The 72,089-nt window shown below is 42.5% G+C and overlaps 1 protein-coding gene across 1 annotated transcript; it reads right to left on the reverse strand.

Annotated features, from left to right (window-relative positions):
* Positions 1 to 36,788: 36,788 nt before the first annotated feature.
* LOC141285244 (uncharacterized) lies at positions 36,789 to 56,158 on the reverse strand. The gene is made up of 6 exons (XM_073818313.1): positions 55,954 to 56,158; positions 43,102 to 43,428; positions 40,060 to 40,734; positions 38,909 to 39,595; positions 37,410 to 38,731; positions 36,789 to 37,244 (listed from the first exon to the last, which is right to left on the reverse strand). Exons 1-6 carry the CDS (start codon positions 56,156 to 56,158, stop codon positions 36,789 to 36,791), a joined length of 3,672 nt encoding a protein of 1,223 aa, XP_073674414.1.
* Positions 56,159 to 72,089: the final 15,931 nt, after the last annotated feature.

A 72,089-nucleotide genomic window follows, 5' to 3' on the forward strand; every position in this document is an offset into this window, starting at 1 on the left:
AGTGCACTGCAGTCCAATACTCCCGCTGCAGTGTACTGCCTATTCAATACTGCCGCTGCAGTGCACTGACTATTTGATACTGCCACTGCAGTGCACTGCCTATTCAATACTGCCGCTGCGGTGTACTGCCTATTCGATACTGCCACTGAAGTGCACTGACTATTAGATATTTGATACTGCCACTGCAGTGCACTGCCTATTCAATACTCCCGCTGCAGTGTACTGCCTATTCAATACTGCCGCTGCAGTGCACTGACTATTCGGTACTGCCACTGCAGTGCACTGACAATTCGATATTTGATAGTGCCGCTGCAGTGCACTGACTAGTCGATATTTGATACTGCCACTGCAGTGCACTGCCTATTCAATACTTCTGCTGCAGTGCACATACTATTTGATACTGCGACTGCAGTGTACTGACTATTCGATACTGCCACTGCAGTGGACTTAATATTTGATACTGTCACTGCAGTGCACTGACTAGTCGATATTTGATACTGCCACTGCAGTGCACTTACTATTTGATACTGCCGCTGCAGTGAATGGAGAAAATGCAACACTCATTATGGCAGCGAAGCCCCGCCTTCTTAATGAAAGAGCCAATCGTTGATTAGTAAAATCAGCGCATCACTGCAGTTGCCGTTAAAAACCCCAGTTGCTATAGAAGCAGTCGACGCTCTAAAATGTGCGCTCAGTACTGCATGTGGACTGCCTCGTCTATCCTTAAAAATTGTAAATGCAACTGGCACAAAAGGAGCCAGTTCTTGTCAGATTTCTTTGGTGATTTAAAATATGAAATTTAATCTTAAGCATGGTGAACAGTTTTGGAGAATTTGATGTTTCCCCATTCAAACAGATAGGAACTGCACTTGCATGCCTGAGAGGCATTTCAAAGATGGCTGCTGAGTGACATAACTTGCCTTAAAGGGACTTTGCAATCACATTAACAAGCACAATTTGTATATATTAGGGGTGTAACTGTAGAAGGGATAACTACATATAATTTATAATTTATCTCAAAGGGAATCGAATATGATTCAATAGGGAATTTGAACAGAATCGCTGTTTTACGGCTGTTCCAGAGTCGACCCGCGATTCATCCACAAGCCGTGTAACAGAAACTCTGCAATGCATATTACTATCCAGAATATAGTGAAAACACTATATATTAGCACAGTAGCAAAATCAGCAGTTTAAGACATTAACTTGTAAGCACAAAACACAAGATACTTATCTTTTCTAATAAAATTATGATTTTATTGGATAAACCTAACACATACAAACTAATCTAACATAAACACGCGCATTCACACAGGTTGCAGAAAGAGAAAGTGAGGAAAGAATGAGTTTAAAGGAATGAACATATGAAGTCCCAAGTTAGCAATATGTGCAATTGCTTAGACCTGAACAACCATCAATCACTTAATTAACCCTCGTATTGAATCTCTCAAAGAGGTTATTAAACTTTATATCAAAATGCACCAGTTCAGTAAAATTCTGGAGGTTACTTGCGCGTTGCCTTTGGGAATTCCTTTGGTTGCGTCGCTTCAGAAAGGGGCTTTACCGAGGTTGCTGATTGGTTGGTTCTGTGGTCCTTTGTGAAGGCTTGGGCGTTGGCTGGATATGAGAGCGGAGCGCGCTGTTAAAGTTCAGGTCCGCGAAGACGTCTGGGTCAGTTGCGGCTTGCACAAACTTAACTAGAAACGAAACTCTCAACGGAAAGAAATAAAAAAATAATTAAAGTAAAAGACAGAAGTGTAATGATCTCCTCATGTTTCCTTTAGAGGAGCGTCTGGCATGCAGGCCAGCCCAGGCAGCGTCGAGACGCGGCGGCGCGAAGCGCAAAGATTAAGACAGAGGGTTGTAAGGGGTGAGAGAGATAAGAGAGATTTTTTTGGTGTCCTGGGGTTTTGAACTCAGCTTTTGGACACATCCCAAAATGATGTCTTGACCAATTAGAACATTGTCTGAACTCCGGTGGACTGCTGGTTCCACCTCCCAACCTTAAATCACAATGTCATCTGATTAGTCCCGTGATCCCAAATTCCCGCTCTTTGCAGAGATAAATTTGGACATAACAAAGACTATAATACATTTTGCAAAGAATTGAATTACAGGAACATTTCGAGAATGCGATTTCAAACTCAGGCATATCAAACACAAGTATAAACCATCAAACTATTCAATAGTTATCAAAAAGGGACATACACAATAAGTGATTAAAACATAATAGGCAAATGTATGGGTTACATATATGAATAGGAAATTATGCATAGAAATGATGAGTTGCTCATGAGTCCTTTTTAGCATAATTTTGGGTGCATATATATCTCAATAGGCCATTTTCTGGGCCGTATTGGGAATGCGAGGGTCTGTTCTCTAAGCAGGAAGGTCGAAAGGTTAGGGAAGGAATCTCAGTGTGTGGATAGGGGGAACAAACCAAGCACAGTCTCTACTAGTGATTTTCCTCATGTGATGTTCAAGATGTGCATCTCTTTGACAATTAATCTTGGTTACTTGCTCCAAATTTGGGATTATCAACAAGGGTCCATTTGTGTTAATGTTGCAAGTTCCTATTTAGTTAGGTTTGCTTCAGGCTGGCGGTCTGGCGCCAGGCTATCGAACGTCAGATTTATGATGGGGCCTCTTGTGGAATTTGTGGAGTTTGAGGCTGTAGAAGTGTTTTTTACTTTGAATCGACTCTCCTAAATCGTCTGATTCGCGCTGAAATCCTACATAACGGTTCACGGGGATGTATTGAACCGTTTCGGTGCGGCCTGTTCGGTTCGGTCCACTTGCGTACTGTTTCGGTATATTTTTTTTCATTAAATAATATAAATTTATTATTAGCGTGATATTAAGCGCAGCGGAACAATGTTCCTAGGCGAGTTTCTGCATGGACGCTATTGAGTGACGCACAGTAGAGCTGCACGAGTAGCCGTGAGAAATGGCATCATGGCAACAGCGAAAGAGAAGCTAGAGCTTGAAGACCCTCCCACCTCCCTATGGTCTCCTGTTTGGGAACACTTTGGCTTCCCTGTTAAAATACATAACGGGGATAGACACATCTAACATGTTAACGCACTTAAAACGGCATCATCCGAATGTGAATATCACTTCTACTAAGAAGATGTATTTGTATGCATTTTTATTTTTATTTTTATTTTGTATTTATCTTGTGAAAATTTGTTTGTGAGGACCGGAATAAAATTATTATTGATTGATTGATTGATTGAAGAAAAGCAGCGTTGTGCAAGTACCGCTAACGTCGGCATTTAAACAACCTGTAAGTTATTAATTTTTTTTGTACTGAAAATTAACCGAACCGAGTTCTCCAAGACACTGTACCGAACCGAATACGATTTTAGCGTACCGTTACACCCCTAGTGTGTATATATATATATATATATATATATATATATATATATATATATATATATATATATATATATATATACATACATATACAGGCAACTCGCCTCTGTTCTATGGTGGTTTTCTAGCATCCTGCCTTCACCCCAACTCCTCACTCTCCATCGGTGGGGGGTTCTCTTGCTTGGAGCCCCTCCCCCTGGACAGCACGGCATGTATGCTTACTTATTGTCCTGTCCTATCACATTATATGAAAGTGCAAACTCATGCACTATGTCTTACTTTGTAATGGAACCATCCGAAAAATTTTAACTTATAGGTATAATGATTTACTAATAAAAAACACCACTGACGGAAATGGTCGAACAGACACAGACAAACACATTACTCTTCATTAATTTTAACCAATTAAAAAAAATAAAACGATTTAGCTTTCAGACGCAACATTATTCTTATTTTATTGGTTCATTTGAGGTGGTTTATATGGTGTTATCTTAATGACAAATGTCTAGAGCACATTATTGTCATGCGGGGGCACATCAAAATGCGCAACCACAAATCTCTTCTATTGTAGGTGGATTCTCTTTACCCTCATAAAAAAATACACACTTTCTCTGCTTGCATGTGTGCCCTCAAAAATATAAATAAGGGCATATGACAACAGATGTCATCGTTATTTATAACCGTACAAAATGTATCTGTCACACAGGTTTTCCCCCAAAATCACATTTATGTCTCGCAGCAGATCTATTGCCAGGTGGTCTCCCTAGTAAGAACATAAGAAAATTATTTTTCGATGTTAGAAGCTAAAAGTGAAAATCAACACTCAAAGACCATCAGTAACATTGTTTTGTGTTTGTTCCTAAACAACTTTGTATTGATTTCCAGGTGCTGAAGGTGAAGAAAATGACCAGGAGAGTGTGTGGTTCATTGAGAAGAGAGGAAATGCAAAGAGTGTTACAGAAAACCCTGTTCTGGGAAGAGATATGTTTCACAGCCATATAAACACAGATTCATTGTTAATTGTTTGTCAGAAGGGAGTTGGTGAAGTTGATGGTCGATCAGTAACTGTTATTGATACTCAAGGTCTCTTTGACACGTCACTGTCAAATTATCGAGTGATGGAAGAATATGTGAAATGTATTTCGATGTCGTCAACTGGACCTCATGTGTTTGTCATTGTGCTAAGTTTGGGAAGATTTAATAGAGAGGAGGTGGACATTTTGGATCTGATAGAGAAAACATATGGAATAAAATCTGCTCAGTTCAGCATCATTCTGTTCAACAGAGGAGAAGCTCTGGAGGGTATATCCATGCAAGATCATATGAAGAAAAGCAACTTTCCAGAATTGAAGAAACTGATCAGACATTATGGAAACCAAGAAAATCAAAACAGAGCGCAAGAGGTTCAACTGTTAAACATGAAAGCAGTAAAAAATACTAATATGGGTCAATGCTTCACCAACAACATGTTTGAGGAGGCAGAGATGTCCATTAATAAGAGAATTCACAAAATACTGAAAGGGATAGAAAGAGAAATTCAGGATGTTAAGGCAGTAAAATCTACATATGAGCTAGCAATGAAAGACATAAGAAGTCTTGAGGAAGAAAAACAAAGAACATATGAGGAGAAATTGGAAATGCAGAATCAATTCAGAGAAAAAGAGGACAAACTCAGAAAAGAGTTAGAAGATGCTAATCAGAAAAGTGCTGAATATCATCAGAAAATAGAAGAACTGAACAGTGAGATTAAAAATCAGAGATTACAGTATGAGAATCAGCAAAAAGAAGAAGAAAAAAGGAAAAATGAAGAGGAATACAAACAAGATCAGGAAACATTGAGAAGTGGACAAAAGAAAATTATCGCACTATTGCAGAAGAAAGTAGAAGAAGAAACTATAAAGAGAGATTTAGAGGAGAAAAGGAGGATTGAAGAAGTAAAGAAGGAGAGACAGAGATGGGAGAAAAAAATTAAAGAAGTTGAAAATGAAAGAGAAGTGAACAAAGAAGAATTTACACGGCAGCAGAAAGAATGGGAGGATGAAAAGAAAAAACAGATGAGAGAATTAGAGGAGAGAAGGAAAAAATGGAAACAAGAAAGAGAAATAAAAGAAAGAGAATATGAGGAACAGAGAGATGAAATGAAAAGACAATATGAGCAATTGGAGCAAGAGAGAAAATATGAGTGGGAGAGAAGAAAACAAGAAGACGATGAGAGACAAAAAGAAGAGGAACAAAGAGCTGATAAGGAGAAATTGGAAATGCAGAATCAATTCAGAGAAAGAGAGGACAAACTCAGAAAAGAGTTTGAAGAAAAAGAGAAAACAGAACAGAAGAAGCAAGAGATTGAAAACCATAAACGATCAGAAGAGGAAAAACTGCAAAGAGCTGAATATCATCAAAAAATAGAAGAAATGAAGAGAGAGATAGAAAATCAGAGATCACAGTATGAAAAACAGCAAAAAGAAAAAGAAGAAGAAAATAGGAAAATGGAAGAGGAATACAGACAAGTTCTGGAAAAGATGAGAAGTGAACAAAAGCATATTATCACACAATTTCAGATGAAAGTAGAACAAGAAACTAAGAAGAGAGATTTGGAGGTGAAAAGGAGGATTGAAGAAGTAGAGGAGGAGAGACAGAGATTGGAGAAAAAATTAGAAGAGGCTGAAAATGAAAGAGAAGTGAACAAAGAAGAATTTACACGACAACAGAAAGAATTGGAGGATGAAAAGAAAAAAACAGATGAGAGAACAAGAGGAAGAAGAAAGAAAACAAAACGAGAAACAATTGATAGACAAGAAGAACTGGAGAAAATGAGAGAGAGATTTAAAAGAGAGAGAGAAGAAGAAAGAAAGAAAATTGAGGAGGAGAGACAGAAATGGAAACAAGAAAGAAAAGAAAAAGCGAGAGAATATGAAGAACAAAGAGATGAAATGAAAAGACAATATAAGCAATTGGAGCAAGAGAGAAAAGAAGATGATGAGAGACAAAAAGAAGAGAAACAAAGAGCAGATGATGAAAAAAATAACATGCAAAAACAACTGAGAGAAAAAGAGGACAAACTCAGAAAAGAGAAAAAAGAACAGAAGAAACGAGAGATTGAAAACCAGAAACGATCAGAAAATGATAAACAGAAAAGTGCTGAATATCAGCAAAAAATTGAAGAAATGAAAAAAGAGATTGATAATCAGAGATCACAGTATGAAAAACAGCTAAAAGAAAAAGAAGAAGATGATAGAAAAAAGGAGGAGAAATACAGACAAGATAAAGAAAAGATAAAACATGAGCAAAAATGTATTATTGCAGATTTACAGAGGAAACATGAAGAAGAAAATAAAAAAAGAGATTCGGAGGAGAAATGGAGGACTGAAGAAGAACAGAAGGAGAGACAGAGATGGCAGAGAAAAATACAGGAGGCTAAAAATGAGAGACAAGCAATCCAAGAAGAACTGGAGAAAATGAGAGAGAGATTGGAAAGGGTGAGAGAAGAAGAAAGACAGAAAATAGAGGCGGAGAGACAGAAACAGGAAAGAGAGAGAGAGTATGAGGAAAAACAAACTAAAACAGAAATACATTATGAACAACTGGAGCAAGAGAGAAAAAAGGAGTGGCAGAGAAAAAAACAAGAAGACGATGAGAGACAAAAAGAAGAGAGAAAGAGGAGGGAGAAAATGATTGAAGATTTAAAACAACAGCAAGAAGAAGATATAATGAGAAGAGAAAGAGAGATAAAAGAAAAAGAAGAGAGAGAACAGAGAGAAATGGAACAGAAATATGAAGAGGAAATAAAAGACATAAAGAAGAAACATGAAGATAAAGCCAGAAAACAAAAGGAAGAATTTCTGGAGTTAAAACTAAAATTCCTGCAGCATGTTCTTGAGCTCACAGAGATGCTTAGAGAAAGTGAAAGGCAACAAAGATTATGGAAGCAACGCTATCATATGCTTCTTCAAGAAAATGAAAGACAACAAAGATCCAGGGAACAAGACTGTGTTATTCAGTGATTGATTTCAAAGATATGTTGTAAAGTTAATTATTTGAAGCTTTTATTCCTACAATTTCTGTTTACTGACATTCTATTTGACTGGAATTGTCTTGTTGAAAAAAAAAATAATAATAGAAAACGTAATCTTTAAAAAGGTAACATATAGTCTGATTTTCAAACTAAATTAATCCATAGCAATAGTGTATTACTCTGATACTCTTCTGAAATCAATGTGGTTTTTTTTTTGTTTTGTTTTTTTGCTTTTTCATATTGCCATTTTCATATTGCATGTATACTTCTTAAGCAGCATTAAATAAAAGCCAAATTTGCGACATATTTTTTACCTGTGATTTTTTTTTTCCTTAACTGACTTTTTAACTGACAGCTGACACTGGTACTTAATTTCAATATTTACTTAAAAGTGCTAAAACACTGTGTACTCTATAACCTGAATGCAATCCAGACATCATTTGCATATTGACATCATCTTGTGACTTACAATATATTAGCCACAGGTCTATCTGTACATTTTTTCATATTGATGAAACTTGCTCATTTTGTGGTATTTTTAAAGAAACAGCTGCTTGTTTGTTTTGTAATTGTAGTATAACTAATACATTTTGATTTTGGTTCTTATTTTTTTTTTAACCCTGCTAATATGACACTGTAACACTGTGTTGGTTTTTCCCTCTGTTTCCCATATTTTTTTTCAATCACTGTCACCTGTCTTTGTGTCATTAGCCTGCCTTTATAAGTAGGTTTGTGTTCAGTATTCATCGACAGACCCACAGTTTTATCCTTAAATATATTTTTTTATTACAAAACCCAAAATCATTATTTTGTGAATATGTTTTAATCCACAAGCAAAACGTAAGTCTTAAATCTCCTTTATGTTTGTTTTAAATCTAGTTTCATCCCTCATGCAAGATTTTATGCAGAATTATTGAAAGATTTGAAAAAGCGTAAAAGAAAAGTGTATGATGGTCACAGACTCAGACTTTTAGCTTCAGACTCTGATTCCACCCATTTGGTGAAATTCAATATGTTTGATATTTTCAGCTGATTTTAGAATGCATATTGATTTGTCAATCATCTCCTACACTGTAAAAAGTTTGCTGTAAATTTTACAGTAACTTACTGGCAGCTGGATGCCAGTAGGTTACTGTAAAAATGTTTACAGTATTATTACTGTAAGTGCATATACAGTACTAAAACGTCTTTACTGTAATTTCATTTACAGTATTTTTACTGTAATTTCAATTACAGTATTTTTACTGTATTTTCAATTACAGTATCAGTACTATATAGTTTATTTTCATTTATTTTAAACATTTTTTACCTGTAAAAACAATCCAATTGTCGTACAGCACTGAAATTCAAGATTTTTACCACCCCAACCCCATAAAAATCACAATAACTCATAAGCATTAGTTCTGATAATATTCTTTTTAATTGTTGAACATTTTCTTTTTAAAAGTACAAATTACAAATATTGACCTCTAGGATACAGCAGAAAAAAGGGCATCACCACAGTCCCCTGGAGACTTTGTATCATGGCAAACATACACATACTGAAAAGCAAAAATAAGTAAGTACACTACCAGTCATAAGATTCTTTGATGAATAGAAAGATATTATTTAGCAAGGATGATTTAAATTGATCAAATGTGATGATAAAGACATTCATAATGTTACAAACTTCTATTTCAGATAAATGCTGTTTATCTGAACTTTCTATTCATCAAAGAAACCTGAAAAAAATGTACTCCACTGTTTTTAGCATTATAATAATTTCAGCAACATCATAATAGTTTTTGAGCAGAAAATCAGATTATTAGAATGATTTCTGAAGGATCATGTGACTGCAGCAATGATGCTAAAAATTTTGCTTTGATCACAGAAATAAATTACATTTTAAAATATATTAAAAAAAGAAAACAGTTATTTTAAATAATACAAAGGGTTCAAAAGTGTACTGTGTTTGCTGTACTTTGGATCAAATGAATGCAGGCTTAGTGAGCAGAAGAGACCTACTTTAAAAACATTTAAAATCTTACCTTTCGAAAGTTTTGACTGGTAGTGTAAATACAATAAAATCATACAGTAAAAATGAGTTTGTGTTAAATTTTAGTAATTTTGAGTCAAAGTTGACAAGCTCTCTGATGAGAAACAGCAGAATGGGATTCGGGGTGATGCTTGTTGTTTGCACCCTCCTTCCAGAAGTCCAACGGATCTGTGACTGTCAATGCATTTGCTGCCACAAAGGTTGACTGTCTGAACGAACCTGCAAGCACAAGAAAAAAAAAAAAAAAATTAAAGCAGTGTTTAAAGAATTTGCCTCAACTGTCCAACTTGATGCTGTATGCATTTTTTTTTAAACATTATATACTACATATGAACGCTGTAGTGAGAAAAACTGAAGAAACATTTTATTGAAATTTTTTATAAAGAATTTTATGAATGGGCCAGTGAATCACTGATTCAAGGTGTTTAAAAAAGGTAAATTCATTCAGTAATGAAACACTGCTGTGTGCAGAGACGCACGACATGGCTTTGTTTAGAACCATTTTTACAAAATGGACAAAATTACTAAAGACAATATTTTCTTCATAATTTAAATCACTTAATATTACATTCTTGTTTATTGAATTCTGTTGTCCTGATACTAGTAAAGTCTGCCACAGACCATGCTAAATGCTAACCAATCTGTTCATATAAACATTCTAATAGCGTGTGTGTTTCCTAGAAAGTCTGTGCATATAATAAACCTACTATGATTAAAAATCTCTATTTGTTGCTTTACAGTAACAATAATCTGAATTGACAGACGGTAAGATGATTGCTATTATGAATTTAAAGGTTACAGTAAGTTAAAGATACCTGAAGCAGCTGCATTTTGCTGTTTGAATGCTGATTTAATAGAAATAATTTTAAGCGCATGCAAACCCGATCTTGATGTGACAAGACATGGTAATAAAAAACATTCCCAGGAAATAAATACCTTACAAATGTGTACTTTAATAACAATATAACTTGCTTAGGATAAAAGCATCTGAAAAAATGCATGAATGTAAATGCAATGTAAAACAAAATGTGTTTTGGGTTACCTAATTCTGCATGTCTGTAAAATGGACAGCTGTATGATGATTCTGCCCCTGATGGTCAGCATCCAGTTAGTGCTTGGAGAAATCTCCTGTAACAGACAGTGTCACAACACCCTTTTAGTGTTACTATAGTTTATGATCAGAAAAGACAACTACTGTACAGTAATAAAATTTACATTTTTAATAAAATAAACATTTATAATATTTATTAGCAAAACAAGCTATATTAATATATTGCTAGCCCGTTACTCTCTTTAAAAAGTTAACCCGTTCTGCGAGTCAATAGAGAACAGCAGTCTGTGGCTAATTTGGCTAATTTAGTAACGTTAACATAACATTAGTTGAGTTGATGAAAGGGGAATCTCACCTGTTGTTTGCACCGCGACGACGGCAATCACCAGAAAAGACTCCAATACACCGCCGATGCAGACGACATGACCACGAGACCACAAACTTGAAAATAAAATACAAAAGATGCACTTAACAGCGGTGTTCAGTTTTACCTCAGTGTTTCATGTTAGCGCGCTGTTTTCACGTCTGTCACTGGTTTTAGACTGCGGTAAAGCCAGCCGCGGTTCAGAAAAACACGGTCAAGCCAGCCGCGATTGATGTTCTATGTGCGCGCATATTAAAGTCATTACGGTAGTTTCAGAAACAGCCCAGACAGAACGCGCTTGAGAGCGCTTTGAGATATAGGACATTATCACACTTTAGAGGGGTATATTGACCCCATTTCTAATAAGTAGAAAAAAACAATGATCAGTTCTTATTCAGGACGTCCCATACTATATGCACACCTCATATGAAACCATTTTATTGTACCATTTTTGAGATATGGGTCATTATTACACTTTAGAGGGGTTTATTGACTCCATTTCTAATAAGTAGTAAAAAACAATGATCAGTTCTTATTCAGGACGTCCCATACTATATGCACACCTCATATGAAACCAATTTACTGTAGCATTTTTGAGATATGGCCCATTATTACACTTTAGAGGGGTATATTGACCCCATTTCTAATAAGTAGAAAAAAACAATGATCAGTTCTTATTCAGGACGTCCCATACTATATGCACACATCATATGATAACATTTTACTGTAGCATTTTTTAGATATGGGTCATTATTACACTTTAGAGGGGTATATTGACCCCATTTCTAATAAGTAGAAAAAAACAATGATCAGTTCTCATTCAGGACGTCCCATACTATATGCACACATCATATGAAACCATTTTACTGTAGCATTTTTGAGATATGGCCCATTATTACACTTTAGAGGGGTATAAAAAACCCATTTCTAATAAGTAGAAAAAAACAATGATCAGTTCTCATTCAGGACGTCCCATACTATATGCACACATCATATGAAACCATTTTACTGTAGCATTTTTGAGATATGGCCCATTATTACACTTTAGAGGGGTATAAAAAAACCCTTTCTAATAAGTAGAAAAAAACAATGATCAGTTCTCATTCAGGACGTCCCATACTATATGCACACCTCATATGAAACCAATTTACTGTAGCATTTTTGAGATATGGCCCATTATTACACTTTAGAGGGGTATAAAAAACCCATTTCTAATAAGTAGAAAAAAACAATGATCAGTTCTCATTCAGGACGTCCCATACTATATGCACACATCATATGAAACCATTTTACTGTAGCATTTTTGAGATATGGCCCATTATTACACTTTAGAGGGGTATAAAAACCCCATTTCTAATAAGTAGAAAAAACCAATGATCAGTTCTCATTCAGGACGTCCCATACTATATGCACACATCATATGAAACCATTTTACTGTAGCATTTTTGAGATATGGGTCATTATTACACTTTAGAGGGGTATAAAAAAACCATTTCTAATAAGTAGAAAAAAACAATGATCAGTTCTTATTCAGGACGTCCCATACTATATGCACACCTCATATGAAACCATTTTACTGTAGCATTTTTGAGATATGGGACATTATTACACTTTAGAGGGGTTTATTGACCCCATTTCTAATAAGTAGAAAAAAACAATAATCAGTTCTTATTCAGGACGTCCCATACTAAATGCACACCTCATATGAAACCATTTTACTGTAGCATTTTTGAGATATGGGTCATTATTACACTTTAGAGGGGTTTATTGACCCCATTTCTAATAAGTAGAAAAAAACAATGATCAGTTCTTATTCAGAACGTCCCATACTATATGCACACCTCATATGAAACCATTTTACTGTAGCATTTTTGAGATATGGGACATTATTACACTTTAGAGGGGTTTATTGACCCCATTTCTAATAAGTAGAAAAAAACAATAATCAGTTCTTATTCAGGACGTCCCATACTAAATGCACACCTCATATGAAACCATTTTACTGTAGCATTTTTGAGATATGGGTCATTATTACACTTTAGAGAGGTATAAAAAACACATTTCTAATAAGTAGAAAAAAACAATGATCAGTTCTTATTCAGGACGTCCCATACTATATGCACACCTAATATGAAACCATTTTACTGTAGCATTTTTGAGATATGGGTCATTATTACAGTTTAGAGGGGTGTATTGACCCCATTTCTAATAAGTAGAAAAAAACAATGATCAGTTCTTATTCAGGACGTCCCATACTATATGCACACCTCATATGAAACCATTTTACTGTAGCATTTTTGAGATATGGGTCATTATTACACTTTAGAGGGGTTTATTGACCCCATTTCTAATAAGTAGAAAAAAACAAAGATCAGTTCTTATTCAGGACGTCCCATATTATATGCACACCTCATATGAAACCATTTTACTGTAGCATTTTTGAGATATGGGTCATTATTACACTTTAGAGGGGTATAAAAAACCCATTTATAATAAGTAGAAAAAAACAATGATCAGTTCTTATTCAGGACGTCCCATACTATATGCACACCTCATATGAAACCATTTTACTGTAGCATTTTTGAGATATGGGACATTATTACACTTTAGAGGGGTGTATTGACCCCATTTCTAATAAGTAGAAAAAAACAATGATCAGTTCTTATTCAGGACGTCCCATACTATACAAACCAAATATGAAAGTATTTTACTGCAGCGTGTTTGAGATACGGGACATTATTACACTTTAGAGGGGTAAAAAGTCTATGGGGAACGACCACGCTCTGATATACCTGTAAACTGTACAATAGAAGGGCTTGACATCATAGGCTGGTGACGAAAGCAGTCAGGAAGCAATAAAAGCATGTGCGAGAGAAAAACAGCGTTATTTTCGGAGACTGACACGAGCGCTAGCAGGGATGTAGGAAGTATTGTTCGAGATGCATAGTCTCCATCCAAAAACGATATGGGGAACGAGATGCACATGTCTCCAGAATTCCAAATCCCTGCCTAGGATTAGCTAGGACAAGAGAATAAAGGCGCCAGGAGTGGCATGGAGGTCTAGGTCATAGAACCTGATGAAGGTGAGGGGCGTGGACCATCTCGCTGCGTTGCAGATGTCCTGAATTGGGACACCCGAAAGAGCAGTTTTGTAAGCAGCCATAGCGCAAGTAGAGTGAGCCTTGACCCCCAAAGGTAAGGGGAGACCAGAGGACTCATAAACAGCATCTATAATCCATCTGCTCAGAGTTTGTTTGGAAGCCGGCAAACTCTCTCTTGGGTTTACCGTAACATACTAGCCACTGGTCCGACCTACGCCCAAGGGCAGCTCTGTGGACATAGGTGTCCAGTGCTCGGACTGGGCACATTAAGCTTCTGCTGGTCTGGATCTGTAAAGGGAGGAGGACAGAATGCCTGAAGCATGACGGGCTGTGGTGTAGAGGTAGAGACTTTGGGTACATATCCTGCTCTAGGGTAAAGAAAAAATTAGGCCATACTAGGCGCAATGTCAAGATAGGAAGGGGCCACGGAAAGGGCCTGCAGGTCCCCCACTCTCTTTAGGTAAGACAAGGCTAAGGAGACCTCAGCCTCGGCACACCACTGAGAAAGTGTGTAACCAGGGGATTTTTGCCCACTTAGAAGCCACCAAGAGGGGTGTGGTAGGCCAGGATTGCCGCCACAAGCAGCTTCAAAGTGGAGTGGGATATCCCTGTGAACAAAATGAGCCTGCATGAAGTCCACTGTACAACTGTACTGACTGTAGTGGGCCTAACTTGGGGTCTGCACACCATGAAGAGAAGAGACTCCACCTCAGGGTGTACACTTTTCTCAGGGAGCTCTGGACTGGAGGATGGTCTCAACAGCCCAAGTTGAGAGACCACACACTATGAGTCTTCCCACATTTTTTACAGCTCCAGGCGGGGGTGGAGAATGGTGCCCCCATCTGTTAGAGGAGATCCCTCCTGACAGGAATCTCCCATGGAGAGCCGCCGAGAAGGGAAATCAGGTCAGAGAATCAAACTTGGCCCGGGCCAGTACGGGGCTACTAGGAGTAGATGTTCCCCATCTGGGCAAACTCTCTCCAGAACTCCTGTGTACCAGAGTACCAGAGGGGACATTGCGATGTCTCCCGAGTTCCAAAGAGGTTCACCTGAGCTTGGTCAAAAAACACTCTCCAAATTTGCTTCACCACCTTAGGGTGAAGCATCCATTCCCCGTGCCTCAGCCCCTGCCTCAACAGGATGTCTGCTCCCAAATTGAGATGCCCAGGAATGTGTATTGCTTTCAGCTAAAACGAGTTTGTCCAGGGACCACACAAGTATCTGCTGCGCCAGCTTGTTCAAGGGGCGTGAACTTAGACCTCCCTGGTGGTTGATGTAGTAGACCACTGCTGTGTTGTCAGTGCGCACCAACACATGGCAATCTCTTAGGTCCGGGACGAAGTGTCTCACTGATTGAAACATGGCCAGCATCTCTAGACAATTGATAGGCCATGCGAGATGGCAACCACTTCACAGACCACGGGCTGACCAGCCACTCATGACCGTTCGCCAACCGGTGAGGGACGCATCTGTCTCTAGTGTCACACGGCGACAAGGAGCTCCCAGCACCGGGCCCTGAGACAAGAACCAAGGTTTCCTCCACATGTCTAAAGCACGTAGGCATCCCTGCGTGACCTTGATCATTGGAAGCAGGTTTCCCCTAGAGGAGAACCCCTTGGTCTTGAGCCACCACTGTAGGGGCCTCATGTGCAGCAGGCCAAAAGGTATCATATTGGACGCAGCTGCCATCAGACCCAATAGTTTTTTAAACTCTTTTACAACAAGTGACTGACCTTCTCTGACTCTCGTGACTGCAGTGAGGATCGACTCGATTCGAGCAGGTGACAGATGTGTCTGCATCATGGTCAAATCCCACATCTCACCTAGATAAGTGGTCCTCTGTAATGGAGATAGCACACTTTTCTTGGTGGGAAAGACCCCGTGGAAAGGTGGTGGTGGATCGCCTAATTGGATCTAATTTTATTTCTCTACAGTATGCAGAACCCACACAGACACGGTTGGCAGTAGTTTCCAAGCTGCTAAATAGTCTACTAAGGGAACCAGCCTCTCGAGGCTGGCCTCTGATGTTGCCTGAACTGCTAGCTTGGTATCCTGTAACCACTGACCGGCAGGATATTTCTGAACTAACTGCTCTAGGGACCCCCATAGGGATGGCGAGCCCCTTGGCTCCAATATGCAAGCAGATGGAAAAAGTTTTTGACTCACAGGAGACCACCGGGCCCTGTAGCCCTGGCAGGGGTAGCAGACTGATCACCTGAGGGCATTGGGGGAAGATGGACACCGTGGAATGCGGTGCTATCCACTAGTCCCCAATAGGGGCTGCCCTCAGTTGTCCTGAGAAATAGTCAGGACCGCTTAGCTGTGGACTTCCTTGACTGAAGCATGACCGTCAGGTCAGGCCTCACATTAGAAGCCCCCGGCTAAGAGCGCCGCTGGTTTCTATCCCGCTGTGGAGGGGCCCAAATAGCGACGATTACTGTTTGTGCTTCGTGGTAAGAGGAGCTGGTACACGGGAGGGGCTGTTCATGCCCAGCAGCCACAGCTATGATGCGGTGAGGAAGATACCCATGAAAAGCCACCGCTTGCTTTCGTGCCTCCTGGTACCTGCTGATGACATAATCGACTGCATAGCCAAACAGGCCAGAAGGCACAAGCGGGGCATCCTGTAGGAAGATACCCTGTCGTTCTCTTTCATGTCAGATAGGGTCAACCACAGGTGCCTCTCCGCTGCCACCATTGCTGCCATAGACCGTCCAATGGCACGGGAGGCATGACATATTGCCTTTCAGGAGGTATGACATATCGACCCTCTTCCAAAAGATGCGTTTTTGCACCACATACAATCAAGGGGTGGGAGGGTAGGAGCCTTGGCAAAGCAGGCAGCTCAGGGAGCCATGGCAGAGCAGGCAACTGAAGAGGCCATGGTGGGCCATGGGGGAGCAGTCTTGGTCATGTAGCCCCCTAAAAAACTGAAAATTCTGGGTTCCTTGGCTGGAACAGGCTCTGGGCTGGAGGCCTCCCTAAACTGCATTTAGGAACAACACCCTGGCATTGACTCTGGATTTATGGTCTTCTCTGGCCAGACATGGAAACAACAGCGCTCCCTGTGTTTGATTCAAGCTCTGCTGTCCTCCCTGGGCCAGACGTGGGAACAACAGCCCTCCCACGTCAATAACTGAATGCTCCTTAAAAATTATACAGTAAAGCGTTTTCCTTAGAAATATGTATAGAAGATTAATTCTTTATATTTTTATGGGATATTGTAATGCCAAAAGGCAGCAGAGGGAGCCCTCACCCATGAACTGATTGTTGCTGCTCCCTCTGCTGCCTCATTGGTTACTTCCTGTTTGGTGGCCATAAAACGAAGCCATTACCAAACAGAGAGTGCAAAGCATTGTTCTGCTGTGTGGAATCTACTCAACATTTTTCAGATTTCCTTGCCTTGTTTTTGTTATTTTCACAACTTGGTTTCTTGTCATAGTTTTGCCATGGTTTTGTTTTGTTTGCCTTGTTTCTTTGCCTTGTTTATTGGTTACTATTTGGACTGCCCTCTCTGGTCTTGACGTCACCGACCAGGAAGCTTAAAAGCACGTCCGAATAGAACAGCGTCAGCTTTCTGTTTTCAGCAAGCACTCTGTGTGCATGTCACTCTCCATTTTTCGTGCCAGTTTGCACAACTTTCTTTTTGAGAGTGATTGTTTGTCTGTCTGTCAAAATGTCTAAGAAGGGTGAAAATAAGCAGCAACATTACAAGCGGTGTGTCCCTCCTTGCTCTCGTTTCATCACAGGTGAGGATACACACAGCTTGTGTGTTGTCTGCATGGGAGTGGAGCATGCGGCATCAGCCCTCAAGGGGTTGTGTTTGCTCCGCTCCCGTAAGGCTCTCTTTGCACTCGTGGGGATCGCAATTGGATCTGGCTGAGGGTATGGAGACGGGCGAGTCCCTATCTTCTGCCTCACCAGCCAGATCCGCTGCCCGCTCTCTGGGATCGGAAGCCCGCTCAGCGGATTCTTACCCCCGGAGATAGGACACGGTGCTCCTTCTATCCACCTCCGAGGAGGTGGATGTGGAGGGCGTCGATGAGGATTCACCCCCTCATTCTCCCCAGTATGAGGAGCTGCTGGAGGTGGTCACTCGCGCCGTGGCTACTCTAAATCTGGAGTGGCCGGCCGAGAGACAGGCCGAACTGCAGAGAAGCAAATTGGATGAGCGCTTTCTGCGGTCTCGGCCACCACCTCCATGCCCGAGTCTTCCGTTTTTCCCTGACCTCCACACCGAGGTGTCGAGGTCATGGGGAAAACCTTTCTCTGCGCGTCTCTTCAGCCCGTCTGCCGCTCATTACACCAACGTGGCGGGTTTTCAGAGCTCGCATACAAAGCGATGCCCCGGGTGGAACAGATGCTTGCGAGCTATCTGTCCCCCGGTGCGGCATCGTCTTTGAAGACTCCGACCTTGCCCTCCAGACCGCTTAAGACCACGTTGGCTCTGTTGGGCAAGGGGTATGCGGCAGCAGATCAGGCTGGTGCGTGCCTCCACACTATGGGTGTGTTGCAGGCTTACCAAGCCGACCTGCTCAAGGAGCTAATTGAAGGCGAGGGGGCATGGCCTGATGACATCGCCGAGCTCCGTAGAACCGCTGATTTGTCTCTCCGCGCCACCAATGAGACCGCCCGTGCCATCGGCAGGTCTATGGTAGCTGTGGTGGCTGCGGAGAGGCACCTGTGGCTGACCCTGTCCAGCATCAAAGAAAAGGACAGGGTCTTCCACATGGACGCCCCGCTCGTGCCTTCGGGTCTGTTCATTGGCGCTGTCGATACAATCGTCGACAGACACCAGGAGGCGCGACGACAAGCAGCGGCGTTTCAGCGGTTCCTCCCTCGCCTTGCTCCAGCTCAGGGGGCTGCTGATGTTCAGCAGCCCTCACCGCAATCTAGCTCCTCATACAGGAAGGCCCAAAAGCAGAGCGTCGCCTCTCATGCTCCCCCCAGTGGTAAGGACTGAGGGCCACGTCGACGCTCTAGTAGTCTTCTAAGCCCAAGACTGACCTGAGGGTGGTCTTGCAGGCTAAGAAGAGTTCGGCCAAAAAGCCCTGACCATTATGGAGGGCCGATGGGGACAGTCCCCTCTGGGGAAGAGCGGTTAACACCTCATAATATGGTGCCCATATCTCCTCAGTGTCCCCAGGGGATCGCTTTGCCAACCCTGCCACCTCTGGTGCTTCAGGGCGCAGCGGTCCCCAGCGAGCATACCTCTCAGTCACCGCCCGACATCTGCTAACTGGGTGTGTTCCTGCCGGTCTGCTGCTTCAGGACCCCGAGTTAACTGTTCCTCTAACACCAGAGGTCAGCCTCGAGAGGCTGATTCCCTTAGTAGACTTTCTGGCAGCGTGGAAACTTCTGCCGAATGTCTCTCATTGGGTCCTGCAGACTGTAGAAAAGGGCTACCCTATTCAGTTCGGTGCCCCTCCTACGCGCTTCAGCTAAGTTTTTCCCACACTTGTGGGTCACGAGCAGGCTCTGGTTAAGGAACAAGAAGTAAACACCCTCCTGAGGAAGGAGGCCATCGAGGTGGTCCCTCCTCTCGAGCGAGATGCCGGGTTCTACAGCCGGTACTTCATTGTTCCCAAGAAGGATGGGGGCCTCAGGCCAATCTTAGATCTACGCTTGCTGAACCGTACAGTCATGCGCCTCAAGTTCAGTATGCTTACGGTCAAGCAGGTTGTGTCTCAAATCAGGTCCGAGGACTGGTTTGTGACAATAGATCTGAAGGACGAATATTTTCACAAATCCATCCTTCCCGAACACAGGAAGTTCTTGAGGTTTGCTTTCAGGGGTGAAGCATACCAATATCGGGTTCTTCCTTTCGGCCTTGCACTCTCACCCCGCACTTTCACGAAGTGTGTGGATGCAGCTCTGGCTCCTCTGAGACTCCAGGGCATCCGCATACTCAACTACATCGACGACTGGCTGATTTTGGCCCAGTCCGATCAGATGGCGGTTCAACATTGAGATGTTGTTCTGTCACACATGAAAGTGCTGGGGTTAAGACTAAACGCCAAGAAGAGTGTGATTTCTCCATTACAGAGAACCACTTATCTAGGCGTGGTGTGGGATTCCTCCACGATGCAGGCACGTTTTTCTCCTGCTCGTGTCGAGTCAATCCTCACAGAAGTCGCGAAAGTCATAGAAGGCCGGTCACTCGCTGTAAAGCGGTTCCAGAAACTGCTGGGTCTGATGGCAGCTGCGTCTAACATAATTCCTTTTGGCCTGCTGTACATGAGACCCCTTCAGTGGTGGCTCAAAACCAAGGGGTTCTCCCCGAGGGGAAACCGGCTTTGCATGATCAAGGTCACATGGCTATGCTTTCGTGCCTTAGACATGTGGAGGAAACCTTGGTTTCTGAATCAGGGCCCGGTGTTGGGAGCTCCTTGCCGCCGTGTCACGTTTGCGATGGATGCATCCCTCACTGGCTGGGGAGCGGTCATGAGTGGCCGCTCGGCCCGTGGTCTGTGGAGGGGCCATCATCTCACTTCGCACATCAATTGCCTGGAGATGTTGGCCGTGTTTCAGGCTCTGTTACACTTTCTCCCAGACCTAAGAGATCACCATGTGTTGGTGCACACTGACAACACAGCGGTGGTCTCTTACATCAACCACCAAGGAGGTCTGCGTTTGCGCCCCTTGTACAAGCGGTCGCACCAGATACTGTAGAAAATACTTTTTCTAAATGCTTTTAAATTTGTGTTTTGGTTGTTCTGTGCTTATGAGAAGACAGAAATGTTCTATGCTTATGAAAAGACAAAGTGTACACTATGTAACAGAATCTGTTTAGTAAAATGTGTGTGTGTAGTTGCGAACTCTCTACATTTATGACATTTCTGAGAAACCTTTGTTTACAGGCACGTAGGAGAAAAGAAGCCCTGCAAAAGTAGTAGCAATTTGAAGGTCACTTTAGACTAGACTTTTGATCACTCTAAGAAGAAGAATGGGATGGGGCTGTATTTTCTTTTCTGTGCAGGAGTGGTTGGGGACAACAGGCCCTGATTGGAGGAGAAAGCTGAAAGATATCAGGAGGAGAGACCTGCAGATCAAGAATATAAATACTTGCATTTAGTTTTGTGAGACATTCCTGGACTGCCCAGAATGTCAGATTTGATATTGGCTGTTCTGAAATCCTGAGCTCAGAAGAAGCTGATCTGATTCTACATTAAACTTTGCATTATTTTTACTTACTTTAACTGTTGTAAGCGTCTATTCATTGGCGAATCCAAGAGCACGGGGAGGAAAAGGCATTTTCCTTCAATACTTGTGTGGTCCCCGGGGAAACTCATCTCGCTGAGAGCAGTTCACATCCCTGGGCATCTCAATGTGGGAGCAGACGTCCTTTAGAGGCAGGGGCCGAGGCCCGGTGAATAGATGCTTCACCCCTTAGTGGTGAAGCAGATCTGGAGAATCTTTGGCCAGGCTCAGGTGGACCTCTTCGCAACTCACAAGAATGCGCAATGTCCCCTCTGGTTCTCTCTGAGTCATCCAGCTCCCTTGGGGCTGGATGCCATGGTACAGACATGGCCGAGGCTACATCTGTACGCTTTTTCCCCGATCGCTCTGTCCCGGGAGTTCTGGCGAGAGTGCGCCGGGACGGGGTTCGACTTCTTTTAGTTGCCCCGTACTGGCCGGGTCGAGTTTGGTTCTCAGACCTGATTTTCCTCCTAGACGGCTCCCTCTGGGGGATTCCTGTCAGGACGGATCTCCTCTCACAGGCGGGAGGCGACATCATTCACCCCCGCCCGGAGCTATGGAAACTATGGGTTTGGACCCTGAGGGGGCACAACTTGTAGCTTCCGGTCTCCCAACTGAGGTTATTGAGACCATCCTCCAGTCCAGAGCTCCCTCCATGAGGAAACTGTATGCCCTGAACTGGAGACTCTTCACTTCATGGTGCGGAGACCGCCAGTTTGACCCAGTTAACTGCCCAGTTGGTACAGTACTGGAGTTCTTACAGGGCCGTCTCTCCACCTGGTTGACCCACTCCACCTTGAAGGTCTACGTGGCAGCCATTTCTGCTTACCACGCCGCTCTTGGTGGCTCCTCAGTGGGCAGAAACCCCCTGGTTACACATTTCCTCCGCGGTGCACTGAGGTTGAGGCCTAATATTCGCTAGGTTCTATGGCCTAGATCTCCGAGCCTCTCCTGGCTCCTTCGTTCTCTCGCCCTAATTGGCAGGGACACTTCTCCAGTATGGCGGCGTGGCCATTCTCGTTCCCAAAGCGTTTCGACGCAGCTCGAAGTTACCTGGAAGGGAACGTCTCAGGTTACGTATGTAACCCTAGTTCCCTGAAGGGAACGAGACGCTGCGTCTCGAGGCTATACTTCCGGCATTCCCTGCAGCGCTTGCTACTTCCAGAAGCTGATGCTGTTCTATCCGCACTTGCTTTTAAGCTTCCTGGTCGGTGACATCATCACGCCGGTGACGTCCCACGATTCCATTGGACTGATTGCACACATGATTCAGAGCGTGGTCACGCTGGAGGCGTTCCCAAAGCATTTTGACGCAGCGTCTCGTTCCCTTCAGGGAACTAGGGTTACATACATAACCTGAGACGTTTTTTTCTACTTATTAGAAATGGAGTCTACATACCCTGTTGAAATGTATTAATGTCCCATATCTCAAAAATGCTACAGTAAAATGGTTTCATATGAGGTGTGCATATAATATGGGACGTCCTGAATAAGAACTGATCATTGTTTTTTTCTACTTATTATAAATGGGTTTTTTATACCCCTCTAAATTGTTATAATGATTCATATCTCAAAAATGCTACAGTAAAATGGTTCCATATGAGGTGTGCATATAGTATGGGACGTCCTGAATAAGAACTGATCATTGTTTTTTTCTACTTATTAGAAATGGGGTCAATATACCCCTCTAAAGTGTAATAATGACCCATATCTCAAAAATGCTACAGTAAAATGGTTTCATATGAGGTGTGCATATAATATGGGACGTCCTGAATGAGAACTGATCATTGTTTTTTTTATTTATTAGAAATGGGTTTTTTATACCCCTCTAAAGTGTAATAATGACCCATATCTCAAAAATGCTACAGTAAAATGGTTTCATATGAGGTGTGCATATAATATGGGACGTCCTGAATAAGAACTGATCATTGTTTTTTTCTACTTATTATAAATGGGTTTTCTATACCCCTCTAAATTGTTATAATGATTCATATCTCAAAAATGCTACAGTAAAATGGTTTCATATGAGGTGTGCATATAGTATGGGACGTCCTGAATAAGAACTGATCATTGTTTTTTTCTACTTATTAGAAATGGGGTCAATACACCCCTCTAAAGTGTAATAATGACCCATATCTCAAAAATGCTACAGTAAAATGGTTTCATATGAGGTGTGCATATAATATGGGACGTCCTGAATAAGAACTGATCATTGTTTTTTTCTACTTATTATAAATGGGTTTTTTATACCCCTCTAAATTGTTATAATGATTCATATCTCAAAAATGCTACAGTAAAATGGTTTCATATGAGGTGTGCATATAATATGGGACGTCCTGAATAAGAACTGATCATTGTTTTTTTCTATTTATTAGAAATGGGTTTTTTATACCCCTCTAAATTGTTATAATGATTCATATCTCAAAAATGCTACAGTAAAATGGTTTCATATGAGGTGTGCATATAATATGGGACGTCCTGAATGAGAACTGATCATTGTTTTTTTCTACTTATTAGAAATGGGGTCAATACTCCCCTCTAAAGTGTAATAATGACCCATATCTCAAAAATGCTACAGTAAAATGGTTTCATATGAGGTGTGCATATAATATGGGACGTCCTGAATAAGAACTGATCATTGTTTTTTTCTACTTATTAGAAATGGGGTCAATACTCCCCTCTAAAGTGTAATAATGACCCATATCTCAAAAATGCTACAGTAAAATGGTTTCATATGAGGTGTGCATATAATATGGGACGTCCTGAATGAGAACTGATCATTGTTTTTTTTATTTATTAGAAATGGGTTTTTTATACCCCTCTAAAGTGTAATAATGACCCATATCTCAAAAATGCTACAGTAAAATGGTTTCATATGAGGTGTGCATATAATATGGGACGTCCTGAATAAGAACTGATCATTGTTTTTTTCTACTTATTATAAATGGGTTTTTTATACCCCTCTAAATTGTTATAATGATTCATATCTCAAAAATGCTACAGTAAAATGGTTCCATATGAGGTGTGCATATAGTATGGGACGTCCTGAATAAGAACTGATCATTGTTTTTTTCTACTTATTAGAAATGGGGTCAATACACCCCTCTAAAGTGTAATAATGACCCATATCTCAAAAATGCTACAGTAAAATGGTTTCATATGAGGTGTGCATATAATATGGGACGTCCTGAATAAGAACTGATCATTGTTTTTTTCTACTTATTATAAATGGGTTTTTTATACCCCTCTAAATTGTTATAATGATTCATATCTCAAAAATGCTACAGTAAAATGGTTTCATATGAGGTGTGCATATAATATGGGACGTCCTGAATAAGAACTGATCATTGTTTTTTTCTACTTATTAGAAATGGGTTTTTTATACCCCTCTAAATTGTTATAATGATTCATATCTCAAAAATGGTACAGTAAAATGGTTTCATATGAGGTGTGCATATAGTATGGGACGTCCTGAATAAGAACTGATCATTGTTTTTTTCTACTTATTAGAAATGGGGTCAATAAACCCCTCTAAAGTGTAATAATGTCCCATATCTCAAAAATGCTACAGTAAAATGGTTTCATATGAGGTGTGCATATAGTATGGGACGTCCTGAATAAGAACTGATCATTGTTTTTTTCTACTTATTAGAAATGGGTTTTTTATACCCCTCTAAAGTGTAATAATGACCCATATCTCAAAAATGCTACAGTAAAATGGTTTCATATGAGGTGTGCATGTAATATGGGACGTCCTGAATAAGAACTGATCATTGTTTTTTTCTACTTATTAGAAATGGGGTCAATAAACCCCTCTAAAGTGTAATAATGACCCATATCTCAAAAATGGTACAGTAAAATGGTTTCATATGAGGTGTGCATATATTATGGGACGTCCTGAATAAGAACTGATCATTGTTTTTTTTCTACTTATTATAAATGGGTTTTTTATACCCCTCTAAAGTGTAATAATGACCCATATCTCAAAAATGCTACAGTAAAATGGTTCCATATGAGGTGTGCATATAGTGTGGGACGTCCTGAATAAGAACTGATCATTGTTTTTTTCTACTTATTAGAAATGGGGTCAATATACCCCTCTAAAGTGTAATAATGACCCATATCTCAAAAATGCTACAGTAAAATGGTTTCATATGAGGTGTGCATATAGTATGGGACGTCCTGAATAAGAACTGATCATTGTTTTTTTCTACTTATTAGAAATGGGTTTTTTATACCCTCTAAAGTGTAATAATGACCCATATCTCAAAAATGGTACAGTAAAATGGTTTCATATGAGGTGTGCATATATTATGGGACGTCCTGAATAAGAACTGATCATTGTTTTTTTCTACTTATTAGAAATGGGTTTTTTATACCCCTCTAAAGTGTAATAATGACCCATATCTCAAAAATGCTACAGTAAAATGGTTTCATATGAGGTGTGCATATAGTATGGGACGTCCTGAATAAGAACTGATCATTGTTTTTTTCTACTTATTAGAAATGGGGTCAATAAACCCCTCTAACGTGTAATAATGACCCATATCTCAAAAATGGTACAGTAAAATGGTTTCATATGAGGCGTGCATATAGTATGGGACGTCCTGAATAAGAACTGATCATTGTTTTTTTCTACTTATTAGAAATGGGGTCAATATACCCCTCTAAAGTCTAATACTGTCCCATATCAGAAAAGAACCATCAAAGACACCAATAAATAACACGGATCTTAAAGCAGAAATGCAAATAAACAAGTAAGTAAACATTCACGAGTATTTTGTAGTATTATTTCTCAGTCCTGGCCTGGGCGTCTAAATGAAAAGCGCTCTGCAAGCGCGTTCTCTCTGGGCTGTTTCTGAAACTACCGTAATGACTGTAATATGCGCGCACTTTTAAAGTCAATCGCGGCTGGCTTGACCGTGTTTTTCTGAACCGCGGCTGGCTTTACCGCAGTGAATTTAGGGACCGTCTATGAAGTTACATACGACACTGATACACACATTTCTTAAACATCATTTGAAGAGAATTACCTTTCTAGCTATAAAGAGGCAGCGTTGAAAAGATATTATGCTGCTCTGTGACTAACGTTAAGTTTGTCAACTTCGGCTTACTGACATTATTAACTTACCAGTTCATGTTATCGTCGATACTATGGCAGTCATTCACAAGAAAATACACCTCCGACTTTACAGACGACATCCAGACCAGAAACTTGAAAATAACAAACAAAAGAAGGGCTGGAAAATACTGTTTAAAATCTCCACAGAAACAGGTATTGCCTAACGCGCTTTACCTCAGTATTTCAGTTCGCTGTTAAGCTTGACTAAGGGCTCGTCAGACGAGCTAACTTGCATTAAAGGGCAGCAGAATAAACGTGTTTCTCAGTTTAAATAAAGTTTATTTCGACTAATATGTGTCACCTTAACTTACTCACCAGTCCATGTTTTCACCGTTATGGCGGCGCCCTGGCCGTCAGTCAGAAAAAAAGGCTACGGACATGAAAAACACGATGAATATTGTTAAGTTTCCTGTTAACAAGTGAAAACATCTTAAAATTGTTCAGTTTTTCATAAAACATAAATAATATACTAACCTTTTTGTCAAGTTATTGGTGCAACATTTCTCTTTTGTCCTTTTTACCGCCACTTCCTCTCAACAGGAGAAAAAAAATCTCCCTTGCCATTGGTCAGTTTTTCGCGGGCAAGGTCACTACTGTAAATTTACAGCAGTTTACTGTAAACGGATTTACAGTAGTGGAGAATTACAGTAGTGACCACATATTTTCCCATAATCCTTTGCAGTTTACAGTAAAATACTGTATATACATTTTACAGTATCTTACTGTAGATATTACAGTAAAATACTGTTCAAATTACAAAAATCGGTTACAGTGTAAAGTTTGGAAGAAAAAGAAAAAGGTCAACCAGAGACCGTTTTTTTATGGATGCTGTGAGAGGCATCACTACACTGAATAAACTGCTTATATTTGATAAATGTCCTATAGCTAACTACAAAACCAAGATGCAAATAATTAACGTCATATTGCATTACAGTAAAGTTACTCACATACTTGATATTATCAACAAAAAAAGCAAAACGATTGTATAGAATAAACGATAGGGAAACTTTAAAAAAAAAATGTATTATTATTATTTATCTTATGTAGTTTCATTTTGTGACGATAAACAAACGAGGAGGAAGCAAATGCAGGTGAATGAAGTTTATTGAAGACAAACAAAAGGTAAACTCAGTGCAGTGATGATGAATGTCTCTCGGATGGGTGGTGCAAGGGCTGATGGTCGATGACGGAGAAACGGCGTGAATAATCCAGAGTGGTGCGCGGAGGTGTCGTGACAAACAGTGCAGATCACACGAAGACACAGACAACATCCAGCGACGAAGACTCCAGAGACAGGCAAGGCAAACACAACACGAACGAGGTCCGGGGTGAGTCATCTGACAGAGGAAGAGAGAATGAGGTGAGTATAAGTAGACCGAGATGATGTGCTGCAGCTGGTGCGGGACTGATTGGCAGCTGCGCAGAGAGCGTGACAAACAACATAGACAAACTCACAGATCACAAGACATGAGAAGCCGGTCGATCTCAGTACCGTGACAGTACCCCCTCCCCTAGGAACGTCCCCTGACGTTCCCAGACTCCTTTACCTGTCGATTGTAATCATCAATAAGGGAGTGATCCAGGATGTCCCTGGCAGGTACCCAACTTCTCTCCTCCGGACCGTAACCTTCCCAGTCCACCAAGTACTGGAATCCGCGTCCCCTGCGCCTTGAGTCCAGAATACGATTAACCGAATATGTAGGTTCCCCGTCTACGAGTCGCGGCGGTGGGGGAACCGGGGCTGGCGGATTAATGGGTGCAAAAAACACGGGCTTAATTTTGGAGACATGAAAGACGGGATGAATCCTCCTGTATACTGGAGGAAGTTTAAGGCGGACTGCCACCGGACTAATGATTTTGGTGACAGGAAACGGGCCAATGAATTTGGGAGCAAGCTTATTCGATACGGAACGGAGTGGAATGTTCTTAGTAGAAAGCCACACTTTGGAACCGACGACGTATACGGGAGGCCTCGACCGGTGGCGATCAGCCTTAGCCTTGGTGCGCGCTCCCACCTGGAGTAGAGTCTCACGGGCTCTAGTCCAGGTGCGATGACACCTCTGGACAAACGCGTGAGCGGAGGGAACCGCGACTTCGGATTCCAGACTGTGAAAAACTGGTGGCTGGTACCCTAAACTACATTCGAATGGGGATAGGCCCGTAGAAGATACTGGTAATGAATTGTGGGCATACTCCACCATAGAGAGTTTTTGGCTCCAGGAGGAAGGATTTCTAGCGACCACACATCGCAACGTTCTCTCCAAATCTTGGTTGGCTCTCTCAGTTTGTCCATTGCTCTGCGGATGGAAACCTGACGAAAGACTAACAGTAGCCCCTAGTAACCTACAAAACTCCTGCCAAAATTTGGACACAAATTGGGGTCCCCTGTCGGAGACCACGTCCGTCGGGAGGCCATGTAACCGAAAGACGTGATCCACGACAGTCACCGCTGTCTCCTTGGCTGAGGGTAATTTGGGCAAGGGAATAAAGTGGGCAGCCTTCGAGAACCGGTCCACCACGGTTAAAACTACCGTGTTACCCTGGGAGGGTGGGAGGGCGGTGACAAAATCTAGAGCGATGTGGGACCAGGGTCTCGAAGGTACCGGCAGCGGTTGAAGGAGCCCATCAGGGGGTCTGTTGGAAGTCTTGCCAATGGCACAAACTGAGCAAGCCAAAACAAAACTGCGAACATCACGAGCCATACGAGGCCACCAAAATCGTTGCTTGACCAAATAAATGGTTCGACTAACTCCCGGATGGCAAGCTAGATTGGAACAATGTCCAGATGTTCCACAATACAGGCAGAGTCCCTGGGATCTCCGCCTCTCCTTCTCCTCCCGGGTAAGCCGAGCTCGCCCCACCTGCATGGGCTCGTGATCGTTGGCTGGGCCGACCGAATCTCCGCCGCTGGCTCGAGATGATGTTCCCTCCCCAGGGGGGAGCCGAACGGGTAGACACCGCCGCTCGGCTCGGGAGAGTCGAGAGTCTACCCGCAGTGCCAGGTCGATCAGGGCGTTGAGAGTGGCGGGTAGATCCAGGGCGTAGATTTCCTTCTGGATTCGGTCGGCCAGCCCATGCAGGAACATGTCCCACTGCGCCTCTTCGTTCCACTGACACTCTGCCGCGAGGGTGCGGAACTCGATAGAATAGTCCGAGACGGATCTCTCCCCCTGTTTGAGATCCGTCAATAGCCGCGCGGCCTCTCTTCCTGCGACCGCGCGGTCAAACACCCTCTTCATCTCGGCGGAGAGTGTAGTGAACGAAGCACAGCAAGGGTCCTGGTTCTCCCACACCGCCGTTCCCCACAACGCCGCCTTCCCAGACAGCAGGGTGAGCACGAACGCCACCTTGCTTTCCTCACTAGCGAAAGTACGAGGCTGTAAAGCGAAATGCATAGAACATCTAGTGAGGAAAGCCCGGCAATAGTTCGGCTCACCGCTGTAGAGTTCCGGGGAGGGAAGGCGGGGCTCCGATGGTGGCGTCACGTTGGATGGTATCGGGGGAGATGGAATCACTGGCGGCGTGGGTGGCGCAGCGGGAAGTTGTATCTGCTGCATACGCTGGGTGAGCTCGGACACTTGCACCACGAGAGCCCGAATGGCCTGTCCGGACTCGACCATTGATTTATCCTGGCTGTCCATCCGAGAGACGCAGGCTCGCATGAAGTCTTCCAGTGTGGATGGGGAGGAGCCTGCTGCTTCCATGACGGTCAGATGATTCTGTGACGATAAACAAACGAGGAGGAAGCAAATGCAGGTGAATGAAGTTTATTGAAGACAAACAAAAGGTAAACTCAGTGCAGTGATGATGAATGTCTCTCGGATGGGTGGTGCAAGGGCTGATGGTCGATGACGGAGAAACGGCGTGAATAATCCAGAGTGGTGCGCGGAGGTGTCGTGACAAACAGTGCAGATCACACGAAGACACAGACAACATCCAGCGACGAAGACTCCAGAGACAGGCAAGGCAAACACAACACGAACGAGGTCCGGGGTGAGTCATCTGACAGAGGAAGAGAGAATGAGGTGAGTATAAGTAGACCGAGATGATGTGCTGCAGCTGGTGCGGGACTGATTGGCAGCTGCGCAGAGAGCGTGACAAACAACATAGACAAACTCACAGATCACAAGACATGAGAAGCCGGTCGATCTCAGTACCGTGACACATTTCTTCTTTTTCTTTATTCCTTTTTTGTGTATGTTTGGAATACAGTTTCATCCTCTATAAGTGTCCGACTTGACTGCCGTCTCTTAACTGTGCGTTCACACCGCCGGCGGCGAGAGCGTCAAAGTGGCCGGAAGTCATTCATTTTCAATGTGAGCCGGCGGCGAGAGCGGCGCGGCGCGTTTTGGGCGGTGTGGGCGTCGGGGAGAGTTGAAGTCAGGCCAACTTTATGGTAATGAGCTATGACGCGGCTCAGCGGCAACCAATCAGAATGTAGAAGTTCACCGCTGAGAGGTTTCAAAAGAACGCAGTCCTGTAAACTTGGTTCCGGCCACATTAGTTCCAAAGGAAAATAGAGGAGAAGTTAATTATTGCTGTGGCGGGTTTCCCCATAATCTACGACGTGTCCCTGTTTTTAAGTTTGCACTTAACCATGAACACAAAACCCACACCATACAAATGGCTTTTAATTAGTTTATTTCGTTAGCAAACATGTAACTACAATTAAATTCAATTTCTTATTTTCATGTTTAAAATATTTAATATGGTTAACTAACTTACATCCAACTTGTGGTCAGTCTGCACAAGATCGACATGTTTGTTTGCTTTGCGGCCGCTTTAAATACAAGATCAAGCGTTCGATCGTCAGAGCGTCAAGGAATCTTTCTACAGCGTTGCTTGCAGGGCGGCCAGAGCGAATTTTGACGCTCTCGCCGCCGGCGGTGTGAATGCACAGTTACTCCTCCCCCGACTGCAAGCGGCTGCTCTCGCCAGCCGGCGGCAGGCTAGTGTAGTGCATCTCGAACGCCCCTATTGTCTTTAAAGGTCCACTGAAGTGCCTTGAAACACGCAGCGTTATTCTATGTGGTGACGTGCTTTTAACTGAAACAAAAATATATCGCCCAGCCCCGCCCACTCATTTTGAATAGCCAATAGCGTTCCATTAATATCTGCTCAGGCAAGAGCCGTTGAGCTCGGTAAAGCCGCATTTGTAAGCTTATGACAGCCACAGACTAATAAATTACCACACAGATTCAATATGAAACTTGGTAAAACGAAATAGTGATCATAATCATGCTGAGGCTGTGTAATTTAATACATGCCGTCCGTACATATGAGCGCATATGATCTGCTACTCTAGAGAGCATTTGATTGGACAGAACGTTTGATGAGAAACTGAAGTGCACGGTGATATCATCCAAATCCTTGATTCATATTGGCGGAAGTGACGAGACTGTAAGTTTTGAATGCCCATATCTTGTAAACGCGAATTTTGTCTTTGTTTTGCAGCACACTAGCTTATAGATAACCTTAAGGCTAATATATTCATACTAAAAGCCAAAAAACTTTAATTTTGATTTCAGGGGGACTTTAAGTAAAACATGTTGTAATTTGATACTCACGCAGATTTTGTTCCATTTCTGCCTCCAAGGTTCAAAATCAAAGAGGAAATCTGACTGGGGAGAAAAAAGCGATAAGAGAAATACATGCGCTTATCAGAAGATGCTACACCATTATGTAACGTTAGCCTTTATTCAAAGCTACAAATAGTCGCGTGTGACTAACTCCGATCAAAATCTCAATCCAGTAAGGTAATACTTGGCAACTCAAAATAATAAGATATCCCAAATACTTAAATTTTGCACATGCCAGCACACAGCAGCAGGCGTATATGTTTTAAATTTTAATCTGAATACATCAAAATGTGTTTAATGAAGTGTTGTGCACTTTGTTTCCAACTCCACTGTTATTGGACTGTAAAGTAAAAATATTGTACAAGATGTGTTTTCAGTTAAAGATATTCAACAGTATCAACGTTGGTATTTTATGAAATTTTATTTTTGGTGTTTTTGTTTATGCAGGACAGCAGAGAAAGCACACAAGTGGGGGGGAGAGGAGAGGACAGCATCAGAAAGGACCTAGAGCTGGGACTCTTTCAAAGATCACCCGAAGCACAACCATGATATATGCACAAGGCTGTTTTTTTTATCAGAATTTGAAGAAACATTTTGGCTTAAAATAATAAATACATTTCATTTAAGGTGTTTCCTGTGTAAAGAATTTTAAGGGTGTTGCTTTTTTGATCCCTTCACCATGACATGGTTTATGTTGCAGGTTCCATTCTCAAAGTCTTTTACCCATTTCCACTGCACAAATGTACACAACTCTTATAATGATACACAAACCTGTTTACACATAAATATATTTAACCACCAAAATAAGAGATCAAGTAGTTTTAGTCAAAAAAGGTTTCTCTTGTGCAGCGCAAAATATGCATGTTATTGCACAAAAACTTTTTGAGTCTTTAAAGGAACACTCCACTTTTTTTTGGAAATAGACTCATTTTCTAACTCCCCCCGAGTTAATAAGTTGAGTTTTACCGTTTTGAAATCCATTCAGCCGTTCTCCTGTTCTGGCGATATCACTTTTAGCATAGCTTAGCATAGATCATTGAATCCTATTAGACCAATAGCATCGCGTTCAAAAATGACCAACGAGTTTCGATATTTGTCCTATTTAAAACTTGACTCTTCTGTAGTTATATTGTGTACTAAGACAAATGCAAAGCTTCAATTTTCTAGGCTGATAAGATTAGGAACTACAATCCCATTCCGGCGTAATAGTCAAGAAAGTTTGCTGCTGTAATATGGCAGGAGCAGTAATACCACGCAGCACATGTGCAAATGCTAAACTAGCTGGGAACTCATTTCTGATAATACTCCGCCTGCTGATATAACACAATTATATAATATATAAACGATGAAAACAGAGGCTTAACACAACATTTACATTCAAAATGCATCTAGAATGTTTGTCACCTGCAAACTTTAAGATAAATAGGTAAAGCTAAAAGTTCCAGTAATTTAAATTGAAACTTAAAACACGGCTGTGGAGCTGTAGTTATAATATGACTTTTATTATTCCATAATCAAATGACTTTATAAAGATGACTGTGCTAGAGGAGGTGAATATTGTCTACAATATAACTTTAATTGTAGGATTTAATTCTCCCTTCTCAGGATTTGGCACCTGCCCACAACCAGTACCTGGTTTAATAGCCATGGAATAACTGTACTTGATTGGCCGGCAAACTCGCCTGCCTTAAACCCCATTGAAAATCTATGGGGTATTGTCTTTTTTTTTTTTTTTTCTTCAAAGTGGATCAGTCATGATATCACTTACACTTTTTTTGTTTTGTTTTTTTGTTTTTTTTTAAGCGGATCAGTCTGCCTGCGCTGATCATATCACGTTTTCACCTGTTTTTACACTTGTTAGAGAAAAATTCATAAGGGGTGATTTTTATGCGTATGTGAAACATTTTGGAATGTTGGGGATGGTGGAAAACAACAGGTGGTAAAGTGATGACCAGACTCCTCTGTAAGAGGGCCTCTGGCTGTGTAAGGAGTGGTAGGAGCGTTGGGGACTCTACAGTGCCTTAGGGTGACCTTTAGGGTCGCAGCAGGCCTGAAATATAGGCAGAGGATGCCTGGAAGGGATGATCTATAGAGATGTTTTCTGTCTTCCTTGCCTTATGTGAAAACACCAGCTGTTCTTAGTTTGTAACCTTGGGTGTGCAAAGAGGTATAAAGCGGAGGCGATCCCTCCCTCCTTTGTCACACTCTGCAGCAAACCTGTGTTTCTGTATGACTGTCTGATCTTCTTTGCAAAGAATAAACCTTTTATTAACTATTGCTTAAGTTTGTCCTTATTACCGGGGTCTCAAACAAAATTCCACGACACACTCACCCAAGCATTCCGCCCCAGAGCAAGAAACCACCAATGCACCGGCCACCGGGGGCACTCTCCACCGGCAGGGTGTGGTGGTGGGGTGGAGGGGCCTGAGATGATGAGTGAGGTGGAGTCTAAGGCCTGACCTGACACATGAACATAGACAAACATGCACACATATACACATGCATACATTCCCACCCTCTCGCACACAAACAAATATTCACACACTCACCCCACATGTGGACACACAAAAATGGACACGGTACCCACAGTCACACAGCCCATTTGTACTCTATACTCCTGGATCCAGGCACCACCACCCCTAGAAGGGCGATCAGCACCAGACCCAGGAGTTGAACCCCCTTCGCTCTGGAGTGGAGCAATCTCTGGCGGGATCACCCCGGTCCCCACAACAGCAGAGAAGACCACCAGCCCAGACCCCGACACCCCCGCACCGCAAAACCCTACCTGTATGTTGGTGTGATGGAGCAGGAGAAGGGAAGCATTAGGGATGGGGTGGAAATTACCCCTCCCCCTCCCCTTTTGGAGCCAGCTACCCTGCTGACCCCCATAGGCACCCCTGTTGCCCCAAGTCCGCCCAGGGCAGGGGGCCCAGGCCCATCCAGACCAGGGCCCATGGTAGCCCGGGGCGGCCCACCAGACCTATGGGGTATTGTCAAAAGGAAGACCAAAGTAAACAAGAAATGCTGGATTTTATTTATTTTTTATTTTTTTGTCTTTATTCCGTAATCATCAAAATTGAAAAAAAAAAAATAAGGGCTTGAAATATTTCACTTTTGTGTGTAGTGAACTAATACAGCATACAAGTTTAACTTTTTGAAACAAATTATTGAAGACTTTCCCTCAATATTCAAATTTTTTTTTTTTGGCACATACCTGCAATTGAATACAATATTGTTTAATTGAATATTGAATTTAATTATTATTATTTAGAGTTAAGTTTATAAGTTCAATTAAAAGGAAATCTGTTTGTGATCAATTTGTAAACTGCTTGTTCAGCCCTGCTTAGGACATTTAACTGTATTAATCTCTATAATAATAAAATCAAATCATACAACCTATTTATTTTTATTTATTTTTTTTAAACAACGACAACAACAACAAAAAAAAAAACTCAAATTCATATTGTAAGATCTTGGATAGAATTCGGGATAACTTGATTAGCACAGTGCTGAAGATAGCACAGTTGCCATCTTCTCTCTCTCTCTTTCTTTTTTTTTTTTTTAGCTCCCTGGACTTAAACTAAGTATATTAGTAATTTAGGATTCGAAACAAATAAAACCTCTAAAAATGTTAATAGAATTGTTCAGAACATGATATAATATTTTCATTTGTTCATTCATTTGTACATATAATGTGTATACAATTATGTAGATGCTCTTTAAGGATATTGTATTCAAGGCACAAAGCACTAAAGACTTACAAGATTTTGAAAAATGCATGACACTGGAAAAAAATGCTTATTTTATTTAAATCGCTTGCATCCTAGTTTTTAACCAGCTGCTGCTCTTAACTCTGTAGGAGAGAGGGTAATAGCACTGCAGATGACTTCTTCAGCTAAATAAAGGTTTGTACACATGTTAATTTATAAAGTATGTACTGTGCTGTAAATTATATAATTTTAAGCAACACAGCATTCAAGGATGAGATGTTAGACAGTTGTGTCAGCATCTGTAGTTTCACATGATGGAAACAACTTTTGCCTTGCATAAAATAAACAGATTTTATTCATTATAACACTGAATTGAATTTAATTGAATTTTAAAATATGATCTTTAATCTCAGTACCGTTTATTTATGGGCAGATTATGAGTGAAACATGAGGCGCCAGACTGAGGTTCATAGTTTTCCCGTTAAACAGCAGCCCATCACCGGCTCATATTTTGCAGACACACCGGCTCCAGAATTAGTGCTTTTTTGGTAAAAAAGTGATTGCAGAGAACGGGTGAAAACACAAATGTTACTTTTAAATGTTGCATTTTTTAATGCTTATTCAACTACAGTATGTTTGTACTATGGTTATGCTGTAGTCATACAAATAAATTCAATTTGTCTTGTCAGTGAGTGTTCTTGTTTAAAAATAAATGTTCATGTTTTGTTTATTGCTGTGTAATCCACTGTAATTCTGTGCATGGTTTTAAATGTCCAGCTCATTTTATACCAGCAATGTATAAACAAAAAATAAAAAGACAAAATAACCCAGCATGTGTTCTGTTGTTTTTAACCCAGCATTTTGTAGAGTGTAGTTTTTATCTTTTTCAGTTATTCTATATACTGCATGAGGTCTATTTGCTCACAATAAGGGATGCTAAAGTTAGGGATGATATGCTTAAAGTGACCAGTGAAAGAAACTAAATGCCTGTTGTCAGTTTTAGATGTAGAAGGGAAAACAATGGAAAAATAATATTGCAGTTTTTATTTAATAGAGAATGAGAAATGGGTTTAAAACAGTATTAGGATAACAAAGTGAAATATTTTTTCAATGTTTTGACCTTTTTCAGTTTGTCTGCCAGGCAATTCTAATCAAACAGATCAAGATAACTAAAAACTGAAAATACAAAGAACTGAAGCACTAATGTTGTTGACATTGATCTTTATGCTTTGAAATAAATCACAGAATGACACAACCTGATTTATTTTTCAGTTCTTCAACTTGTTTTTTTAGCTCTTTTATTTCTTCTCCTTTCTCTTCTTTCAGGTGTTGATAGAGTTTTTCCAGTAATTCCTGTTGTTTCTGACGTTCTTCCAGCATCTGTTTAAGCTCCTGAATGCGCTGCTCGTTTCTCTCTCTGAAATCATTAAATTGTTCTGCTTGATTTCTGGCTTCATCTTCATGTTTCTTTTTTATGGCTTGTATTTCCTCTTCATGTTTCTGTTTCATTTCTTCTCGCTCCTTCTCCTCCCTTTCTTTTCTCTGCTTCTCCTCTCTTTCTCTTCTTTTAATCTGTTCTTCTTGCTCTTGTTGCAGATCTTCAATCATTTTCTTCCATGTCTTTTTCTCTTCTTCTCGTCGCTCATCATCTTCTCGTTTTCTCCTCTCCCACTCCTCTTTTCTCTCTCGTTCCAGCTGTTCATAATGTGTTTTCATTTCAGTTTTCTTTTCTTCATATTCTCTCTCTTTTTCTTCTCTTTCTCTTCTCTGTTTTTGTCTCTCATCCTCTAGCTTCTGTCCTTCATCTTCTCTCTCTCTTTCAAATCTCTTTCTCATCTTGTCCAGTTCTTCTTGTTTTACTCTGAGTTGTTCTTCATGTTTCTCTTTTCTTGTTCTTTCTTCTTCCTCTCGTTCTCTCATCTGTCGTTTCTTTTCATCCTCCCATTCTCTCTGCTGGTGTTTAATTTCCTCTTGAGATTCTTTTCTGTCATTTTCAGCCTCTTTTATTTTTCTCACCCATTCGTGTCTCTCTTTTTCTTCTTGTTCATTTCTCCTTTTCTCCTCCAAATCTCTCTTTTTTATTTCTTCTTCTTCTTTCATCCTTAATTCTGCTAAAATATGTTCTTGTTGTTTCATCTTTTCTTGATCTTGTCTGTATTTCTTTTCTCTCTGTCTATCTTCTTCTTCTCTTTCTTTTTGCTGTTTTTCATACTGTGATCTCTGATTTTCAATCTCTTTCTTCATTTCTTCTATTTTTTGATAATATTTAGCTCGTTGCTGTTTTTCCTCTTCTGATCGTTTCTGGTTTTCAGTCTCTCGTTTCTTCTGTTCTGTTTTCTCTTTTTCTTCAAATTCTTTTCTGAATTGTTCCTCTTTTTCTCTGAATTGATTCTGCATCTTCAATTTTTCTTCATCTGCTCTTTGTTTTTCTTCTTCAAGTTGCTTTATCATGTTCTTCATGTCCATATCATATCTGGCTTGTAACTCTTCTTTCTGAGCCTGAATTTCTCTTTCTCTCTCTTTCAGTATTTCCTCCATTCTCTTTTTAATGGACATCTCTGCCTCCTCAAACATGCTGTTAGTGAAGTATCGACCCTCATTGGTGTTTTTCACCTCTTCTATCATGTTTAACAGTTGAAGCACTTGAGTTTTGTCTTGTTTTTCTCTGTTATTGAAAGACAGGAATCTGTTTCCACAATCTCTGATTAGTTTCTTGACCTCAACATCATTTCCTTTCTCCACATATTTTTCTATAGATTCATTCTCAAGATCATCTCCTCTAGTGAACAGAACGATGCTGAACTGAGCCGCTTTCGGACCAAATATCTTCTTTATCAGATCTACAGTGTCTGATTCTTCTTTGGTGAATCGTCCCACACTCAACACAATGACAAACACATGAGGTCCAGGTGATGACAGTGAAACACATTTCACTATTTCTTCTGCTACCTGATCATTTGTCAGTGTCGTGTCAAAGAGTCCTGGAGTATCAACAACAGCTACTGATCGACCATCAACTTCACCAACTCCCTTCTGACAAACGGTTGTCACTGACTTCATGTTTGCTTGACTCACAAACTCATTCCTTCCCAAAATAGTGTTTCCTGTTGCACTCTTTCCATTTCCTGTCCTTCCAATCAGCACAATCCTCAGACACTTTGGATCATCTGAACATTCAGCACCTAAAAAATCATGCAAATATACATTTATTAATACAATGCAGTTCTAGTTTTGGTGTTTTTCAGTCCATATCAAAAACACTAATAAAAATAAACACCAACACTAAACAATGAATGTCAAACATGCATCCTAATAATGCGATTATAATGGCATTTTGGCAATAGCAAAGAAAAAAACACCTTCTGACTGAATTTTCTGCTTTAACTCTTCAATTTCATCTTCCATTCTCTTCAGTTCTTTTTTATGCTGTTCCTCCAGTTCATGTTTGATTCTGTTCTTTTGATCTTTAACGTACGTCTGTTGTGAATATGGTTCAGTCTTCATGTTCTCTATAAAATCCAGTAGTTCTGGGATCTGTTGTGAGTCTTCATGCTCTTTTAAACCCACCACATAGTATCGACCTCCACAACGACTGATTAATCTCTGACATTCTGTGCTGGATTTAATGAAGTTTGTCACTGGTTCTTTAACAGTGACATCACTGACAAACATGACTATGAAATGCTCTCTGGAGTAAAAGTTCATCTGGATCTTTTCTATTTCTGCTTTGTCTTCATCAGTCAGTGGACCAGCATGAATAATGATGAGGAAAGCATGAACTCCAGGATCACAGAGAGACACACAGCGGAGAGTCTGACGCATCACTTCCTCCTCTGAGAGTTGATTGAGAGCTGGAAGCTCCACCAGACTGATCAGACGACCATAAATCCTCTTCTCTTTCTTCACACACTCTTTACTGCTCTCTCTCTGATGTGATTTGTTTATATTTTTTCCTCGTAAAAGTTTGGACATCAAGATTTTAAATTCTGAATCACTTCCACACAGCACCAGGTTCAGCTTCTGTTTTCCAAATACATTTGGTGACACTGAAAAACATATAAAAGATATTAGACTTCCTTAAACAACAAGAACATTTGAGAATGTGAAAATGTTAACTATTAATAATTTCATCAACTTAAAGTTGGAACGAATCCACTCTCTGATATTAACTGTTCGAAAAAATAAAGAAAACTATGTTTGACAATGTACAAATAGTTATGCTGTATTCTGTCAGTCCAAATTTAAAATTTGCAATCGGCTTTTGTTTTTGTTGATGTTGCTTTTATTTGGTGAGCTTGTTTTCTTTTGTTGTTGATCCAAAGTATTAACGGCTTTCCCCTGTTTCTAAATTCATTCTTGTGTCCTTGTTCCTGTTCATTGAGTTTTTCTTTTTAAATTATGTGCATGTACACTTTATTAAATGAGAATGATTCGCGGTGCAGTTTAGTTATTTTATCTCATTAGCATAATAAGAAGAGAAATTCTGAAAACGTACTTAGACTTTCTTCACTTCTCTTGCTCTGTTCATGTTTTCCATCATCTTTGTAATAAGAACACTCTTTGTTTTTTTCTTCTGATCTGACTGAACCATCAGATCTGCTCTGCTCGTCATCCACTGATGTTCCTTCAACATCTTCATATAAATCACATGTAAGATATTGTTCCTGGCTTTCCTGAATTATTTTATCAACCGTCTTGAATATGTCAGATTGCCATTCCGGGTTTTCTTTTTCAAACTCAATATGTCCTAGTCCACACTTCTTCATAAACTGGTAAGCAACTGTATGCGTTTGTGACATTGTCCCTTTATCAGTCATGAGAACAATGGTACGTTTAATTGCTTCTTCGCTGAATTTATCCAGCATAAAATTCACTCTTCTCATGTCTTCCTGAGTGAAGTCTTCATACTGCTGTATGACTATGAATGCATGAGGTCCCGGAGCAGACATCTCCACACACTCTCTCACTGTCTGTTCAAGCTGATGATTTGAGATGTTTAGATCCAGCAGATGAAGAGTGTTAATGATTTTAACGTGTCTGTCCTTCACTGTTCCACCAATTACGGTCACATTGTGCTGCTGTATAGATGTATCACTCTCACACACATCTTTTCCCAGGATGGAGTTGCTGACTCTGGTGTTTTCTGATGCATTCTTCCCCAAAAGAATAATCCTCAGATCACTCACTGGAAAACACATAAACACATCATGCAAAAATAAAATAACAGAGAATATTTAATATTCTGGTTTTAAAACTATTTAAATTAAGAAATGTAAATGGATAAAAGGCTTGGCTTTGATTCATATAGAATAATTTAACCCTCATGTGGTGTTCAAAATCCTATTACACCTATGGTGTTCCAGGTCAAAAATGACAGGCCTATAAAAAAATAGCTTATAAATCACTCATTTAACCACATTTTCACCCAATCTTGGATTCAATCTTTTTGTCAACTTGTTTTCTGTCAATTAGGACTGGTTTTATATTTCTATTTGCATCTAATTAATTGTGGGCCTCATTTATCTGAGAGTAGGCATCTAATTTTTTAAGTAAAAAAATGAGAACATCACAGTTCCAAAACAAAATGTCATAATATTTTGTCTGGAAGATGTGATGAAACAAGCAGGGTCACTGCAGTCACAGCCAGATTGTGCGTGAGTGTGAGTTTAGGTGTGTGAGTGTGTGTTCGAATGTGGTAATGTCAGATTGATGAATGGATATTAGATTAAAAAAAAATTATCACTGTGAAAAAGAATGTTTCTTTCAGAAAATAGTTTTTGTGTGTGTGTGTGTGTGTGTGTGTGTGTGTGTGTGTGTGGCATACATGTATCCATGCATGCACATGTCCAATGGCTCTATGTCTGCAAGCACACATATACATATGTGAACATGATAAACATGCTCCTGTCAACTAAATTTTTCTCTAATTTTCAGTCTCCCCCATTCACTTTCAATGACCAGGAGCTCGGATAAATGACACCTACAATTAAACCGTTTGAAAATGAAATACAAAACCAGTCCTAATTGAAAGAAAACAAGTTGATAAAAAGATTGAATCCAATTTTGGGTGATAATATAGCATAACAAGTGATTTATAAGCTATTTTGTGTAGGCTCGTCATTTTTGACCGGGAACACCACAAGTGTGACTCTGTGTCATTTTGTACAAAATAAAAGCATTTCAAAATAAATTTCCTGGTTAAACATTAAAGTAGACTAGTGTGATCAACAGTGCAATTTATTTTCATATTTTTCTCAATATTGCCAAAATTATTAACAAATAATGCTTTTTTCACTCAAAAACTGAGGTGCATAAGCTCGGATAAATGACTCCTACAATTAAACTGTTTGAAAATTGAATACAAAACCAGTCCTAATTGAAAGAAAACAAGCTGATAAAAAGATTGAATCCAATTTTTGGGGATAATATAGCATAACGAGGGATTTATAAGCTATTTTGTGTAGGCCTGTCATTTTTGACCGGGAACACCATAGGTGTAACAAAGTGAAAAAAAACAACACAAAAAAGTAAAAAATAAATAAATAAAAAATGTGGACAAGTTGTTATAGTCTCTTTGAACAAAGTCACTAAGTTTCAGTTCAATGCGATAACATTAACTAGTATTTTAAGGAAAAAGAAAATCTTCTCCAGTCAAAAATGACATGAACACCACATGAGGGTTAATTAATTTGCAACAGGATTTCACATTGTTTACATTATTATGAACTTGTAGAGTACAAAACAACAACAAATATATATTTCAGCAGAAAGACCAACAATTTCACAATATTAAAAAAAAAAAAAAAAAGTCTGGAGTTATAATATAACTATAATAGACTTACTGTTAGGACGTTCTCCATATGGACTATGTTGTCCTTGGCTCTCTAAAAATAACATCACCCAATAGTATCAGATGTGATGAATATGACATGAAACACTGATCAAGACTGACTGGATTTAGTGAATATGTTCAAAACATGTAGAGGTTATGATGATAAGCATTTAGAACATTGGGTTGCACTTTAGAATGTTAGAAAATAAAAAAGGACAAATTAATAGCACCATATTAACATTCCACTATTAACTAATATGGAAACAAGAATAACTAAGGTGAAAAATCTTTTAAGTTTTAATAGAGTAGTGATGTCTAGTGATAAGTAAAATCAGATGCATTAATGTTCTAATTAGTAATTATAGTTAATAAAACTACTCTCATTTGCTTACTGTTTATCTAATAGGTTACAAATTATAAGTTTGTTTTCAAATTAAAATGAGCTAATAGTAGTAAGTGAAGTGATAATGTAGTACTACTCACTGTCCTGCATTACTTCTTGCTTAGTTTATTACCTACTGTATTAATGACAGACCATTATATAAAACTGGCACATTTCAGCTTTGACATTAAAAGTCAGAAACTTTTGGTAAATATATAGTTTACTGTCTACCTGGAAGTCAAATAGAAATATTAACACATTCATCATTAATTTGAATTATATTTGAATAATTAATATGAAAACATTCTTAACAGCAGTTGGTAGCAATTGTAGAAGACTGATGTCCTCTTGATGCACTGATGAGACATGTTGTTTCTTTTTATCTGCACCTTGACTGATTATTTCATCTACTTTTTGAAGTATTTGAGAGCGTTTTGTGTTTTGTTGAAGTTGAAGTTGTCCTCCTCCACATTCTGTGGATATTTGCTGAATAAATTCATTTTCTTCAGATGTCGGTTCAGCGCTGTGTTTCTCATCATCAGTAGTCAGAATCATTGTGCACTTCATTGCATGTTCGCCAAAGCAATTCAACACTGAAGGTAATATCTCTCTATTCTGCTCGGTAAAATCATTGTGCTGCAGCACCAGTATGATCACATGAGGTTCTGGAGGAGACAACTTGGACACATTATGTGTTATTGTTTGTAGTCTGAGTACTGGATTGAGCAGGTGAGTTGTACCTAGAGAGAACGCCGCTGCAGGTTAATTTTAGTAGTCATTACCGTGTAAACTAATTAAAACTTTGCAGATGACTCTGATTATTCTAATGCTGAAATGTATTTTTTTTTCATCATAAACAAACTAGAATCTCATGTCTGAAATAAGCTTTTAATAAATGACATCAAAGTGGTCAAATCGCATTATAATGATAATATTATTTTACTTGTATAGCTAAATTAAGACAAGGTTAAGTGTCTGGAAATCATAAACACTTGTGTTTATTTCTTTACTGCACGCCTTTTATCTACACGCGCTTCACCAACATCATGCATTTAACACGTCTTTTTGTTAGTAATGTATTTTAAAGACTTAAACATTTTTTTATTATTTGGTTGAAAACACTGAATATATGCTAAAAGCACTGAGCGCGTCTATCTGGCTCAGCGCCAGACAAGGCGCAAAACTTGAATTTAGCAGTAAACGTTTAAAGACCCGAATCGAATGGTTTGGTTAAGTTTGGTTAAGGGTTTTGGGGGTTGGAGTGGGTAAAATTGTTGGAATCTCGTTGGAAATCGCATTCGGTTTAGTTTTTCGCGTTTAAAATCTTTACGCCCCTATAAGATCTAGATATATCAGCCACTACTGTTTTCAGGATTTGACTCATTTTGGGTTCGGTTCTGGCTAAAAAGATGTGGACGAGTTTGGGGCCGGCGAACAAATACTAATCTGGGCCATACTTTAGTTGTTGATATGGGCCAGATTCAGGCCAGAGGAAATGTCCTGCCTGGGGCAATGTTATGGAACGGAAACGATCGTTTAAACTAGCTAGTTCAACAAGACAGTTCCCTTCCGGAGGGAACTCTACGCTGCGTCCTGGTGGACACTATGGGAACTGCCTTCAGCATGACCGGTTCTGAAACAAATGTATAGAACAACGACAGTGAACTTGACACTGGCCGGCGCCAGCCTATGACATCATCACCAGGCGCCTGCTAGTATAAAAGCAGGTGCCTGAGAGCACATTACCATCTTTTTGTCTTCAGAGTCCTCTGTTCTAAACGAGTGAGTACAGCGATGCCTAGAGAAAGAAAACTGTTTAGGAAGTGTGCGGATCCGTGTCAGAGAAATCTGACACTTGATGACGCACACGACCTTTTGTTTGGTGTGTTTAGGTGTAAGAGCACGCGCGCTCGGCTCTAGAAGAGCGGAGCGCGTTCATTGTGAGAGTTTCACTTTGAAGAAACTCCATTCTCGTCTGGCCCTTTTCTCGAGGGAATCGGGCCATCCATCTGCCCCACGCTGCTCCGGTCCCGCCACAGCTGAGGCTGCTCGGCGGCCGAGATTGCGGGGCTCACGGGTGGAGCTGGCTGACGAGCTTGAGAGAGCGTTTAATCGCTCGCGCACGTCAGCCGGAGACGAGAATGCGCTGCTAGCGGATGATGTGTTGTCTCTCACATCCTCCGGTTCTGCAGCGAGTGCTCTTTTGGCTTCAAGCCAGGGCGAGCAGGAGGTTGAAATGGAACAAATATGAGCTCGTTTGAGCCCATGCAGCCTCTCTGCCCCGCATATGAAGAGTTGATGTCTGTTATGGACCGCGCGGCTGCCCGCTTGTATCTACAGTGGAAGCCCGCGAGGGAAGAGGCCGCTCTCGGCAGACTAGACGAGCGGCTTCTTCCGGGCCATGACAAAGCCAACTCCTGTGAGCCTCCCATTCCTTCCTGATCTGCTTAAGAGATCGAGAGGGAATGGGACAGGCCATATTCAGCCCGCATTCACAGGCATCGGCATGTGAATCATGCTGATGTCGAGGGAATGCACGGGCGCGGATATGTGACGATGTCTCTCGCTGACGGTTGCGAACTATCTCTCAGAGCGAGGGACATCGACCCTGAAGGCTCCAAAGCATATGCGGCAGTGGCCGGTGCTCCTCTGCACACGATGGCAGTGTTGCAGAGGCGCACCAGGCTGATCTGCTGAAAGATCTGGACCGAGCCCCGGGGGTTTGCATCCCTTGCCGGTCCACGCCTCCACCTAAACACCGGGGGGGAAACCAGGCCCGTCCTGGCCCAAGGGCCAGAAACGAGGCCAGGTCGCCAGTTTGGGGCTACCTGCCCCTTCCTTTTCCCCTTGACTCCGGGGCTGGGCCAACGATGAGACCTAGGCTCCATCTGTTGGCCCGGTATGTGAACAGTAAAGACACTTTAATAAAATATTCAAGCGTGTATGTGTATGTTTTCTTTTGTCTACCAGCTCCGCTTGGGTGTTTACTATTGCAGTTTCGAGCTCCTCTCGAGTTCTACTGCCACCAAGTGCCGAGTGTAGCCAGGTCTCCCCTCGTTTTATAAAAGAAAACAGTGTGTAGAGACCTCCACTCGTAGAAACCCCCTCGTGGGTTAAGCGTTGTCAGGTTTTGAAACCTCCGCTAGAGTGAGCTTGGTATAGACATGATCCAACATACATATACATACGAGAATAACCCTCTTGAGCGTTGTCAAGCTGCTTCAGGCGGAGTATCGCTCTGCCGAAGCCTCCGCTCACTCAAACCCTGCTAAGAGTAATACTCTTTTTGCATGAGTGTGGTCAGGTACCTTCCCTGTGTATTTTCATATACACATATGTGAGACCTCCACTCTTGGGAGTTTGTGTGCTAGGGTGAACAGAGCGTTGTCAAGGCTCCCTCTCTGAGAGAGAGGTGTTTTACTGGAGCCTCCACTCTCTTTAAAAAGCCCCGCTTTGAAGTAGAATTGAGTGTAGCAGGCCTAGGAGGCCTCCTCTCTGCGAAGTCCTCTGTGAAGAGAGACATAAAGATAATACTTCTTAGCGCTGAATGTGGCAGGTCATTTTTAGACCTCCATTCATGAGAGCTTTTTACTGGGTCGAGTGTTGCTAGGCTCCCTCTACGTGAGGTGTTTCTGTTAAGCCTCCACTTCCCAGAAATACAGGCCGGGAGAACACAAGGTTAAGGCAGCTTGTGAACTCTTTCCGTGGACCTGTCACTACAAGCGTTGAGTGTAAAACAAAGTAGGCCTCCCTTCTAGGAGAGGGCGTGTATTCCAAGGCCTCCACTCGATAGAGCTTCCTCAGTTGAGCGTCGTCAGGCTTGTTATGTTCGAGAGCTTAAAGCCTCCCTCACTGAAAGCTCCGCTTCCGGGTTCTGCTATCACCCGGGTTAATGCAAGCTAAGTGATAGCACAGTGTAATAGGTCTCCCTCTGTCACAGCCAACAGTACTGAGACCTTCACTCTCACAGTTATAGCAGCTGGCAGGCCCATGAGTGCCTCGCTGACTATTTTTTGGGGGAGTGCAGTCTTCCACTCACCAAAAACTAGTGTTGTAGGCTTCTCTCCTTGGAGATGTAGTCTCGGAGCCTCCACTACACAGAGCTAGATGATAAATGAGAATTTTTCATTATTGGCTCTGACTGTGAGTATCTGCCTTTCTTGAGCGTCGAGTGTAGTCAGGCCTCCCCTCGCCTAGAGGGTTTTACCTGAGGCCTCCACTCTGAAGAGTTTCCTAGGGAGAGCGTCGTAGGCCTCCTCTCGCTTAGAGAGTCTTTCTGCTGAAGCCTCCCCTCTCCAGAAGCTCCGCTTTCAGGCTCCGCTATCGCCTAGAGACTGCAAATCTGGTGATCCTCGCTATGCTCAGGACACCTACTCAAAACCACATTTGTGGTGTTTGCTCACGCGAAGTCTTTGGGCATTCTCTAAAATCCACGTGAGTGGTAAGTGCACTGTTCAGGCACTTCACTAAAATCCATACTCATGGTAAGGTCCCTCCCGTAAAGGCAGGTTCCTTTCTCCCATGGACCACGCAGGGTTCCTCCGTGTCCATTCTCTGAGCTGGTTTTTCTCAAAAACCTTTTAGTTTTCCAGCTCCAATTCAGATAGCGCTGCTAGCAGGATCGAGTGTCGGGCCTCCTCAGGCCTCACTCTCCAGAAGAGCTCCAAAATGAAGGTATTTCTGTCGCACAGGCTAGTCAGCCTCGCGGATGACCTTCAAGGCTAGAGTGTAGCTAGGTCATGAGACCTCCACTCTCAGAGTTCTTCCTTGCTAAGCACGGAGGTGTGTTAGGCTCCCTCTTTAGAAAGCCTCCACTCTCCAGACTCCACTCAGGCAGTACTGTCGTTTAGGCTGTTCAGCTTCGATGAACGCCTGCAGTGTTGAAGTGTAGTAGGTCTTGGGACCTCCACTCTTAGAGTCCTTCTGCTGCTCGCAGAACATTGCCAGCCTTACTCACAGAGTGTTGCCAGGCTTCCTTTCGGCGAAGCCTCCACTCCTCGGGAAATCTCCACTTAGACAGGCCTGCTGCACAGGCTATTCAGCCTCACAGGCCGTCGTCAGTGTGAAAGTGTAGTTAGGTCATGAGACCTCCACTCTGTAGATTCCCTCTGAGCAGAAGCTCCACTCGGGTAGTTCGGGTTGCATAGGCTATGCAGCCTCACTGAATACCCCCAGTGTCGAGTATAGGCTTTTTCCTCCGGGCGTGAGTGTAGCCAGGTCTCCCCTCACTGAAGGGCTAGTGAGACCTCCACTCCTAAGAGCTGGTGGACTGAACGTTGTCAGGTTTCCTCTCTTTTTAGAGAGTCTTCTGTGAAGCCTCCGTTCTCCAGAGGCTCCGCCTCCAGTACTTCTAGGCGTGAGTGTAGCCAGGTCTCCCCTCACGGCAGGGTTATTTGAGACCTCCACTCCTAAGAGCTAGTGGATGGAATGTTGTCAGGTTTCCTCTCTTTCAGAGAGTCTTTTATGAAGCCTCCATTCTCCAGAAGCTCCGCTTTCAGTACTTTCAAGCGTGAGTGTAGCCAGGTCTCCCCTCACTGGAGGGTTATTTTGAGACCTCCACTCCTAAAAGAGCTAGTGGATGGAATGTTGTCAGGTTTCCTCTCTTTTCAGAGAGTCGTTTATGAAGCCTCCATTCTCCAGAGGCTCCGCTTCCAGTACTTTTAAGCGTGAGTGTAGCCAGGTCTCCCCTCACTGCAGGGCTATTTGAGACCTCCACTCCTAAGAGCTAGTGGAGGGAATGTTGTCAGGTTTCCTCTCTTTTCAGAGAGTCTTTTATGAAGCCTCCATTCTCCAGAAGCTCCGCTTTCAGTACTTTCAAGCGTGAGTGTAGCCAGGTCTCCCCTCACTGGAGGGTTATTTTGAGACCTCCACTCCTAAGAGCTAGTGGATTGAATGTTGTCAGGCTTCCTCTCTTTTAGAGAGTCTTTTATGAAGCCTCCATTCTCCAGAAGCTCCGCTTCCCCATCTATACCTGTAGCACTGAATGTTGTCAGGTCCCTAGAGCAGGCGTTCGCCCTGCCGAGACCTCCATTCCCTAAAACTCCGCCCCTTATGGTCGGGGCGTTTATGAGCTCCTTCACGTAGAGAGTTAAGTGTAGTAGGCTTCCTCTAGGCCTCCACGCTTGAGAGTTGCGTGCACAGGTAGCCGGGCTAGCCGTGGCAGGTCACTGGGCCCCAGCGACTCTCGCTGATGCAGGGGTGATTTCCTTCTTGACTCCTCATTCAGTCAGTTTGATCACCTATCCCTCGGCATGGCGGCGTTGGTATAAGCGTTCCCATAGTGTCCACCAGGACGCAGCGTAGAGTTCCCTCCGGAAGGGAACGTCTCAGGTTACGTAGGTAACCCTAGTTCCCTGAGGACAGGGAACGAGACGCTGCGTCTCGTGGCCATGCCTCGGGCCCTGCACATACCTCCGTCAGACAAAAAGATGGTAATGTGCTCTCAGGCACCTGCTTTTATACTAGCAGGCGCCTGGTGATGATGTCATAGGCTGGCGCCGGCCAGTGTCAAGTTCACTGTCGTTGTTCTATACATTTGTTTCAGAACCGGTCATGCTGAAGGCAGTTCCCATAGTGTCCACCAGGACGCAGCGTCTCGTTCCCTGTCCTCAGGGAACTAGGGTTACCTACGTAACCTGAGACGTTTTTTTTTTCCAAATAAAACATGTTCATTCGTTGTAATTTGATACTCACGCGGATTTTGTGCCATTTCAGCCCCCGAGGTTCAAAATAAAAGAAGAAATCTGACTAGGGGAGAAAAAAGCGAGAAGAGAAATACATGCGCTTGTAAGAAGAGGTACCCTTATATGGAGCCTGTATTCAAAGCTATAAATAGTCGCGTGTGCTTAACTCCGCTCCTGTGATTAAAATCTCAATCCAGTAAGGTAATACTTGGCAACTTAAAATAATAAGATATCCCAAATACTTAAATCTTGCACATTCCAGCACACAGCAGCAGGCGTCTATAGTATTAATTTCTTAAAAAAAAAAGAAGTAAATTTTAGGACAGCAGTAAAAATAAGCATTTTTATCGGTGTAAAATTATATTTTGATTTGTGTCAAATATGTGTGGTTTAACACCTTACCCGAAATGTGCGTCATTTCACCACCAACTCCTCGATGTTTTCGAAAACGAAAGTAAGATTTACACTGACGTAGAATGCATTCACTAAATCCACCACAGGAGGGCGCAGGTTAAAATATTTATATTTCCCAACTTAATACAGCGCTATAGAACAGACAGAACCATATAAAAACTCACACAAAAGCATTTGTACTGTACAGATACAGTAATTAAAACCGTGGAAAGACTGGAACACAAACAGTACTGTTTATGTCCTATCCAAACCACATTTTTAAAAGATAAATTGTGCTTTTCAATCTGATTTCGAGATTTGAGGTCGTACAATGTCTGCTAAAATTATGTATTTATACATTTTAACCACATTATTATAGGTTATTTCACTGGGATGTATTCAAATTAAAAGTTAATGTTTAAACTATTGTTTACATACACAGATGGACACAGATTTACAACATTAATTCAGATTATGGCTGATATCTGGCCCACTGTGTGTTTACATTTTTAACATGTACTGATGCATTGTTGGTTACATTCTGTCACAGCACAAAAAAACTATGTGCTTATCTGTTGCTAAAGAGACAAACTGAGCTGAGAGTCAGCAAACAACAACACTTATATTTATTTAGTTAGGACAATTTCCAGACATTAAAATGTCCAAACAATTTTGCAATTAAGTCTAGATAATGCAATTGAGTCTGAAGAATACAAGAGGCACAATTTTGTAGAGGGAATATGTAGAGGGAAAAAACAACTAATATAGCCAATCCTGACAAACATTTTTGGTTCCCCTTCAGTCGAATCACTTTGACGTTACATATGGGAACTCGCTGAGAGTCCAATCATCTCTGAGCCTTATACAAAAGGCCAATGGAAATTGGCGAGTGGCATTTGCATGCCAAGCCACTCCCCCATACATACGGGTATAAAGAGGCTGGCATGCAGCCAGTCAGTCAGATTTTTAAAAAGTGTATTTTTGGTGGCGGATTTTTATAATGTTTCGGTTGTAAAAACAGCCAGGAAGAAGGAAGTGCAAGACGTAATTCAAACTGCGCTCTTACAACAAGGTATTTTACAGCCTAAGTCTAACTTTGAGGTTGATGCGGCAAAAAATTCAGAAGCAGCTATTGATGATGCTTCGGGTACCGATCCTATGCTGCGTTCCTTAAGTGGGGTAAATTCGGAAGATTTAAAATTAGCCATTCAGTTGAAACAATTAGATCTTGAAATTAAACGACAGGAACATACTACCCAACTTTTACGTTTTAGACAATGCAAACTTGAAACGCAGGCTGATCGACATGTACCCATTAGCTCAGCTAGAATACAATCGGCTGTACCTCCGTCCGCTACTATGGATCATTCGCCCCGTTTTTCTGCTCGTTCGTTCCCTATGCCTTCTAGGGATAATGCTGATTTTGATATTAGTCGTCACATCACTCTCGTACCTCCGTTTAGGGACAACGAGGTAGATTCATATTTCGGTGCATTTGAGCTGTGGCTTTACGCTGGCTGAGGGAGACTTGGTCTCTCTTGATTCAATGCAAGCTATCAGGAAAAGCCCAAGAGGTTTGTTCCGCCTTGACTGTTGACGACAGTTTGGATTATGATAAATTGAAAAGTGCCGTTTTGAAGGCCTATGAATTAGTTCACATCGTTCACATGTTAAAATTGCCAGTCAAACTTATGTAGAATATGCTCGGGAGAAGAGCATGCTTTTTGATAAATGGTGCCATTCCAGCAGTGTCGCCGATTTTGAGCAACTTCGTGAATTAATTCTGATTGAGGATTTTAAAAATTCGTTGCCAGAAAAAATTGTTGTGTATCTGAATGAGAAAAAGATTTCGACTCTAGCTGAGGCTGCCGTTTGTGCAGATGAGTTCACTTTGACTCACAAAAACGCATTTGTACGTTGTGAGCCGCAATATTCTGTTCCTTTTGAACGAAATCTTAGAACGTCGAAATCCTCTAAACAAACAAAACCTGATGAAGTTCGAGCTTGCTTTTATTGTCATGAAGCCACTTGATTGCGACATGTCCCTCGTTGAGGAAAAAGAATCAGGGGAAACCCACTAAAAGTGTTAGCTTCATTCACAAGGTTAGTGGTAATTCTGATTCGAAAATTGATGCCGGGTACGGTCCATTTATTTGTCGAGGGACGATTTCTCTTAGTGGGTTGGCTCAAGATGCGGTTTCTGTGACCATGCTCCGTGACACTGGGGCTTCACAGTCCTGTGTATTGGCCAATGTGTTGCCATTTTCTGAGGAAAGTTATTGTAGATCTGACGTTCTGATTCAAGGCATTGAATTGGGTGTGTTGAAAGTGCCCTTACATAAAGTGCACATTCGGTCTGGGTTTGTAACGGGATTTGTGAAACTGGCTGTACGCCATGAACTACCTGTTAAAGGTGTTGCTTTAATTGTTGGGAACGATTTAGCTGGGGAAAAGGTCCTCCCACTTCCGGAAGTTATCGAAAACCCAATGTGTGAACCTGTTACTTGTGAATTAACATCAGAATTTCAGACAATTTTTCCTGCTTGTGCTGTCACGCGCGCTCAAGCGCGCAAATTCAGTGATTTCGTTGACATTTCTGATACTTTTCTCACAACAGGGGACAAGGAGGATAATAGTTTTGTGACACCTGCATCGCAAGACTTAGAGTCGCTGTCCACGGCTGGTGGTGCTGAACTTGAGCCAGGTGATTTGCCGCTGTCTATTGATAAATGTCTGATTTCTGCCGAACAGAAAAAAGACCCTTCACTGTTGCGCTGCAGAAATGGGGCGTTATCCTTGGGCGAAATTGAAAATAAACCTATTGGTTATTTTTGGGATAACGGAATTTTAAAGAGGAAGTGGACTCCGATGTCTGATAGTTGGGATGCTGTTTTCCAACTTGTAGTGCCTATGAGTTTGCGCAAGCAAGTTTTGAGTGTGGCCCATGATAATGTTGCCGGGCATTTGGGCATAACTAAAACTTATCATCAGATTTTACGTTATTTTTTCTGGCCTGGTTTTAAATCCGATGTAGCTCGGTATTGCCGTTCATGTCACGTGTGTCAGGTTGTTGGAAAGCCTAATCTGTCATGGAATAGAAAACGAGGTCTGGGTCCAGGTGCAGATAAGAGATGATTTTATTAAATAAACAAAAACGCAACAAAAAGCCAAGCACGGCACAAAACTGGAAAACAAAATAAACAGAACAGAGAACACGATCTTGGGCCTAGGTTCAGAAACACAGAGTTGACATGACAAACTAAAGACAATGCAGACAGAATGAGTAGTGGGGAAATGAGAGTTCTTATAGTCCTTAAGTGAGCAGTTTTTTTACATAGTAAACCTATTTCACAAAATTAGATAATTATTTTTCTTTAAAAATAACCTTTGACTGGTAGTGTATAGCATAGGCGTATAACAGTTAGGCAGAGTTAGGCACAGTTAGTTAAAAACAGTGCGAGATAAATACAGGTGTAAGGTTTGTAATGAAGTGATACAGGAGAAACCATACATCTTCTACCTTTCATACAGATTACTTAAAAAGAGAATATTAGTTTTTTATTTGAATTGGTTTATGTAAAAGTAAACATTTCAAGCTTTCTACAAGTATATGCATTATGTCTGTGAGGCACGTAATCACTGAGATTTAGGTTGTTTCATTTATGTGTCTGTGAAAAGATATAACAGACAGTGAAGGCAGAGCGCGTGCCCTGTCTGTTTTCTTATTTTCATAAAAGCACAGTGTATACAAATAAAAATATACCCTCTACAGTTTCGAATGATGTATTGGTTGTATTTGTACGATCAAAACTGACGGAGAATTTTACATTCTTTTTGGCGTTATTACAAAAGCGTGCCTCAAAACGCGCCGGCGCGTTTTTCGACCAAAGTTGAAACATCCTGTCATCATGACACATTTAGATGCAGTGAAATGAAACATACTTTATAATGTTTCACTTGCTGTAGTCAGGAAATACAGTTGGCAAAAAGTCTTAACTGGTAAAATGTGTGCACATTCTGTCACAGTAACAGCTTACAAATATAAAATAAAAAAACTTACTTGTGTAAATATCTCCTCTGCTGGTTCACGCCATGTCTCATTTAATGTTCATCTTCTGAAGTAAGTTTTATTCCTGACAGCCCGTCTTCTTCCAGAAAGGACTAACTTGAAAGAAAAGAAACTGCTTTCTCCTTTGTTTACTGTGATGTGGGCGTCTACTTTTGGCGCGGCGCCCTCACGTGGACGATTTGAATATGAAAAGATAGAATAGCTCTTGGGCGTGATCTAATTAAAACTAATGAAGCAGACAAGAGAGACTGGACATCGTGTTGGTTTCATACGGATTACTTTATCACAGAATATTTGATTTCGAAAAACTTCATTTGAAAGTATAGATATCAAGCTTTCTCTAGATATATTGCTCATGTCTCTGTGTTGTGTATTGGCTGAGTTATAGTCTATTTTAATGACGCGTTTCTGAATGAAGATCACGGAGATCAACGCGGCAGACAGCACACCCTTTTTGTTTTCTTTATTTTGTAAAATCACAATATTTTTTGGTTTTGTGAGTATATACAAATAAAAGTAGACCCTTTACAGATTCGATTGATGTACTGCTTTTATCTGTACAATCAGAAATGACCGAGTAATTGAAGTTCCTTTTGGGAAACTGCCACAAAACGCGTATACGCGTGTTTGGACCCCAGGGGGTTAATAGTGAGCAGGTGTTAAGTGTAACGAGTGATAATGACATCTAGACAGGTGATAACAATTAGGAAGTGCAGTGCAGGGAACAGCGACCTCAGGTGGCTGAGGGAAAACCCCACAGCCCAGATCGTGACACTACCCCTCCCCTACGGAACGGCTCCCAGACGTTCCCTGAGGCCAAAAACAGTCTGGAGGGAGGAGGAACGGGGGAAGGTGAATCAGGAGGAGGGATGGCGGGCCAGGATCGTGCAGCGGAGGAACGTGAGCTGGCCTCGCCGCCAGAGGAACGTCAGAGGGTACCGCCGCATCCGGAACAGAGAGCGCGGTCACGGCCGCGTCAGGAACAGAGAGCGCGGTCACGGCCGCGTTAGGAACAGAGAGTGCGGTCACGGCCGCGTCAGGAACAGAGAGCGCGGTCACGGCCGCGTTAGGAATAGAGAGTGCGGTCACGGCCGCGTCAGGAACAGAGAGGGCGGTCACCTCCGTGTCGGGAACAGAGAGCGCGGTCACCGCCGCGTCAGGAACAGAGAGCGCGGTCACCTCCGCGTCGGGAACAGAGAGCGCGGTCACCTCCGCGTCCGGGACAGAGAGCGCGGTCACGGCCGCGTCAGGAACAGAGAGCGCGGTCACGGCCGCGTTAGGAACAGAGAGTGCGGTCACGGCCGCGTCAGGAACAGAGAGCGCGGTCACCTCCGCGTCGGGAACAGAGAGCGCGGTCACCGCCGCGTCAGGAACAGAGAGCGCGGTCACCTCCGCGTCGGGAACAGAGAGCGCGGTCACCTCCACGTCAGGAACAGAGAGGGCGGTCACGGCCACGTCAGGAACAGAGAGCGCGGTCACCGCCGCGTCCGGAACAGAGAGCGCGGTCACCGCCGCATCCGGAACAGAGAGCGCGGTCACCTCCGCGTCAGGAACAGAGAGGGCGGGAGGGCGGTCACGGCCGCGTCAGGAACAGAGAGCGCGGTCACCGCCGCGTCCGGAACAGAGAGCGCGGTCACCTCCGCGTCAGGAACAGAGAGGGCGGTCACGGCCGCGTCAGGAACAGAGAGGGCGGTCACCGCCGCGTCCCGAACAGAGAGCGCGGTCACCGCCGCGTCAGGAACAGAGAGGGCGGTCACGGCCGCGTCAGGAACAGAGCGCGCGGTCACCGCCGCGTCAGGAACAGAGAGCGCGGTCACCGCCGCGTCAGGAACAGAAAGCGCGGTCAGAGCCGCGTCAGGAACAGAAAGCGCGGTCAGGGCCGCATCAGGAACAGACAGGGCGGTCACCGCCGCGTCAGGAACAGAAAGCGCGGTCAGGGCCGCGTCAGGAACAGAGAGGGCGGTCACCGCCGCGTCCGGAACAAAATGAGCGGCCTCTGCCGCGACAGGAACAGAGCGAGGAGTCGCCACAGAGCAAGCGGACACCGCCGCCTCGGGAGTCCCGCAAGCGCGCTTCCGTGCGGCCGCGGAAGAGTGCCTCCGCCCTCGCTGCAAAGTAGGGGCGCTCCCGCGCAGCCTCAGCGCTATAGGCGTCCATCGCCGCTAGACAGGCATAAATCGTCTGAAAGCGAGCGGCCGACGTCGCCTCAAAAGATATCTCCCCCGCTGGACCCACTGTGGCTGTCTGCATTCTGTCACGGAATAGAAAACGAGGTCTGGGTCCAGGTGCAGATAAGAGATGATTTTATTAAATAAACAAAAACGCAACAAAAAGTCAAGCACAGCACAAAACTGGAACACAAAATAAACAGAACAGAGAACACGATCTTGGGCCTAGGTTCAGAAACACAGAGTTGACATGACAAACTAAAGACAATGCAGACAGACTGAGTAGTGGGGAAATGAGAGTTCTTATAGTCCTTAATAGTGAGCAGGTGTTAAGTGTAACGAGTGATAATGACATCTAGACAGGTGATAACAATTAGGAAGTGCAGTGCAGGGAACAGCGACCTCAGGTGGCTGAGGGAAAACCCCACAGCCCAGATCGTGACATAATCAGGTTATTCCTCCTGCTCCTCTTAAACCTATCCCTATCATGGACGAACCCTTTGCACGAGTAATTTTAGACTGTGTTGGGCCGTTACCGCGAGCAAAGTCGGGACATCTTTATCTGCTCACGCTTATGTGTACAGCTACACGGTACCCCGAAGCTATACCGCTACGCTCACTGAAAGCAAAGGCTATTGTGAAAGCTCTAGTTACCTTCTTTTCGACCTTTGGTTTTCAGAAGGTGATTCAAACAGATCAAGGGTCTAACTTTACGTCTCGACTGTTTAAGCAGGTGCTGTCCCAACTGAACATCAAACATGTGACATCTACAGCATTCCACCCGGGAAGCCAAGGTTCTCTGGAGTGATTTGGGAATCCAGCACCACAACCGTTTTTTTTATTATGTCTCGAACGTACCCTAGACACGGGACGTAATAACACCTGCTCATCACATTATCGCAAAAGACCCAGAGCTGACCATGAGTTTACACTTTAGACATTCTCTTCTAGTGAAAAGACTAAAGTGAATGCTTTAATAAACTTAAAGATATAATCAAATAATACAAATATTCAGGACATTAACAATTGAATGCACCAAGGTAGAAGAGACCACACTATATTGTGAACAGAAAAAAAAAAGGAAACCATTGGTGAGACAAATTTATTTGAACTAGATATTGTAATTGGTGACTCTAACAGAACAGAAATCCCTCAGATTTGCAGTCGGTGCATGACAGACACTGGTGATGGACTGTGAAGGGACACCGGTGTGAGAATGACGGTGGACCACAGGTGCATTTGGGTGTCTCACAGGCTGGTTTCTCCTAAGTTACTGGGTGAAGAAAAGAAACGGTTAGAGCATTTTCTGTAACACTGTACCAAAAACAGTATCACATCATATAAACGTATGAGTAGTCAACCACATAGTTCACCCTAACATGGTGCGGTTTTGGGCCTAGCGCGCACCTTGAGTTGAAGCTCCGTCGAGTCAAATTACTATTTTTAAACCTAAAAACAATTCTATACACCATCGTTCTTGTTTTTCATAACATGTGAATATACCCGTCGTGTGGTACAACAAAAACAATCGGAACGCCTTGTTATCATTAGTTTTTATTTTTGCTTTCCCGAGTCTGCTACTAAGCTAGCTTATAACCCGTTTAGCTTTGCCAGCGTGGTCGCGGCTAATCTTGCATACATCGTTTATTCTCTATTCACAAACACTTAAACTGCTTACTCACTGTTACTTGCTTTAATGGCGAATTTGTGTCTACCTTTGAGTGCAGGTGAAGACACGTTCGAGCTGCACTCGGTTCTGATGGAGCTGGAGGCAGTGGAGAAGCAGATCCAGGAGCTCCTGGCAAGACAGATTCAGCTGCGAATCCGAAAGGATGCTCTGGAATCTGTCCGGATAAGTGTACAGCTCGATCCTAACACTCCCATAACCTCTACTCCGTGTGATTCTCTGCACAGATCCGCCGCACCCAGGACGCGATCCTCCCAGATGTCGTTCACTCCGGCGCCGGGACACCACGGACCCTGGGTGCAGCAGCAGAGGAAAGCGCGAGCCAGACCCCGAGCCAGGACCTCTCCCCCTCCGCCGCCCCCGGTCTTCGAGATCTCCACCCGGAACCGCTTCGCTCCCCTCCACGAGACGGAACGCGACGCTGTGATCGTCGGAGACTCCATCGTCCGGTACGTTCGTGCTAACTTAGCTAACGGTAAAGTGCACACTCGCTGTTTCTCTGGTGCTCGCATTCTTGATGTCTCTTCACAGATACCTGCCATCCTGAAGGACGATGTGAGCGTCGGCGCGATCGTCCTGCACGCAGGGGTGAACGACGTCAGGCTGCGGCAGACGGAGGTCCTGAAGAGGGATTTCAGGAGCCTGATCGAGACGGTTCGCAGCACAGCGCCCGCGACGAGAATCATCGTGTCAGGACCGCTTCCCACGTATCGACGTGGACACGAAAGGTTCAGTAGACTTTTTGCTCTAAATGAATGGTTGTTGTCATGGTGTAAAGAACAGAAACTGCTCTTTGTCAATAATTGGAATCTTTTCTGGGAGCGCCCTAGGCTTTACCGCGCTGATGGCCTGCACCCCAGCAGAGTCGGAGCAGAACTGCTGTCGGACAACATCTCCAGGACGCTGCGCTCCATTTGACTAGTAAGCAATTCTTCAAATAGTTGCGTTGATGGCTTTTGTTATGCACATTTAAACGATAGTATTGGTGCTGTCCAACCTATAAAGACTGTGTCTGTTCCTCGAATAGTGAGGTCAAAACAAAAATTTAATGCAGGATCTAGAACAAATCTAATCGTGATTAGACCAAAAAAATGCACTGTAAATGAACAAAATCAATTTTTAAAGCTTGGGCTCCTAAACATTAGATCACTCACACCCAAAGCACTTATTGTAAATGAAATAATCACAGACAACAGTTTTGATGTACTCTGCTTGACTGAAACTTGGCTAAAACCAAACGATTATATTGGTCTTAATGAGTCTACTCCACCAAACTACTGTTATAAGCATGAACCCCGTCAGATTGGTCGTGGCGGTGGTGTTGCAACAATTTATAGTGATATTTTCAATGTTACCCAGAAAACAGGGTACAGGTTTAATTCATTTGAAGTACTCCTACTCAATGTTACTCTGTCAGATATGCAAAATAAATCTCTCCTATCTCTTGCTCTGGCTACTGTGTATAGACCTCCAGGGCCGTATACAGAATTCCTAAAAGAATTTGCAGATTTCCTTTCTGACCTATTGGTTAATTTTGATAAAGCATTAATTGCTGGGGATTTTAACATTCATGTTGATAATACAAATGATGCGTTAGGACTTGCGTTTAATGACCTGTTAAACTCTTTTGGAGTCAAACAAAACATCACTGGGCCCACTCATCGTTTTAATCATACACTAGATCTAATTATATCGCACGGACTTGATCTTACTGATATAGATATCATACCTCAAAGCGATGATGTTACCGATCATTTCCTCGTATCGTGCATGCTGCGTATCACTGATGTTAACTATATAGCTCCGCGCTATCGTCTGGGCAGAACTATTGTTCCTGCTACCAAAGATAGATTCGCAAATAACCTGCCTGATTTATCTCAACTGCTCTGTGCACTCATAAATAAACATGAACTAGACAAAATGACTAGTAACATAGGCACTATCTTCTCTAACACATTAGAAGCTGTTGCCCCAATCAAGCTAAAAAAGGTTAGAGAAAAACGTACTGCGCCATGGTACAACAGTAATACCCATTCTCTCAAAAAAGAAACTCGTAATCTTGAGCGTAAATGGAGAAAAACTAACTTAGACGTTTTTAAAATTGCATGGAAAAACAGTATGCCCAGCTATAGACGGGCTTTAAAAGCTGCTAAAGCCGAGTATATCCACCAACTCATAGAAAAAAAAAAAAACAATCCAAGGTTTTTATTTAGCACAGTGGCTAGATTAACAAATAACCAAACACCTCCTGACCTGAATATTCCTGTACAGTTTAATAGTAACGTCTTTATGAATTTCTTTACTGATAAAATAGACAACATTAGAAATACAATAACTAATATAGATACTACAGCAACTGATACTTCAACATTAGTCATTACACCGGAAGAAAAACTCCAGTGCTGTCACACCCTCAGCACGTTCCCTCAGTCCCAATCACTGCGATCCTTCATCAATCAGCCAATCACCGTCACCTGCACTAGCAATCACCACTCCCTTTAAATACTTACCTCTGCCATTCACTCACCGGCTGGAATCAAAGTTACATGGACACCTCTCCTTGGATCTTCTCCTCCTTCTCTCGATTCTCCTGTGCTCTTCACGGACTGCATCTGGGTGAACCTGTGAAACACATATTACCCACTTTAAGGGAAGTGACTGTTGCTCTTGCTGACGATTGCCTATGAACTTATGTTTACCTTATTGGACTGTGTTTGATGACTCGGATATCGAAGTCTATACTCACCTGTTTGAAGTGTGCACGTCTGTTAATAAATACCTTGAAATATACTTACCTTCTCCTTGTGTGTGGACGTGACAGGATTCCAGCCCGTAAAAAGAAATTCCTTCAGCTCACTCATGGAGGCGAACGCAGCATTCACCGGTGCCTCTCCCGACTCATTAAAACTGTCTGAAGCTGAGGACAGGCTATGGAGCCTACGGCAAGGTGGGCGGACATTGGAGTGGTATGTGGAGGAATTCCTTGAGCGCTCCCATCGGGTGAGCTGGCCCGACGTCACTCTTGCTGTGATGTTTCGGTTTGGACTGGATGAGGAAACCATCCGATGCACCTCCCCCATATGTGATTTCTCCTTGATTGAACTAATCAACCTCACTCTTTATATAAATGGGTCTAGTATCGAGGTTAAAGAAATAAAGAGTGATGGTAAGTTTCCTCGTCCAACCCTCTACGAAACCCAGCACGTCTCACCGGCTTACTCCTCGCCTGGACTCCCCACATACCTCACCAATAGCTCCTCCCTCCTCGCCAGCCCGGAGCTCGCGGCCAGCCCTCCAACGTCATGGCCAATCCTGATGGCCAGCGTGCTAGACCCACCATTGAGGTCAGTACGGGCCGCCATGCCAGCTCACAAGATGGCCGCAGTTCCTAATTTCACGGCCGAGATGGCCGCAGTTCCTAATTTCCCGGCCAGGAAGGCCGATGTTCCTGATGTTCCGGCCAAAATGGCCGATGTTCCTGTTTTCCCGGTCAAGATGGCCGATGTTCCTGAGTCTCCAACCAAAAGGGATGAAACTAATATTATGGATATGGCTCTCCCTATGGAGTTCACGGCCCCTATCATCTCTTCTGAATCTCCGCTGGTTCCGCCCAGCCCTCCAGTGACTGCGCCGCCAGAGCGCCCTCCAGTGACTGCGCCGCCAGAGCGCCCTCCAGTGACTGCGCCGCCAGAGTGCCCTCCAGTGACCGCTCGCCCAGAGCTAGCTCCTTCAGTGTCTCCGCTGGAGACGCCCAGCCCTCCTGAATCTCCGCTGGGGTCGTCCAGCCGTCCAGAGCCCGCTCCTCAAGAGCGCCATCCAGAGCCCGCTCCTCAAGAGCGCCGTCCAGAGCCCGCTCCTCAAGAGTGCGTCCAGAGCCTTCGCTGGTTCCGTCCAGCCGTCCTGAACCCTCGCTGGTTCCGTCCAGTCCTCCAGAGCCTCCGCTGGTGCAATCCAGCCTTCCAGAGCCTTCGCTGGTCCCGTCCAGCCGTCCAGAGCCTTCGCTGGTCCCGTCCAGCCGTCCAGAGCCTTCGCTGGTCCCGTCCAGCCGTCCAGAGCCTCAGCGGGTCCAGCCCAGCCTTCCAGAGCCTCCGCTGGCCCAGCCCAGCCTTCCAGAGCCTCCGCTGGCCCAGCCCAGCCTTCCAGAGCCTCCGCTGGCCCAGCCCAGCCTTACAGAGCCTCCGCTGGCCCAGCCCAGCCTTACAGAGCCTCCGCTGGTCCTGTCCAGCCTTACAGAGCCCAATCTGTCAAACAGTCCTGCCAAACCCCTGAATTCCCCAAAGAAAATTTTGGGGGGGCGCCATATACCCCTAGCCAACGTGGCCGGGCTGAGGACTGAGGCCAAGGCCAAGGCCACGGGGGCTGCCCCACCATGGCCACCTGAACTGCCTGTCCGGCCATGGCCTCCTGACCCACCATGGCCACCCGAACTACCTGTCCGGCCGTGGCCGCCTGACCCGCCATGGCCACACGAACTGCCTGTCCGGCCGTGGCCGCCTGACCCGCCATGGCCACACGAACTGCCTGTCCGGCCGTGGCCGCCTGACCCGCCATGGCCACACGAACTGCCTGTCCGGCCGTGGCCGCCTGACCCGCCATGGCCACACGAACTGCCTGTCCGGCCGTGGCCGCCTGACCCGCCATGGCCACACGAACTGCCTGTCCGGCCGTGGCCGCCTGACCCGCCATGGCCACACGAACTGCCTGTCCGGCCGTGGCCGCCTGACCCGCCATGGCCACTGGAACTGCCTGTCCGGCCGTGGCCGCCTGACCCGCCATGGCCACTGGAACTGCCTGTCAGGCCGTGGCCGCTTGACCCGCCATGGCCACTGGAACTGCCTGTCCGGCCGTGGCCGCCTGACCCGCCATGGCTTCCTGTTCCGCCCTGGAGGCCTCCCCAACCCAGCAAGGTCCTGCCCCGGAACGGCCTCCAGGGCGCCCGCCCCCCCTCCCTGGGAGATAATGTCACACCCTCAGCACGTTCCCTCAGTCCCAATCACTGCGATCCTTCATCAATCAGCCAATCACCGTCACCTGCACCAGCAATCACCACTCCCTTTAAATACTTACCTCTGCCATTCACTCACCGGCTGGAATCAAAGTTACATGGACACCTCTCCTTGGATCTTCTCCTCCTTCTCTCGATTCTCCTGTGCTCTTCACGGACTGCATCTGGGTGAACCTGTGAAACACATATTACCCACTTTAAGGGAAGTGACTGTTGCTCTTGCTGACGATTGCCTATGAACTTATGTTTACCTTATTGGACTGTGTTTGATGACTCGGATATCGAAGTCTATACTCACCTGTTTGAAGTGTGCACGTCTGTTAATAAATACCTTGAAATATACTTACCTTCTCCTTGTGTGTGTGGACGTGACAAGTGCTTTAAAACTATAGAACAGAAAGAATTAAATAAACTTATCACCACATCTAAACCAACAACATGCCTATTAGATCCTGTACCCACTAAATTACTAAAAGAGTTGTTACCTGTAGCAGAAGTACCGCTTCTTAATATTGTTAACTCATCGTTATCTTTAGGTCATGTCCCAAAACCATTCAAACTAGCGGTTATTAAACCTCTTATTAAGAAACCACAGCTAGACCCTGGTGAATTGGCAAATTACAGACCCATTTCTAATCTTCCATTTATATCTAAAATTCTAGAAAAAGTTGTGTCTGCTCAATTGTGCTCCTTCTTGCAAAATAATAATATCTTTGAAGAATTTCAGTCAGGTTTCAGGCCCCACCATAGCACAGAAACTGCACTTGTAAAAATCACAAACGACTTACTACTTGCGTCAGATCAAGGCTGCGTCTCATTGCTAGTTTTACTTGATCTTAGTGCTGCGTTCGACACTATAGATCATGAAATACTCATAGATCGATTACAAAACTATACAGGTATTCAAGGGCAGGCTTTAAGATGGTTCAGATCATACCTGTCCGATCGCTACCACTTTGTTTGTTTAAATGGGGAGTCATCGCAGCTAACACCAGTAAAGTATGGAGTGCCACAAGGATCTGTCCTAGGTCCTCTGCTATTTTCAATTTACATGTTACCCCTCGGTAATATTATTAGGAAATATGGGATTAGTTTCCATTGTTATGCTGATGACACTCAACTATATATTTCAACAAGACCAGATGAAACTTCTAACTTAGCAAAGTTAACAGAGTGTGTTAAAAATGGGAAAGACTGGATGACCAATAATTTTCTACTGTTAAATTCAGATAAGACTGAGATATTACTTATTGGACCAAAAAACAGTACACAGAATCTCTTAAACTGCAACTTGCAACTAGATGGATGTACTGTTATTTCCTCTACAGTCAAAAATCTGGGTGTTATATTAGACAGCAACCTGTCTTTTGAAAATCATATTTCCTATGTTACAAAAACAGCATTCTTTCATCTTAGAAACATTGCTAAGCTACGGAACATGTTACCTGTTTCTGATGCAGAAAAGTTAGTTCATGCATTCATGACGTCTAGACTGGACTATTGTAATGCACTACTAGGTGGTTGTCCTGCTTCTTCAATAAATAAGCTACAGGTAGTCCAAAATGCAGCTGCTAGAGTCCTTACCAGATCAAGAAAATATGATCATATTACCCCAATTTTACAGTCTCTACACTGGCTACCTATTAGGTTCCGTATCACTTACAAAATATTACTTCTTACCTATAAGGCCCTTAATTGTTTAGCTCCTGCATACCTAACTAGTCTCCTACTACGCTACAATCCCTCACGCTCCCTAAGGTCGCAAAACTCTGGACTTTTGGTGGTACCTAGGATAGCAAAGTCCACTAAAGGAGGGAGAGCCTTTTCTCATTTGGCTCCCAAACTCTGGAATAGCCTTCCTGATAACGTTCGGGGTTCAGACACACTCTCTATGTTTAAATCTAGATTAAAGACTCATCTCTTTAGCCAAGCATTCACATAATGTATCTCATAACGTTGTAATTTCAGTTACATCTGATCAAATGCACATTAATATTCCTCAGCTTGGGCTAAACACATCATTTTTGTTTGGTTGGAAGTTGGAACAGCACCTACGCTAATTATTTCTTTGTTTCTCTGTCTCTGCCACGGGATTCCATCCCGTGGTAACTAGGGTTTACACAAGATTCAGCCCGGATTCAGAAGAAGAGATGATGCCAACCCCTCAGAGGACCGCAGATGATGCCAGCCTTGAAACAACATACAGCACTACATAATTTTCCTACAAGTCGATTACAGCACATAATCATTGCAATTAGTGTTCATCATCTGTTTGATTACACAGTTACTGATTTTAATATTTATATCATATGTACATCGACTCAACATACAGTATTCACCACTAATAAGCTACTAAATATATTGTAGTAGCCTAAAACTTTTGTACAGCCGCTCTGCATCAATTTGTATTGTAAAAAGCGCTATACAAATAAACTTGAATTGAATTGAATTGAATTGGGCAGCACTAATTTTGACAGTATTTTTTCCCTACTATGGAAGACAACGGTGGGCCAAAACTGCCAGGTTACAAACATTCTTCAAAAGATCTTTCCTTGTGTTCAGCAGAACAAAGATATTCATACAGGTTTGGAACAACTTACAGGTGAGTAAATGACAATTCAATCAGTGACACTGGTCTCACACACACACACACACACACACACACACGCATGTTGGGTTTACATGTTTTATGGGGACATTCCATAGGCGTAATGGTTTTTATACTGTACAAACCGTACTTTCTATCGCCCTACACCTACCCTACACCTAAACCTAGCCCTCACAGGAGATTGTGCATACTTTTACTTCATCAAAAAAACTCATTGTGCATGATTTATAAGCCTGTTTCCTCATGGGGACCTGAGAAATGTCCCCACAAGCTCAAAATCTACTGGTATTACTATCCTTGTGGGGACATTTGGTCCCCACAACGTGATGAATACCAGGTACACACACACACACACACACACACACACACACACACACACACAAACACACACACAATGTTTGTTGTTATACTGTTTTTGCTTGTTTAATTGTCAGTGTTTTCAAAATAAAACTTTAAAAAGACTTCAATGTTTAAATTAATCAATTATTGTTATTAAAACTACTAAAAACACAGATATCTCTTGTGTGGCTTGAGTAATATTAATGACACAGATAAATAACCTTTCAAGATGGAGAAGAATAGCAAAAAAAAGTTAGCATAACCCCACCATGGCATATTTAAACATGGTCATGTGCATGTTCATCCTGCTGTAAGACAGGAGCACCAGTACTGCAACTGACAGTAATTTCAACTGTAACTGATACTACTCTGAACAGTCTCCAAAGACAGATCAGGCACATTAATTAACTAGATGCACTTACTATATGGTTAGGATTCGGGTTTGGCTTAGCGTTACTTGCATGCATTTATGCATAATTATTGTTATTATAATAGTAGTCACATGTATTGTGTAACAACGACACCTTAGAAAAAAGTGTTACCAAAAAGTCCTTACCGCAAAATTACAATATTTTTTATAGAAATACAAAAAAAAAGGAAGTGTATAGACCAATTATCAGTTTGTAAACATTCGAGATTCGTGTGCAGCATGGTTGCAAAAAACCCAGGAGAGATAGCCTTTACAGCTACAGAATTACACTGATCCGGTCCAAAATAATTAAGATTTAAAAAGATTATATTGGTAAGATGTCATTTACAAAATGTTCTCTGCATATTACAAGAGGTTGTCACCCAGCAAAAAGCAATGTTATTCAACGAAATTGATGTTAGAAAGTGGGATTGTCATACAGACCCCCACACAAGGATGACATTTTTCTGTGGTCTGTTCAAGTGGTAAGAGACCCGGAATAAAAGAAGTAAAAGATATATGATATATATATATATATATATATATATATATATATATATATATATATATACATGGGCGACATTTGACTCTTGAGTCAGGGGGGGCAAGAAAAAAAAATCAGCATTAAAACAGTGCCCTAGGGTATTGCAGCACATCAAAGCAGTCAATTAAAGCGCTGTACTTCAGCCCGGGCCGATGGGCCCTGACTTTTTTTTACACCCCAGGGCTACGGCTTCGGGCCAATTTTCACGTCATAGTTCAGACCCGGGCCGGCATCGGGCCTGTTTTAGGCTTCTCCTTATTTTCATAATTTAGACATCCATTATGGTGAAGAAAAAAAATGCCGCGCTGGTGGAAACAACACGAAACTTCACTTTCGCTTTCACTTTTGAGACCGACTCAGACACCGTTTAGTGTGCTTTAGCCCTGATGAATCCAGGTTCAAGCGCACACAATAGGCTAAAACTCGCCTCAAGCACCGGCAAAAATAAATAACAATGAATGTGTCGAGGAAAGAGTAAGGACATAAATGAATTATTTATTAATTAATTTGTGTATTCTGAGTCAGTGTCGCAAAGATCCTGACTCGCAATCTCCTTTTTGGACGCGCCTTTAGAGAGAAATTCATCTTTACGGATTACATGAAAGAGTTTGTGCTTTTGATTTGTTTTATTTCGTTAAGTAATAATTTAAAGCTTTCTATAAATGTATTTATTATGTCTGTGAGGCATGCATTTCGCTTCATTTTGTTAAGCACTCCTGTTCAAGAACCAGACGGCAGAAAGCACATAATTTTTGTTTTCCTTGTTTTATAAAAATGCTGTAACGTTTTTTTCGATGTATTACTCGTACTTTGTGAGCAAAAATGACGGATAATTTTAAATTGCTTCCAATGAAAAAAATGCAATTGATCGCGCTGGTGCCTCGATGTCCTGCAAGCTTTAGCTTCCACTTTCTGCACAAACTATGCGCATATAGCGCACATTTATTTGTAACGTTTAAACTACCATTGTTTTATACTTGAACTGTTTTATATCTATAGATTTCATTTTAGGCAATTGTGATGATTTGAGAAGGCAAACTGATCAAACAGACTATGATCAGTCTTCCGCTGGGCGCTGTTCGGTAAATATATATATATATTTAACGAATAAAAAATGCTCCAAGCGTTTTTCTAAATTAGCTAAATAAAAAACGAAACTAAATATAAACATTTTGCCATTACATACAAAACTGAACTATTTTATAGCTGAAACAGTAAGTTGTTTTGGGAGAAGGGGAAAATATATTTTTATCCCGTCTATTGCTTCACCGTTATTTCGAGAATAAACCCAGCGTAAATATGCAAATGTCACTCCCAAAACATATCAGCTTGCATGTGCCGAAAAACGAAAGTTTCATACAAATTCTAAATGGATTATAGCCTGGAAAGTGCAAAGCACGCTCCCCTTATTATCACTAAAATTTCATAGAGATCTAACAAAATTCCGTTATAATTAATAAAGCTCTCTAAACTACACAATTAATATTTTATTTACATCGCGTCTACACTCAAGATGATTCACGAGCGCACAAAACGGCACTTAATAAAAACCGATCAGGCGCTTTCAGCAGTGAGTGAATTCTGACAAGACTGTTCGGAAACAACAGATATGTCTGTGATTGGCTACATTGCTCAACACTGCAAAAACACGTTGGATAGTTCGCCAGATCTTCAATTGCTTTGCTTTCGTTTGAGGGTTATATAGCACCGTCTAGTTCCCAAGTACAACCGAGCCTAAGCTTGGCTAAAGCAGTTGCAGCGGGGCTGTCGAGGATTCCATGACTCACCACAGGGGGGGCAACTGCCCCCCCTTGCCCCCCCCTAATGTCGCCCATGTATATATATATATATATATATATATATATATATATATGGGCCATTCTACAAAATTTGTGCAAACTGCTGTCCCACAACCTGCTGTTCCAAACCCTAACTCCTAAATTTCAACTTATAAAAATGATATAATTGTATTTAATTTTTGCATTTTTGTCCATTGTTGTCTTTAAAAGTATATTTTTGATTCTTTTAAAAAGTTCAAAAAAATATTTACTTTATATTTTCTCTGTAACTTTGTGATAAAATGTGTCCTGCATTTTTTATGTCACTACCGAAACAGTCCTTTGGCTGAGACTGATTTGAACTACAACCCTACATTTATGATCAGGAAATATTCCTGTGTCCCTCTTTCTCATAGCTACATGGTGAGTATATAGGGCCCATCATTTTGAGATGTTCAGAAGTAGGAAAAATCTGTGTGTATTTTCACAGAATGTCACTACAGAACACACAATTTTTCTATAATTTTTGGAGTTATTTTGTGACATTTTTTTATATGTGACTGTTCAGAACTGTGCTAGCTAACCATGTGCTAATGAGCATCTTTGAGCTTGCTTCAAAAGTATCTCAAATTGTTACTACCGAAACAGTCACTACCTAAACATTTGAAGTTTCGATAGTGACATCTTTGTTTTTTTGGGGTGTTATCCTATAAAATTGTCACTACCGAAACAGTCACGACTGAAACATTTGGTGAAGTTTCGGTAGAAACATATTTGTTTTTCTGGGTGTTATGCCATAAAATTGTCACTACCATAACAGCCACGACCAAAATATTTGGTGAAGTTTCCGTAGTGACATCTTTGTTTTTTTTGGGTGTTATCCTATAAAATTGTCACTACCGAAACAGTCACGACCAAAACATTTGGTGAAGTTCCGGTAGTGGTCTCTTTGTTATTTTTTTGGGTGTTATTCTATAAAATCGTCAATACCGAAACAGTCACGACCAAAGGTGTTATCCCAAAAAATTGTCACTACCGAAACAGTCACGACCGAAACATTTGGTGAAGTTCCGATATGACCTCTTTGTTATTTTTTTGGGTGTTATCCCATAAAATCGTCAATACTGAAACAGTCACGACCGAAACATTTGGTGAAGTTTTGGTGGTGACTTTTATTTTTAATTTTTTGGGTGTAATCCCATAAAATTGTCACTACCGAAACAGTCACAACCAAAATTTTTGGTGAAGTTTTGGTAGAGACATCTCTGGTTTTTTTTGGGTGTTATGCCATCAAATTGTCACTACCATAACAGTCACGTCCAAAATATTTGGTGAAATTTCGGAAGTGACATTTTTTTTTTGGGTGTTATCCCATAAAATTGTCACTACCGAAACAGCCACGACCAAAATATTTGGTGAAGTTTCCAGTAGTGACATCTTTGTTTTTTTTGGATGTTATCCTATAAAATTGTCACTACCATAACAGCCACATCCAAAATATTTGGTGAAATTTTGGGAGTGACATTTTTAATTTTTGGGGGGTGTTATAAAATCGTCACTACCATTACAGTCACGACCGAAACATTTGGTGAAGTTCCGGTATGACCTCTTTGTTATTTTTTGGGTGTTATCCCATAAAATCGTCAATACCGAAACAGTCACGACCGAAACATTTGGTGAAGTTTCGGTGGTGACTTTTATTTTTTATTTTTTGGGTGTAATCGCATAAAATTGTCACTACTGAAATAGTCACAACCAAAATTTTTGGTGAAGTTTTGGTAGAGACATCTCTGTTTTTTTTGGGTGTTATGCCATCAAATTGTCACTACCATAACAGTCACGTCCAAAATATTTGGTGAAATTTTGGAAGTGACATCTTTTTTTTTGGGTGTTATCCCATAAAATTGTCACTACCGAAACAGTCACGACCAAAATATTTGGTGAAGTTTCCGTAGAGAAAATCTTTGTTCCCCTTCAGTCGTTTCACTACGACGTTACATGGGAATTGCTTGAGAGTCCAATCGTCTCTGAGCCTTATTCAAAAGGCCAATGAAAATTGGCGAGTGGCATTTGCATGCTAAGCCACGCCCCGTACATACGGTTATATAAGATGGCGGCATGCAGCCAGTCAGTCAGATATTTGCTTCAGAGCCGTTCTGCTCGAGCCTCTTATCACTGAAAGAAAACTTCACGTTTCCTGCTTTCCAGAGCTCTTCTCCGCTGACGTGCTGCCATCTGAAAGAGTTTATACCAACTAAAAGAGTGTTTTGGCAGCCGTCAGCAGTATCCTGCGGACGGCCGTTCTCACGGCCATCAAGAAGCCTCCTGCGCTCCAGCGAGCGAGCCCCCCCTGAGCGCACAGAAGTGCCGCGGTTCCTCCCTGGGCAGACCGGGACTAAAAGAGCAATTTCTCACGGCTGTGTAAAACGTTCTTTTCAGAATGGTTTTCCGGCCGTGCACTGCTGGATGCGGCAGTTTCCTCACCTCTGAGGACGGACATGAACACTGCCTCACATGCCTGGGCTTAGAGCATGCTGAGGCAGCGTTCACGGATGGTTTGTGCGTTCACTGCGAACGCATGACCATGATCACGCTGAAGAACCGCCGTTCTTTTGCGAGACAGCTCCCCTCGGTGCCCCGCGGCTCGTCGTTAAGCCGTCAATGCTTTTCGGCCGCCGTGGCGAGGCACCAGGGGGACCTGCGGGTTACTGTGCAGAACGTGCCGCCGGCCCCCAAAGCCCAGCGGCCGTCTGCACCTCGGTGTGGTCCCGTCGAGTGGCCGGAGCAGTATGCTTCCCCGGAATCCGGGCTGAGCATCTCCTTTGGCGCTCCACCGGAGAAAGAGATGTCTGTCGCTGCATCAGAGGGTGAGTCTAATGGTGAAGCGGACATCTCGGCGGGCCAGCGCCCTCCTGTGGTTGCTGCCCGTCTGACATGGACGCTGAACTATCGGCTATGCTCCTCCGAGCCACCGGGGGATCGGGCTGGAGGTGTCTCATGCGCCCCCGGCCGATCCCTCTAGGCTTGGCGACTGGTTCATGAGGGTGGCGCCTGCGGTTCCGCCTCGCCCTCCCCCCGTTCCATTCTTTCCGGAGGTGCATGAGGAGCTGATTAAAACTTGGCGGGCGCCTTTTTCATCTCGCCTTCGCCCCAGCTCCTTCTCTCTTGCCACCCTCGATGGTGGGGCAGGCCGGGGATACGAGTAGGTTCCCCAGGTTGAGCGCGCTATCGCGGTGCATTTATGCCCGCGTGGCGCCGCCACCTGGCGGGACCGGCCGCATCTACCCTCCAGAGCGTGTGAGCGCTCGTCCGCTCTCGCGGGCCGCGTGTATCGCGCTGCTGGACAGGCTGCCTCCGCCCTGCATGCCATGGCCACCTTGCAGGTCTACCAGGCGCAGGCACTAAAACAGCTGCACGAGGGTGGTCCTGATCAAGACATGATGCAGGAACTCCGCGCCGCCACCGGCTTCGCCCTTCGGGCGACGAAGGTCACAGCGCGGTCTCTTGGTCAGGTGATGTCCACGGCCGTGGTTAGGGAACGAGGGTTAACTTCGTAACCTAGATGTTTTTTTAGGTGTTATGCCATAAAATTGTCACTACCATAACAGCCACGACCAAAATATTTGGTGAAGTTTCCGTAGAG

The sequence above is a fragment of the Garra rufa genome, chromosome 1 (genome assembly GCF_049309525.1).
Source record: "Garra rufa chromosome 1, GarRuf1.0, whole genome shotgun sequence".
Taxonomy (NCBI): Eukaryota; Metazoa; Chordata; class Actinopteri; order Cypriniformes; family Cyprinidae; genus Garra; species Garra rufa.

What these genes read in the sequence shown, in the direction of transcription:
- LOC141285244 (XM_073818313.1), bottom strand. Translation starts at nt 56,158, where the DNA reads ATGCAGACAGCCACAGTGGGTCCAGCGGGGGAGATATCTTTTGAGGCG. An exon ending in GCGGGACTCCCGAGGCGGCG is followed by an intron (nt 43,429 to 55,953) that starts GTGTCCGCTTGC and finishes TGTCTCCTCCAG; the next exon opens with AACCTCATGTGATCATACTG. An exon ending in ACATGAACAGAGCAAGAGAA is followed by an intron (nt 39,596 to 40,059) that starts GTGAAGAAAGTC and finishes TATGTTTTTCAG; the next exon opens with TGTCACCAAATGTATTTGGA.